The sequence below is a fragment of the Mercenaria mercenaria genome, chromosome 4 (assembly GCF_021730395.1).
Source record: "Mercenaria mercenaria strain notata chromosome 4, MADL_Memer_1, whole genome shotgun sequence".
NCBI classification, from domain to species: Eukaryota; Metazoa; Mollusca; class Bivalvia; order Venerida; family Veneridae; genus Mercenaria; species Mercenaria mercenaria.
The window spans coordinates 90836794-90908882 of record NC_069364.1 but is presented as its reverse complement, the minus strand read 5'-3'; the positions used below and the strand labels follow the sequence as shown (position 1 = coordinate 90908882).

The 72089-nt window shown below is 32.9% G+C and overlaps 1 protein-coding gene and 1 long non-coding RNA gene across 2 annotated transcripts; one reads left to right on the top strand and one right to left on the bottom strand.

The window, feature by feature from the left end:
• Nucleotides 1-31588: 31588 nt before the first annotated feature.
• LOC123540410 (uncharacterized) lies at nucleotides 31589-32579 on the top strand. The gene is made up of 2 exons (XR_006684171.2): nucleotides 31589-31866; nucleotides 32307-32579. It is a non-coding gene; the product is annotated as an uncharacterized LOC123540410 (long non-coding RNA).
• Nucleotides 32580-44018: 11439 nt separating this feature from the next.
• LOC123553575 (uncharacterized) lies at nucleotides 44019-66107 on the bottom strand. The gene is made up of 6 exons (XM_053541929.1): nucleotides 65982-66107; nucleotides 60408-60539; nucleotides 53239-53445; nucleotides 49585-49881; nucleotides 46367-46593; nucleotides 44019-45614 (listed from the first exon to the last, which is right to left on the bottom strand). Exons 2-6 carry the CDS (start codon nucleotides 60535-60537, stop codon nucleotides 45582-45584), a joined length of 894 nt encoding a protein of 297 aa, XP_053397904.1. The 5' UTR covers nucleotides 60538-60539; nucleotides 65982-66107; the 3' UTR covers nucleotides 44019-45581.
• Nucleotides 66108-72089: the final 5982 nt, after the last annotated feature.

Here is a 72089-nt window from a genome sequence, read left to right as displayed (position 1 = left end):
TTGCACTTTCCACTACCTCTCATGAACAGACTCAATCAAACCGAGTCTGTTATTATACATATCAATAGATGGAAGTAACTAACTGACACTTACACAATGAAGGGACCCGATAGGGCTCTGTGTAGGACATTCAAACTAATTTACTGTCGCCAAACCTCACCTTTTATTCCCAGACATGTTTAAAAACAGCAATACAATAAGCTACCACTTTGCACACGTATGCGTAACCACAGTAAAACATTGTTACATGTAAAGGTATATAAATCAAAACCTAATGGAACCGTAAACGTGTATGCTCAATGGCAACACCAAGAGAAATACTAATAAGGGGACGGCAAAGCAGAACATTAACAAGTCTAAAACCAATCCGTCCCATGAGAGATTAAACAGCTAATTGTCATTGAGTCCCTGCCTATCCCGTATATCATCATCATGACCATAAGCTACACTTAATTGTATTGGTAGCATTTAACATTTGTACCAACCGTTAATTATATTAATGTCAATTCCACCGGATGGTCAGCCAGTGTCAAATATGTATAAAAGTTGTTTAGGAAGAGCCACCTGCCACATTCAAAGAACGTAGCTAACCAAATAGCACACATTATAACATGAGCAGAACAGCCAAAAGTATAAATATGTGCAAGCAGAAAGTGTACACATACACGTAGTTATCATTAATAAAAACACAGAAGTAACAAATAGACTAAAATACATATGAAGAAGGACCACATCTGGATCCCGCCTTGGAAGAGTCAGAGGTAACATCAGCATAAGAGATTAAACCGATTTACTATAGCCAACTCCTCCATGTCGACAGTGTAATTACAATTATTCCCACTTCAGGTGAACCTCTTTCATGCGCAATATTAGCAGCAGGAAATATTGTAAAACGCAATTCTGCTAATGTAAAATTCATCATGGGCTACCTTAAATCCTGTTGAATACATAAAAATGTTATCGTCGTATGATGCAACAAATAAATATCCAACAGGGAATGCCATGTTCCAAAAACGCAGCCTCAGCAAATCGCAACTCAAAGCACGTGGACGTGAACACGACCGACGCACACATATTCACACATACAAAGCAAACACACGAAGACAAAACGAATAAGGGACACAGATGGGCAACAACTTGGAACGGTCAGTAGCAAAAACACTATTGGGGAGCTTAAACCGGTTTATGGTGTGCACCTAACGTCACTTTTACCCCCACCATATTCCATAGTCACGGGTCAGTGTAAATAAAGTAATCCCCGCCAGGTGAATACCTAACACATGCAATGGCAACAGGTAAAACACATAAAAGCTCTAATAAATTTATATAAAAAGCTTACCTTAAGAACCAAACACGCATGTACTCAGTGAATTTGCAGAAGACAGAGAATCAAGAGAAACACCCTTTACGGTCCGACAAAACAGGTCAGAAGACGGAAATTGAAACAGTTCAATCCCGGTGGGATTTAAAAACAGCCTATCATAGAGTCTCCCCCCTCTTCCGTCAGAGACAATGAAAGAGGGCAGCGTAAACATGCGGTGTGTCTCAAAACAGTTGGGTCATAACCTGTTTTAATAAAACGCTTTTAGAATTTTACCAAATACAGTAGGAGAATTGCTATGACCCAAAATCGTACGAAGTAAATCTCATCCCTATGAAAAAATACCTTGTCGCAGAAGTGTCTATAAATTACTACTGAATTTTAAAGCAAATTCAAATTAGGATAGTGAAATTTAGCAAAATATTTACGCTATTTATAATAACGGTAGTTTATTTGTAATATATTGATTACGTTCATTGAAATGCTCAACATGATTACACGCTCTGGCAAACCAAATTAACTGAGAAATATGTATCCCATAAGATGTAGCCAGGAGTAAATTCCCATCCAAATGGGGGAAAGTTACAATCATCCTTCTGGTCATAAATTTTGGTATTATGATACTGTCATAAACAAAGAGATGTAAATCTAATCAAAGTACTGAGTACAGTACTGTTGGAAGATGATTTATCTTAGTACGTGTATGAAAAGAATCCATTCCAAAAATGGCACAAGCGCCAACAGCGCTTTGATAGTTAGAAACCCAATACATATAGGATTTGATTTTGCTAACTATATCATCAATATGATACTGCGATTTTGTGATTTGGTGATATATACAGTTATGCATTCAAATCCCCTGTAGAGAAAAAGATGTTAAGTAAAGGCACGTAGCCGATAGGTATACGTTGTAAATTACTGCGCCATTGGTATATATTCTCTTTTTATACTCTTTTTACTAGGCATGAGTACTTGTAAGTTTGTGATCAAGTCCACGGCTGCCTCAAAGGTTTTGATAGGGTAGGCCCAGTTTTCCGGTCTGTAACGATAAAGATGTCAGAGGTGGTAAATTATTCAGCATTGAACTACATTGTACAGCGGATAGATACAAAATAGCTGTGATACAGTCTATTCCTGATTAAATTCTGCGCGATTACATAGAGAAGTCATCTTCCAAAATGAAGCAGTAGTATCCGAATTGTTCGTGTTATTTAACTTGAGCTTCCGGGAATAAATAGTATCCACCTTTTGAGCAAAAAAAAAACCGGATAATCTAATTTAAAAGTATCATCCAGATAATGTGATGTATTATTATTATATGCAGTAATAATGTCTGCCTGAGAATCTGAGAAAGGCTCAACATAAAATCTCTTTTATAACACTAGAAAAAGAAATCTGCGAAAAGGGATGCACAATTTGTTCCTTTGGAAATACCAATTGCTTTTCTGAAAGCTGCATTCCCAAACCTGACATAAGTATTGTTCAATAAAAAGGAATGGCTTTACAAACTTCCTCACAGGTCAATATAGTATAGTTTTTAACATTGCAGATAGTAACAAAAGCTTTATTGAAACTACAAGCAATAAATGTAGCATTCTCCCTGGCAAAAATCTTTAGAATTAGGGCTGTTAGTTTGTCATTTATTAAATTATTTGGTAAAGTGGTATACAAAGTAGAAAAAAAAATCGTATGTACTGATTTAAAATACCTTGTAATTATTGACTTTAACTTATTCAGGATTTCGCTGGAACTTTTAACCGAACAAAAAAAAGTGTTTACGAAAGTTTCGTATACTTTATCGCATTATCGTTTCACATGGGCTTTTACAGCAGTAAAACATGATGTTTTTAGTGATACAAAGCTTGAATTAGCGATGAAACGAACTTTATATGGTTGTTTATGCAATTTAGTAATCCAATACATGATTGGAAATTTGTTGGTCATCTATATGTGATCAGTGACCAAATGTTGTTCAACAGAAGGACTTAATGTGTAAGCTTTAGTGCAATTTAGTTTGTTTCGTAAAACATTATTAAAATGTAGGCGTCAAATGATAATAATATTGTTGGCCGCCTTGTCTGCTGGAACTAAAACATACTTAGACTGAAATTCTGGGATTTATATTATCGTTAGACTTGAATATCTTTCTTTACAAAAATAGAAGCGAGTGACCATGAAATGTTTGATGACAATGTGTAAGACCTCTCCAGTAAGACATTAATTTACAAATGAAACGACAATCAGTCTATAAACATATTATATTTGATATTAACCGAGACAAGCTCAGACATCTAAAGCGTACCAGATGTAGTCCGTATGTCGTCATCCATCCGAAACATTTACGTGACACTTTATATTCCTTACGTATAATGTGACAACTCAAACAGTTGAAGAATTACCGACAATAAAATCAATCTATCACAGTACGCAAAAACACACAATAGTTAAAACCTTTAATAGTCTTATGATTGCAAATGCTAACCATTTCATATAAGAATTATATTTGGCTAAACTGTCTGTGTATATAGCTATATAGTTGAAGATTTAATGTATATGGTTTGATCGTGGATATCGCTCAATACTACAGCATGCCATAGGTGCATATAACAATACGGTCAGTGCACATGTTATATTCTTGCATAAAATTACTTTTTATTATATCATTATTATTATTATACCAGATTTATATAGCGCCCTTTTCATGATAAACACGCTCTAAGTTAGGTGGGGGACACTCAAGAGCATCTCAGAAATTTCCAGTGCCTGGACCGGATTCGAACCCCGGACCTCTGGAATGACAGTGAAGCGTGTTACCACTAGACCACAGGCCCACCTATCACTTGATGTGGGCATGTATTTATGGGAGAAAATCATGTATTACATGTAACAAGGCAACTCATGTACCGTTGATACACGATTCTTATTTTTGAAATGATGTGCCAGGACTGAATATTTATTGTTGCGAAGATGGATATCTGGTGTCTGCGTCTTGTAACATCTAAAGGGAAATGGTATATTGATATGTTTTTAAACCTTGGCATTCGGCTTTATGTGATACGCAATGGTTTTATGTTAACCAACTGTGTCTCCTTCTGGACAAGAAATGTTAACCTATCCATTAGTTTTACAGATTTTCTTTACGGAAATTAGAACATGTCGCAGTTTGCTAATATGAAGAATACACAGAGTCACACTTACTAAACACTCCAAAGAATAAAATTCGAGTTAAAGTTATAGCAGTGTATGTCGTGTTTTAATTGTTTTCCGTTTATGTATTATTATTTATTTAATATCCTCCACAATGTGAAGATTACATATAGAAGAAGTATACAAAAGTATAACAAGATAAAGAAACAGTACAAAGTACAAACTTCAAGTCGTATCAACACATATAAATCAAATACATTATTAAACGATCATTCTGCAAACAAATGTAGATACAAATATACATAATATAAAAAAGAGTCTGTATAATCCAGACATATATTATACAAATGTAATATTCATTGATTAATAACTACTTCACTAGTTCTTGTTATTTCTTGCTACACAGATATATTTTATATTTTTATATCTGCTTACATCTGTATTTTGAAATCTAGCACATTCATATTTTCATACCCTGAAATAGAGCAACATTGCTTTACTGTTTATATAATATTGTCTTTTATGACAGTAAAGTATTGCATATTGACTTTGAGATAATACTCATGACCATGAACAAAATTCTAAATGCACTAGAATTTGGTAATTTAATTTATGTACAAACGTTAATTTATATTTAAAGGTGGTCAATCACATTTAAGCAAAATTTAGTGACATTTTTTACTTTTTGTATATTCTGTTAGAGATTTATTTAAGAAACAAAAATACCCATTACTTAGAGTTAGATCCCTGTTAGAAATGTATACTTTATTGATTTTCATAAAAAATTGTAATTACTCCCCTTTAATATGAAAATATTTAAAATGCTTGGTATTTCTTTTTATTTCCATATAATTCCGAGTTTTACATTCGCATTGGATAGATATACCAAATATTTAACAATCTGAATCAAAAGGTTGGTTTTAAAATGCATGTAGCTTCTGAATTTCATTTTTTCCATTCTATCTTGGTTGCGCAACCAAGATAGGCAAAGGGAGGTAATAATAACTTTTCAAACTTGCATTTCTTATGAATTCAATCTATATATGTAATTGTTAATGCAGTTATTTTACGAATATAATACAATATATCGGTTAGTTATACATTTTCATAGGTAAAGTATGTTTATCACATTTATACTTATGATAAAATAACTCGATCTTGGTTGGGCAACTGCAATAGGAAAACCAATTATTAAAAATATCTCCAGTGAAAACCTAACTTGTATTAAGCGCTAACTGAACATAAATGAGTGTTAATGATCAGATGTTAAAGTTTAAAACAAATCCGTTACTTAGCCAAAATCTGATTATCCACCTTTAACCGAGGAATTTTGATTTATTTTATATTGAAAGTACACCCCACAGTCCTCATTTCATCGACAAATTTCGCTTTGTACGAGGATTGATACAGAAGTAATGTCACTTCGTCCATTTTTGCATTTATTCAATGTTGTGTTATTATAAATATTAGATCAGGATGGGTTTATTTTAATTCAATTAAAATATTTAATTCAAACACTACTTTAGCCCGGCCTGTTGTACATTTCCAGTTTAACAGCCGGTAACCATCATTTGTATCTTTCGTTTTCATTGGTGCTTGTATTGGATTGTTCCAGGTGTTCTGATTGGGTATACCTTTCAGTTAAATTTGGAACCACGAATTTTAGCGTCACTATAGTTCTTTGTGGTTGAACGTGTCACAGTGACATTTTGAATATTTCAGTAGTAGTTTTATAGAACTATAATATCAGAAAAGGATATTTAACTTTTGTGTATTCGACAATTACCTTTGTGTATATAAATGACTAGAACTAGATTTGTGTAATTTTGTAGTTAAATTTTACTACCAATTGACAGCTTTGAAGGTCAAAGTTCAAATTTGGTTTTTGTTGAGGATAATCGGGTAATGCCGACCAATCGGAGAAAGGCACGAAAATAGACTATAAGGATCTTACATGCCTGCCTGTTTAAGACCGGTTTTTCCCTACCCGAGGGACAGTGTGGAATGTAAAAACGAGCGTTAGCGAGGTTTTTTATTCAAAATGTCCCGAGGGTTGGGACAACAGCTGTCATACACAGGCAGACATGTAAGATAATTTTTCTTGCCTATCACGTTCGTGGTGACAAAAAGATTTGGATATTTCCTTGCATTATTTTTATAATTTATGACGTCATAATAATGCCAGTACTATGTGACGTCACCTAAGTGCACGCTACTTTAGACAAGGGTTTTCCCTAGGGAATGACAGGAATATCTATCCCAGGCGCGTGCTCAGACAAATGTATACTTTCCCCACTAGGTAGGCAAGAATACAAAGTCATGAACGAACAGGGACTTTCTCCTGTAGATGATGTCGATCATATAGACAAAGATTTCTATTTAGGTGAGCAGATTACTTTAATATATCCAAAGATAGACGACTTTGTAAATTTGATTATATCTAAAGGTCAAGGTGCCTTAATGTTTAAAAAAGATCTAAAAAGGGCTTATAGACAAATTAGTATTTGTCCTTCTCAATATAATCTGGTTGCCTTTGTGTGGAAAAAACATATTGTTTTGCGATACGATGGGTCATAGAAGTGCAACGGCTATTTGTCAAAGAGTAACCAATGCAATTGCTTTTATATTGTTCAATTTCAGTGTCTTTGTTCTGAATTATTTGGATGATGTTGCTGGGGTAGAAAGGCACAATAAAGCAGATTCTGCTTACTTGTTATTGGAAAGAGTTTTATTTATGTGTGGTATAGAAGAAGCGGTTAACAAAAGTCCTCCAACTACCATAATGACCTTTTAGGTGTTCTATTTAACACAATTAAAATGACTATGGAAATCACTCCTGAGAGATTGTCAGAAATTCAATCTCTTGTTCATTCGTGGTTGTACAAGAACAAAGCTTCAGTCAAAGAGGTTCAGTCTTTACTTGGTAAATTGAATTTTATTGGGGCTTGTGTCAAGTCCAGTAGAGTTTTCATCAGTCGTTTACTGAATTGGTTAAAACAGTTGTATGTGTTCATTGATGCATAATTGCATAAAATTCCAGAAGAGGTCAAAAAAGATATTTTATGGTGGAATACATTTTTGCCCTTGTATAATGATGTTTCTTTGATGTCGTTGGGTAATTGGTCTGCGGCAGATTCAGCATTTTCCTCAGACTCTTGTTTACAAGCTTGTGGTGGATTTTGGAATGGTAATTACTTTTACATACAATTTCCTGAATATATTTTACAAAAACAATTACACATAGGAGCTTTAGAAATGTTATCTGTAGTTGTTTGTCTTTACTTACGGGCAAAAAACTTCAAACATAAAAATAGTCATCTTGTGTGATAACTTTTCAGTTTGTATCACGGTTATTACAGGTCGATCAAAATGTATGTTTTTGCAAAGTTGTTTAAGGGAAATCTGTTATATAGCTGCTTTAAATGAATTTGAAATAAAAGTTCAACATTTAAAGTCAGACGAAAATCGTATAGCAGATCATTTGTCGAGATGGCATTTAAGAAGTCATCATGAACAGGAATTTAAAAGATTAACAACTTGATTTCAATCAAAATAATGTCATGTGATGAAATCTGACTTTGAGTTTATTATTAATTGGTAAACTTCAGTTTTATTTGCTGAATAGTCAGTCAAGTAGTCCTCAGATTAAAGGTTTGAGTTGAGTTCTGTATTTTTAACTTTTCATAGTATCAGCTGAGTGCCTTGAAGCATGATTTGAGAACTTCTAACAAGGCTGCTTACGCAGAAGGCTCTAGAAGAAATCTTAGAATTCAATGGGAGACTTTTTTAATGTTTTGTGTGTATTATAAACTGTGTTTTCTGCCAATTTCTACAGAAACTCTGCAATTATATGCTCCGTTTTTAAGCAGGTCCTTTAAATCAGTAGATGCCATTAAGAATTACATCAGTGGTATCAAGGTTATGCATCAGTTGTTAGGTTGTGATACAAATTATATTAACACCTTTTATCCCTAAAAGGTATTTCCAGGTTAAAACTTCATTCGGTTAAACAAGATGAAGCCATTACTCCATTGATTTTAGTCAGACAATATCACTTATTGGTGTTTGTTCTTGTTTGCTTTCTTTTTAATGGCGAGAAAGTCAAATTTGGTTCCTTCACTTAAAAAGGATTTTAAAACCCTAAATTTTTTATTAAGAAAAGATGTAGAAGTAATAGGTAATGAGCTGTTGGTTTCTATGCATTGGACCAAAACTATTCAGGCGGGTGAAAGGGTTCTCAAAACTCCGTAGTCGGCTATTTCCCATTCTTGTTTATGTCCAGTGACAGCTTTTCGTAATATGATTAAAGTTTTTCCTGCTGTAGATGATACGCTTCTTTTTATTATTACTTCTGGTAAGATCGTTACTTATCAAATGTTCCAGGCCAATTTAAGAATATATATTCAAAACATCGGTGTTAATCCGTTAAACTTCTCCATCCATTCCTTTAGAAGAGGTTTTGCTACATTAGCCTTTCAAATTGAAATTCCGCCTGATCTCATTCAACTTATGGGTGACTGGCGCTCTGATGCATACAAAAGATACATACATTATTCACTTAAAGACAAATTTAAAATTTCTCGTTTCGTGGCTTAAAACCTGCTTAATCCTTGATTTACAGAATGCTAATAAACAAGTTCTGTTAACCCAGTCTGGTCGTCTTGCTTTCTTGGGCATTTCGTTTTTACAGAGAAATGTGTCTGTTGTCGGTTAGATGTCTTAACTTTCCGGACAGATTTCTTCTTTGGCTTTGATATTACTTTCATTACATCAAACATGTTCCTTTAATTTTTTTTTTTTTGAAATTGCATCTGACCACATTAATCTTATCATTGTTTCGTACGGACTGTTAATCATAAACATTTTAGTTAGTAGCAGTGTCTATAAATTGTTTGTTTGTGAATATTGCTTGAATTGTCATTGTATTCTAGTACATCTTTTGCCCTTATTTATTGTTACAGAACTGAGACGTGTACGTTGTATTGGAGATTCGATCATTAAACATCTACCTTCAATACAAGGCGTTTCTGTATTTGCTTTTCCCGGGGCTACAATTGGCAAATGATCCTATCTGGTAGATTCAAGAGCAGTTCCTCTAACGGATTTCAATTTTGTGATTATTCATGTTGGAACTAATTGAATTTCAGATTTATTAGGTCTTATAGACCATTTTCTTACAAAGGGGACATCAAACGTTTCTTATTTGCTAAACGTGATGGTGGTCTTCACATGAATACAGAAGGTTCTAATCGTTTAAGTTGTTTTTTTCCTTAGAGTTATCTCTACTTTGAAATGAGTCCTCTGTTCATTTGCATAAATATAACATGTACGGTCTTGCGTCTGTAACTTTGATAAATCTAAATGACTTATTGTCCTTTGCAGACTAGTTATAATATCCCAAATAAGGAAGGAATTTATTTTGCTTTTCTTATATGTTAATGCTTTATTTTTGTTTCTTTAGTTTGCTTTGTATATTTTTGTTTTTAGTTTTTGCTGGGCTTGGCTGAGAGTTGGCGGGTATTTCAGTTTTCAACTGAATTCAGACAATTTGTCTTACCATACTTATTCATTTGTATCGGTTTATCATATTACAAGCCGTAATTTATAATTTTTTTGCTTTAGCTTGAATTGGCTTCAGTCTATAGTTTTTTGTCTAATTTTACATTATTTGTGCATGTGCTTATATGTAGTTATATTTATTTGTCATTGCATCATTGCATTAACATCTTTAGGCTTCTATAAACTAGTGTTCTACGTACCATAATTCAGTAATACTTGAATATCGGGTGCTAGTGACATTTTGAAAATAAAAGAGACACTCATTGATATTTCGGTAAATGCTAGATTATAGTCGTATTTCAATGTTTTTGAATATTTGGTGCTTTTGACTCTGGTAAAAAAGACACTTGTTGGAGAGTCATTAATAATGGAGTATATGAAGAGACAGTACTTGACCATTCAGTGAGTTTAAGTTAAGTGCGTGTTATAATAGTTTGCATCGATATAATAATAATCATGATTAATTGAATGATAGTAAAGAGTCTTTCGAGGCACATATAGTCAGATTGACTATATCGGTTTGATTGTATATTGATGAATTTTGTAGTTGTAATGTTCAATTTCAAAATGTATTTATATTATATTGTTTGAGAGCTATTGCATGTAATCGAGTTGTGATGAACTCTTGTTGTTGCGGGTATTTCAGTTTTCAACTGAATTCAGACAATTTGTCTTACCATACTTATTCGTTTGTATCATATTACATGACGTAAGTGACACGTTTGCTGACATTAAATTCATATTAATATCATTTGTCTTTCTTCATTTATCTAAGTCTTAATTTTGATGCTTTAATTAAGCAAATTTAATAATGATTACATGGATAAATATTGTTTCCTATGGTTGTTTCGTTTTAAATAAATATTGCTTCAAAGTTCACCCCTGACTACATTTCGCCGCACGCAATAATACCGTTTGTTTCATAAACAGTAAAAAACAGCAAAAAAAAAAATACTACCATCTATTGACATCAAAACAACACAACTAGTCATATAAAGTACAATGATGTGTAGTTACGACTTCTAGCAATCAACCATGAAAACTACAGTGAACACGTTCCAATTGTATTTGACAGTTTCCAAACTGTCAAAATGCTTGATTTATCGAGAACTTATCAGAAAATCACAAAAAGAACAAGTAAATGTTTCATAACTTTAATAATCATGAATATATATTAAATATAAGACACCTTGAGCAGGGAACAGGAAACCGCATATCTAAATATGTATAAGAAAACTGCTCTATCCGAAATCAGATAAAGGCAGACTTAGATTATCTTCAATTCATTTTATATCAATTATACAAATACAAAATACTGTCAGATTAAATCCAATATTCATTATGCTACGCTGTCCTAAGCAAATATACACTTTACCAAATACGATAATTTACGGAAGAGACCTTGTACCTGATCATTAAACGAACAAGTAAATACACTTGACCAAATTGTGAGTTTGTCTTATTATCCGAATTCAGACAAGTCTATAAAATACTGACTATCTAAAGTTGGACAGAATAAAAATTGTGTTTCGTTTTTGCTATCCAAATTCAGATAAGCAATCATGCAGTTCAAAAAACCTAGCATTGACTTTGCTACCTGAATTGAAATAACCATAAGTTTTGCATATCATCAGGAATATATGAAATAGATCTTGTGTATGTATTATCGTTGTATCCGAATTCGCCTAAGCCACAGCGTAAAACGATCTGGAGCGAATCAGTAGAGAAACTGCGCGTTGCGTTTGCTATCCGAATTCAGATAAAACACCATTTGAGAGCAGGCAGTAAAACAAGAACATTGACTTTACTATCTGAATTATAAACAGAGAAAATAAATAATGTATGTCAATGTTGCTATCCGAATTCCGATAAGCCGTTACAAAACAATTGAAATCTGACAGAAGAAAATCTGACCGTTGTTATGGCTATCAGAATTCTAATAAGCGACCTATGTTGATATTGTGTGTATCTATCTTAAATCAGATAAACAAGAGCTGTCTCCATAGGATGACACATGCCCCCGATGGCACTTTGAATGAATAGTTATGGCCGATGTTAGAGTTTAGGACCTTTGACCTACGGAGCTGGATCTTGCGCACGACACGTCGTCTTACTGTGTCACACATTCATGCGTAGTTATTTTAAAATCCATGCATGAATGACAAAGATATGGACCGGACACGCCCATCAATGCACTATCATGAAAATGACCTTTAACGTCTAAGTGTGACCTTGACTTTTGAGCTACGGACCTGGGTCTTGCGCGCGACACGTCGTCTTACTGTGGTACACATTCATGCCAAGTTATTTGAAAATCCATCCATCGATGACAAAGATATGGACCGGACACGCCCATCAATGCACTATCCTTTAATGTCTAAGTGTTACCTTGACCTTTGAGCTACGGACCTGGGTCTTGCGCGCGACACGTCCTCTTACTGTGGTACACATTCATGCCAAGTTATTTGAAAATCCATCTATCGATGACAAAGATATGGACCGGACACGCCCATCAATGCATTATCCTTTAATGTCTAAGTGTGACCTTGACCTTTGAGCTACGGACCTGGGTCTTGCGCGCGACACGTCGTCTTACTGTGGTACACATTCATGCCAAGTTATTTGAAAATCCATCCATTGATGACAAAGATATGGACCGGACACGAAAATTGCGGACAGACTGACAGACCGACAGACGGACAGACGGTTCAAAAACTTTATGCCTCCCTTCGGGGGCATAATAAAATGAGTGATAACATTGCACTCAAAATTCTAGACATTCTGAAATCTGATGAAAAGATGAGTTTTGCTGTTGCTATCAGAATTTAAGCACTGTGTTATGTAATTATACATGTATATGTCATCTAATAAAGAATAAATATATACAGGAAAGCCAAGATAACGAGTAAAATTCTGATAAGTTTCAGAAAACTGAATGTCAAAGGTAACTGATACTGTGTGAAAAAGAATACAATTCCTTTTGCATTTAACTTTCTGTAAACAGACAAAATACATATTGCTTGCATGTACTGCCATTAGTCATCATAGAAATAATTACAAATTGTGAAAGATTACAAGATTTTCACTATATTCCATCATGATTTTTTGTCACTGTTTGCACATCTTACACAACTTGATATGGTTAGAATGTAATTATTGAATGTTTCTGTCCTGACATTTTCGAGAAACGTTATCATTTCACATTACGAAAACAAATGTCCATATATTTGTAATATTCAAAGCAATACGAATATACATCTCCTTCAAAACGCTATTCCAGTTAGGTAACGTGGTCGCTTTTAAAGATCCAACCTGAAAGTAATAAAAACATAATATTAAATATGATTTCTTCTTAAGAAAAGTAGTTACTTTAACGCAGTTTCATCATGCGCGGTTGGTAAGAATAACACAGCTATTTTGATGAATTCTTGGGTATTAACTTCCAAAATACATACCTTAGCCCTTATATATATTTATAGACAATTTATACGCTTCAGAATTCCGGTTTTCTTTAATATATGACTGCATGATTTCTATCACTATCACCTATCATACTTTCATTCTGTTAATGCAAACATTTTTTGTATGAATTGTGAAAGAAATTTCGTAGCAGTTTTATTGTTTAAAATCAGCTTTAAAATTTTATTATTACAAATGTATGGACGTTTGAATAAAATGACAAAACATCATTTTTTAATCATTTATTACATACTTTAATAAAATTTGTGATGTCAATTATTACTGGACAAAAGTAATCAACATAATCTGTAATATAAAGGAAGAAGACATTTTACTTACTTTCATTTATAATCCACAGTGATCTGTGTATATCCCTGTTAATAACAGCAAATGTTGACACATGAATGTAGTTTTCTGCAACATGATTATAATACAATTAGAACAGAATTCACATCAACATATTATTAAAAATACATGTATAGCTACGTATTCATCATGAAGATTTTCGAACGAAATAACAATAACGAGATTACAATACAGGAAATATCCTTTGTATAAAATTCTGGAAAAAATTGGTGTTGAAGACAACATCTATAATTTTGTACCATGTATTTGTGTTTTCATCTTGTAGTAGAAAAACTGGACTATACATTTAAATCTTAAATGAATGAATTCAGTTGAGTAACCATTTCGACAACTCTGTCTATCTGGTCATGCTGGTATTTGTTTTACATGCTCCATAAGTTTATTGACTCTTGTGTTATCGGCAGCTGTATTGAACTGCACCAAATACATAAAAAGCTTCCGCATCTGTATGTTTTAATTATCTCGTATTTCTAAACAAAACACATATATCAAGATTTCAATATTATCAAACTACGCCATCATTTTTTTTCTTCCATATTTCAGGAAGTATGCTTGATGTTTTAATTAGACGCCAAGTTCTTTACTAAAATATGTCTTTTGTTTGAAAAGAATGTAAATTGAGATATTCTTCGATGAATTATTATTCTAGAAGCATGTGAAAAGTTAGTAAGATGTGGGAAAACCCCAAGAGTTTATGATGTCTTTTTTCCAAAATAAAGACATACTATTTATCAGATGTTTGTCTTAGATTTTTACAATGAAATTTGCAGATTGACAAAAACACTATCATGTTATATATTCTTGTTTACATTTAACAGATGTTTCTATAATCTCAAATTATTTGTACATTCATAATACATTATATTTTGTTAACATATCAGATAAGGCGTAATAGATAACGCAACCAAATTTGAAAATATCAACAATCGCTCTTATAGTCTATGTAAACATAATATTGCCAAGTTCATGCATACATTGATTTAACAGTACTTTGAATTAGATTAAAAACCATACACTGTAGCTTTTACTATAGATGAAACACAATATATATTTGATTTTATCACTTTATGTTAACTTCTAATAACAGTAATAAAATCGGTTTGTAAGTGTTGTATTTAGCTAATAAGGCAATATTGTTTTCTCTGGTATGACCTTTACATACATTGTTAATCTATCTAGTTGTAAATTTAGGCACTAGGATTTTTTTTGTCGATCCGAAAAAATGGAGCTAAGGTACAAAATATTTTAATTCATTTTTTTCTCCATATTTTCTTTATTTGAAATTGTTATACAAGTACAATTCTTATTTGCATCAAACGATCACTAGCTGTAATTTCTTACCTTTGTATTGTATAGTACACAAGGCCTCCATTACCAATGAATCTGAATCCAGTATGTGGGAACTATCATGCGAACTCTGAAATTTAACAGTTCACTTTTAACAAATCACAAAGTAACAAATACAGCGTCCTGGCAATGAATTTTACTAAATGTAAGCTAATATTCATTAGTCCCACTTTTTGAACAACATATCAGAACAAATAAAAAATGAACATTTAAATACCTAAGTGATACATACTTCATTTTAAATTATTTTACTAAAAACAAACTTTCCTTTTAAATTTACGAGAAAAAGTATCTAATTACATATACATGTAGGGATACAAACCTTCCGAAAAATATCCATGTTCAGAAACGACCAGAACAGATATAAATAACGATATCTGTAATTTTGCATAAATAATGTCCGCTTAAACCGATGTATTTTATCCGAAATAGCTTTCCAGTGCGTTTATTGTAGTTAGCACTTTCTTATAAACTCAATTTATATTGGCGCCCTAATTTACAAAATAAATTTCAGTTGTTTTCTTATTTTGTTTACATTTTTGGAACATAAACTAGTGTCCGTTGGTTTGAAGTAATGATAAGAATCTTGTAAATAAACACCTTGGTTATTATCTCTGGAAGCACAAGGTTTAACACGAAAAATAATCGTTTCAGGAAAATGTTTCCGACTTCAGTCTAAATATTATGTGTTACGAATTCCCATGGTATAATGTTTATATCTGTGTGTAAATAAACATTCCGATGGATCGATCTAAATAAACACTGACAGTGTACAATGTATAATTATAATCTATCATCATTTCGAATTGTACCCATAATAAAAAATGATTTCCTCTTACTTATTTAGGCACTTATTTCGTTTCATTGTTTCGTGTATTAAACTTGGCTAAACTAATTGGATGTTTGTTCCTTATCTTTTACTGAAACAATTCAATCAAGATAAAAACTACCGGAACATATGGTATCAAACTTTGATATTTATCTTAAAGTGGAACTGCACAAGTGTGCTATTAAACATATCTATCATTGTATCGTCAATGAAAATAGAGCAGAGCAAAGTACATTTTTTAAGCAATTAACTAGACACTAGACTGAAAATAAACAAAGATATTAAAAACTTAATTTTATAAACAAAATTATGTAGTTGCACTGGAGTCAAAAGCCAGTCAATTCTAAAGATTTTCCCTAGGGAAATGATTGTAAGGTTTATCAGTCTTGTCTGAAATGCTCTCAAAAGACATAATCGGCATTTGATTACCCACAGTTAATGTGAAACATGTTTAAAGCCAAACTACCTCAAAGTGTTATGCAGCGAACAGTTTCATATATTTTCCAACCCATCAGGTATTGACAGTTCTGACCGAAGAGAGAAAACGCTTTCCTTTCATGAGGAAAATTAATCATTCTGTTACTTTCGAGCTGACATGAAAAAACTAAAGCATGTACATAAAAATCAGGTTTCGTAAGTAGAAATGGCCGATTTTGTATTGTTACTTGAATATAACAAGAGTCAGATGTTTCAATTGATTATCTATGATGCTTTTTGAAAAGAGGATTCCCACGAATGAGTAAATGTTGTGAAAAATGAATGAATGCTTGGAGTTTTTTTCCCAAGAGACAGACCTGTCCAATTTTCCTGAGATATCTAAAATCACCCATCAAAGTTTTAATTTTGCGGAAAAAGAAATCACTTATTTGGGCAAGGGGCAGTAAGATTGAATATTCCAAAAATAACCCTGATACCAATGCGAAAAAAATCATAAAACAAATATTGAGACATGTCTTTTTAATTTTACCACCATTAACAATGTTTTAGTACCGTAAAAGCATCATTTTTATTATTTAGAGGGTGTGGACATTTCATTTTCTCAAAATGATGCGAAAATGCCCATATATCATTATACGTTAAATTACGCCAGAAAATTATTAAAACATTTACATTTTCGTCTCACAGCGACAAATTTTAATTTGTGGCTCATTTTATGCATGAGGGGTGGGCAACTTTAGACTGTAAACATATAGACATTTATCGTGCTATTGAAAACAACTGCATCTAGTTAATTTGCGAAAGATTATAAAAGTTAAAAACCAGTAACACTTGCTTTTGTTCATAAATAGAAAAATCATAAGTGAAATATTTTGCGCGTTTTATATAGTTTACAATCGCTTGTTTGATTTTTTAAAATTTCTGGGGACTTCAAACGCTAATCGACGACACAGCAGCAAAATTGTTACGATAAGGCCACGCCAAGGTATGAAAGTTAATATATATACATACGATATTTTGTTTTTAATTCTTCAACTTAGTAATGTAAAAGCATCATTTTTATATATTAACCCATCATGCATTTCATCATTCAGTGGACGTTAGAGTGTGTGGACCTCATGAAATATGCATATAGGGTGATGGAACATTTCATTTTTGCAAAATGATGCGAACTGTTCTGAAATCATTCCTAATGACGGAATATATTAAATTAAAATACGCTAGAAATCTATAAAAACAGATTTACTTTACATTTTTTATCTCGTAGAGACAAATTGTAAATTTTGGCTCATTTTGCGCGTGAGGGTGGCAAGTTTAGACGCTCTAATACAGACATTTTTTTCATGCTATTGAAAACATTTTTATCTGGTTTAATTTGCAAAAGATATACAAAAGGCACTTTTTTCCCGCCATTACTTTTCGTCTGGTCACATGCGTTAAAAATATTGTTTTCTTCCCGCTATTTTTTTCGTGTCTGTTTTGCATGTTCGTATATATAAAATAACGTGCAACAATTCTCAAGACGCTTGAAAAATTAATCTGCTGCATTTTCTGCGCAAGACACTAAGACTGCAGATTTGAAATTCGCAGAAAATACAAGCCGTCATTATAATCCTGTTTGAAATTAATGAAAAATTCGGTGAATACAGAACCTCAGAAATATCAACGTGAGAAGACAGACTCCACAGAAGTAAAGTACGCAGAAATTTAATACCACTTCATTTTTCAAAAATATATATACTGTATATTAAGCCGGCAGAAGAAAGAACTTTTACGATATACATATGTTTTAGGTCAGTCATTTGTAAATAACTCGTTTCCATCATCATCATCATCATCATCATCATAGAAACAACGGACTTATCAGGCTTAAAATGTCACACTTGGAAAGGAATTTACATAATCTATTAGCTTGTTTTCCAATCCATGTATTTGACATGTAAAAATATGTTGTACATATCATGTGTATGTTGCTTAAATTATAAAATATTGTTTAAACTAAAATATCACACGAGGAAGTGCTAAGAATATGCAATATATTCGCTCAAAAAACAAAGACAAATATCAAACAGGGAATGCCACGCACCAAAAACGCAGCCTCCTCAAAACGAAACCCACAGCACTTCCCTGGAATTGGTCAAAAATGGATTTATTATCACTTTTTCTCCGCACTGGTATCAGCACATATTTGTGGAATTTTCAAATTTACTCTCCCTGGCCCCGATATGTTCTACGAACAACAAAAAGTCCATTTAAATATAATGCCTGTAAAAACATTAACCAACGTACGAAACTGGCCACTGCCACTTAAGTGTGGGGTGATTTTTATACCCTCAACTTTAATGTCATGAAACTGGTATTTTATTTCTTCTCAACAGTAAGATAGTTAGCAGACTGAAGATGAAATTACTCGCATACTGATCAAAACCAGCTTAGGGGACTATATGATTGCGCTTTTCCGACCGTCATTTCGTTTTCAGGTCCGTCTTTTGGTCCATATTTCATTCATCATGGGATTTCAATATTACTTGGCACCAATTACTCAATAATAAGACAATGTGTCATGTACATCTTTCAAACTCCAACTTTAAATGGCCAAGGTCACACTTGGCAGTCAAATGCTAACATGGCATGAACAAGATCGGTTTCGTGCCCGGTCGAGAGCTCTACCGTCCATCAAGGGATAACAGTATTACCATAATCAGACGACTTGTCCTCTTAATTAAACAGAACCTATTTCATGGTCAATGTCACACTTGCAATTCAACGGTTTTTCTTTCAATAACTTTGTAATATTACTTGGTACAAATGTTTCCCATAGGGTGTAATGCAACATCCTTATCCCTAACTCAGAGGTCAAGGTCACAGTCATAAAACAAAAGTCATTGACCTGATATCAAAATTAAGCTCCTCATATATTGACGGACTCATTTTTACATTAGGTTCTTTCCAGACTGAATTTTATTACAGAGTCCAGTTTCGATGTTGCACAACTTTTTTTTCTAAACAGATTCTATAATCTAAACAAATTTCCTTGAATATGGTTGTCTCTACTTTTATCACACAGACACGAGCACTGAATGACGTCATTGTGAAACGTTCATGATGACATCACAAAATTTACATGGATCGATTCTTGGAAAGATTTACAATACACACATACACTTGACAATGTATGATATACTTATCTTGATTTATGAATGCCAAATTTAAGACATGCACATTTTATTTAAATCAGCAAAAGTATTTGTGTAAATTATAATTCTCGGTTCAGTTAATTAAAATTCATGGATCAGTGTAAATTAAGTGATTTTTAAAAACTTTAAAGTATCTCTGACAGGAGTCTGGATCAGGTCTCGGCTGATATGTGCGGATGGGGTTCAGTTATCTCACTCCTTCCAACCCATATCAACCTCGACCTGATAGCATTGATATCAAAAGACAGTAGCCTGTTATTCTCTATAAAACAATAATAAGCAACAAAATATAGAAATGAAAGGAGATATCAATACAATATGATATTATTGATGGGGTACACCGGTATTATGGATACCATACATTAATGTTTGTATTGCGTGAGAAATACATGAGATAGCTTACATATAGAAATTGTATTAAAATAACTTCTGCATAGAATGAGCTCTTTGAATTGAGTAACTACTGTCTAGAAAGATATCATTGAATGGAATAACACCGCATAGAATGATTTGGATCACACTGAATTAGATATACTACTGCATAGAAAGAGCTCACAGAATTGAAATACTATATACTGCATAGAAAGATGTCTCTGAATGTAATAAAAGCCGCATAGAAAGATTAAGATCACACTGAATTTGATGTATCAATGCGTAGAAGGAACTCACTGAATTAGATAACGACTGCCTAGAAAGATATCACTGATTTGACTAACTACCGCATAGAAAGATCTAGATATCACTGAATTGAATTACTACAGCATAGAAAGAACTTACTGCATAGAAATAGATCACCGACTGGAATAATTACTGCCTAGAAAGATCTCACTGAATTAAATAACCACTGCATAAAAAGCTCACTGAATTGAATGTCTACAGCATAAAATATATCACTTTTAAAAAATATAAAAAAAATATACTGTTGTTTTCATGTGTAAGATATTCAAATAGATCAGGAAGTTTGTACATTTCCTTTTCCATGTTATCATTTGTGTTTAAATGTGTATGGTATTATGAAATTATTAAAGGTCTGAGATAAATAGTCTCAGATCCTTTCCTTTCGCCAGTGCTACGCCAAATAACAAAAACAGCATTGTCTTCTCTTGCACAATATTTGCATTTTTGTTAGAGTTTTGTCTGAACTGTTTTTCATTTCAAAATTGATGTGTTTCCCTTATAAACACGCTTTTCTTTTAAAGTTACCTCGGGTTACCCGAATTCATTTTTTCTGTAGTTCACTTAATATAATATTGTACAATCTAGTCAGTCAACTTTATACAATGTTCGTTGCCAAAATAGTAACCGTCTTTTCATCGTTCAGGTCAGTCAGGCAGAAACCTTAAAGTAGCGCCTTTTCAGCGCAATAAGTGATCTTGACAACCAAGAGGTGAAATCTGCATATAATATTAATATTCGGAGTAAATTTTCTCAAAATAAAATATTCTTTCCTTACCATCTCATTTAAATCTAGGCAATATACAAATACTCAAATGCATTATTGATTTATTCTAAAAATATTGTTCAGATTTTCAGTAATGCATGTAATAATAATGAGCAAGTAAAATCTTCTAATAGCCTGCTTTCCATATAGTATCGTTTCGTATTACATCATCATGGAGATGTACTAGCTACTAGACTGATAATAAATATATTTCTGTATTATTCTTTTTTTTTTTTTTTGTCTAATTTAATTTCATAGAGACAAAACCTGTCTATTTTAGAGATTTACACAGAGGAATGATGTTAAAAATATTAGACATAGGATATAGGCTGGCTCAGTTCCCTACATTCGATCATGGTCTAGGAGCTAGTCTATCATGGAGAGCATATACTGGATCCATTCACTAGATTTAGATATAAAGACATTTGTCCTAGAGCTACTCTACTCTGATAATCGAAACCTGCTTTTTTCGAAATAATTACAATGCGTGTTTGCATTTTGATCCTTTTTATTGATTCTCCCCTGTATCATTTTTTTATGACTGAGTTTCGAGAAGAAATTATTATTACTGAAGAATGACAAATTAACGCTATTAGAATCCTAACTGCAAAATCGAATCAACAATATCTTATCATGCAAAGTAAGCATAGATGTGTTCATTCTGTTTATAGTTTAAAATGTATATAACAGGACCACTTGAAAACTTGAAAACTCGTGTCATATACTGGCAACTAGGTCAGTATTTCAGGACGATTTGGGCCATATTATCATTAAACAGCTGGACCACGTATTGTAAAAATGTATGTTGTTTTAATGTTTTTTCAATTAGCATATGTTTAATACCCTTTACACTTATAAAATGTGTTTTCTTACATAAATGGACGCAGAGAAAGCCAATATGTCGTATGTAGAAAATCGATTGGCAATTCAAAAATCATGCATTGTGCATGTATAAAAAGTAAATATTATAGTCCCATCAATTTATTTCTTGTGGGTATAGGCAAAAACTGTTTACTTTGATGCTCTATAGCAACACACATTTTTATTCTCTTGAGTGTTTATTATCTTTTTATATGATTGTATTTAATTATAATCATTATATGATATATAAGTGATCCAAATAAGCCATATATATCTGTGTTAATAATTCGAAATTAAATCTACAAAGAGAAAACTTTGAACCGGGTTTCAACGTTCTAATAGTTCTATATTTACAATTAATTGGTAAAACCCGCTGATGATCACATATTAATTTATTTCAAAGCTGGGATATTGACCGGTCAGACCATGTAATTTTATTAAAGAACAGTAAAGTCTTGAGGTAACGTACTTCTGTAACTGAAGTTTATTTACTCATGTCAGTCAATGATCATATGAACTTGAGTACTTGATATTTGCTGAGAGCAATTTATTTTAAAAGTATTAGAGTATCCATACTACTGTATAACTATAATTAATCTCGAAAACATAAGTTGCAGTAGCTTCTATACGGTAGCTCTTTTGTCGTCAATACTATATTTATGGCAATTTGGTTAAATTCCATACTTTAAAAACATACAGGGCCAAATTAATTTTAGCATCTCGGTACCTAAGTTTCATGTTTAAACATTGATGTATATCTTTAGCAGATGTGAACTTAAGCTGACCTGTCAGAAATGTGTTACTTGGTAAAATTGGTGGATTAGATCAGTGTTTAGTAATTACAGATGGTCAGTATCCTAGTCAATATGTTCTAGTGATTCAGATTTAGTGGGGCTTATAAATCTTTCTTGTTTGTTACAGAGCAAGAAAAAAAAATTTTCCTTTTTCTATTAATAGAAACTAAAACTTCTTCAGTTTGTGATGTCCATAGTAATAATAATTTCATGCATGCTATCCTCCGTTTTAAAAATATTGATTATGAAATGATGTCTCTGTGCCTAAAACATTAGATTGTTTGTGATATGTATGATATAGCTCTATCATATAGCACATTTTCAGATTACAGGTATCACTACGTCACACTCAATGCGGTCATCCCTATTATTAGTAACAAACATGCATGGCTCAGAGATTTTCGGACAGTATAATTCTATAGCACATAGTTAATTACTGTAGGGTTCTTATCCCGCAGTAAATGATGTACCTGGCCGGTGTTGTAAAATTTGTTTATATTTAAAGTATTAAAGTGTATATTAACTGAGATGGTTGCATATTTGGTGCAATTTTGTTCATATCTTTTTAGATAATCATCCGTGAATGAAATATACATGTAATAATTGATCATGTAGGCATAATTATGAGACTTTTTGTCAATATTCTTAGTAAAAAAGAAAGTAAATGCTCATAAAATGTCTTCAAAATTTGCGAAAAGGGCAGTTAAAATAAGAACATCTGCATGATATAGATATAATAGTATAACTTAAAAAATAATGGGTTGTAATTTTATAGCCCATTTTAAGCTACTTAATTAAAAAAATATACCAAGTGAAGATGCTGGACAAATGTTATTAGACACGATGTTATTAGATGGTATTACATTGTAGTAAATATAATAAATGAATTGTATTTTGTAGCAATTGCTGCTTTTGTTTCAGACGGAAAATGACAAAAGATAAAGAAGGATTCCGATGAATTAATTGGAATTTAGTAACTTTTACACATAATAATTGTTATTTATTATATATTGAATGATAGTAAAAAACGCAGAAAAAAAATTGTTTCATTTTTGCTACGTATCTAAAGTTTGTAACATTTGTTCTGACAAATTCTACTTGTTCTTTTTTTTTTCTTTATTGTTTGACGCGACATTATTATCATTTTAGTCCTATTATCCTATTAGTCTGTTAACTGAAGCAATGTAAACTGTCATACAACTTTCCCACAAAATTTGGATACTTGGATCCTAAACGAATTATTCTCCAGTCAGATTGTCACTAATATCAAACTCGCAATATCTGGATTGGTCCAACTGAGTTGACTCAAATACTGCTCATGTTTTAGTTTCAACAAACCAATAAATTTTCTAACAAAGTAAGACAGTAGTTCATGATTTTCCCACTCTGGTTCTCAAAAAAGGGAAAATTGTTTTATACTGACAGATCACATTATGTAACTTTCATACATAGGTATTTTCTTTTTGGTTGATATAGATTTCAATCTAAGGCTTCAATAACAGACGTTTTATTTTTCTATCAGTGTCATTTTTTTTGTTTTACTTTCACCAATGATAATAGAGAACAATATGTAATTTGATTTTGATAAAGTTTTCCTGAATTATTATTTCTTATAACTAATGTCATAGCTCTCAGTATAGCAAATGAATAAGATAATCGAATTTGGTGTGAAAACAGTTTACTGTATGTTAATAATAACATCATTTCGGATTTCTCTAAGTACGCTATTTGACTTGACTGTGTGCTGTCACATCTATCATTTATTTGGACATGTAAAATATCTAATGATATCAACAACACATTGATAACTATCTTGAAATCGTTTTGATTTTATAAACTCTTAGTAACATGGTTTGATGTATATCAATACTTTTCCGTATTTGTCCTATTAACATTGTTCAGTTATAATTACGTTATTAAATCGTTTCCTAAGATATCAGTTGGTAGCTAGTTTAAGCGATTTAGATATCAATTAACAATTTGCGATTCCAAAATATAAGTTGATATATTCTATTATATGGTTTTCACAATGTTTTTTTCTTATGCTATCTAAACTTTATTCTTTTACATGAAGAACTCAGTAATCAAATAATTAAATTTATATCATAGAAGCTATCAGCACACAGAAAACTGGTTTGAAGTATCAGAATGTAAATACAGTCATATCTGTGAACAAAGACCACTTGTCGGAACAAGCAAAAGTGGTCTTTGTTCACAGGTGGTCTTTATTCGAGGGGAAAGGTCACTTCTCAGTAAGTCATTATCATGCTGATAAAAAAATTATTTACAGCTTCTTGCTCTCTGTATGTTCTATGTATTAATTCGGCCGGTGCAAACTTGCAAACATCAGTCATGCAGAAATTATTATGTTTGCTATTATAATGCGAAAGTCGTGAAATTTAGGCGGATTTCAAATATTTTCATGCCGGAACGGACCAGATTGGTCGTTATTAGGGGGCAAATATGACTCTTGGGAATGAATTAGGCCGGTCGCTGGTCGCGGTCGCCAGGTGGTCGCTATTCACGGCCTTTTTATGAGCATTTTTGTACAGGGGGACCAGAGACCGGTCGTTGTCGGCAGGTGGTCGCTAGCACAAGTTTGTAGCTCTAATTTTCCATTTGAAGGACATCTTTAATTGCATTTTACGATATACAAATAATTCGTGATATCATAAAATGAACATGAAATATCAAGTTAAGTCATGGTATCATTAACGAGTGAACTGTATGAAGACATCCAAATAACATAGAAATGATACCTTTCTCTGATGTTTTAGCATATATACAGATTTATTGAAAAATAAATATATTAATGCAAGTACGGGACGGTACGGGTTTTAATATTATTCAATTGCGGAGCACGAAAAGCTTACGCGCAAATTATCAAGAGCTTCAAAATTGTCAATAGAAGAGGTTCTAGCACGTACAGTTCTGATGTTTTACTTCGGATGGGGTTATTGCTAATAACTTAATAAATGAAATCCATTTATTATGTTTTTGCAATATGTGTCATAAAGGTTAGATCCCCACCTTTGATAATGCATATCAACTGTTAATATTTGTCTTTTCTTGATAAAATTAGTCACCTATCACATATTATGTATGATGCTGTAACAGAACCATTTATTCTTAATTGTGTTTACAAATTCGTCATTTAGGTATTAAATGACAGATTTCAATCAAAGATACGTGTTGGGTTTTGATTTGATTTACTACATCATCAAACAGAGCTCATAAAGTGAGTGTAAGATATATACCTTGGTTATATGGAGCTTATGCTACGGAGCTTGCATAAATGTTGTTTAATCTGTACGGGAAATCAGATAACTAAAAAAAAAACACAATAATATTCACATATTATTATTATAATATAACCGATAAGAATTTTAAAATAAAAAAAAATGTATTAAGATTTTTAACATAATTAGGTTAATCATTTTCTACTTTCCTACTGACAGCTGAACGAAGAACAGGATTTTGATATAAGTGTTGTATTTATATGATTATGTTTTTGAAGAATCTGAGAAGATATACATCTATTTGCAGTTTGCCAGAACACTTCGCTTTAATTGACCTAAGTTGGGTTGTATCACAAATATGTTTATGTAGCAACCATCTTTTGTGTTTTCATCAGCGTGGTTTCAACTTTCACAATCGAACTTTCAACTTTCATCATTGTAGTTTCGATATTCAACATCGTAATTTCGACTTTTATCATCATACTTTCGACTTGAAAATCGAAACTTATGGGGCAAGGGATAGTTAATTTGAAAATTCCACAAATCTGGGCTGATACCAAATCATGAAAAATCAATTCTGATAAATTCAAGGCAAGTGTTGAGCGAATGTATTGCATAGACTTAGCACTTCATTGTATGACATTTTCAGCCTGCCGATTCTGTTGCTTCTGTTATAAAAACGAGTAAAACGCAGGTTTCAGGACACTAAATTTTGAGGAAAAAATGGCCCAAAATGCACACCTTGCGCGACCTGTACCGTATTATCTGCAAATGACTGACCTGAAACACATGCATAATTTTAAAGCATGTGGCCAGACGAAAATAATGGTGGGAAGAAAAGTGTCTCATAACCGTTTACTTTTTCCGCTATTTTGAGCTGAATCTGGAAGGATGAATGACTGTTTCCATTTCGTCTGAATTCCGTTACCTCATGTAAGACTTTAGACCCGGCTGTCTGCACGGAGCTAGGAAAATCGATTCAAGTACATGTACTTTACACAATAACTACTGGTACGCAGGAATCCTCAGTTCTATAAACATCATAAATAATACCCAGTTGAATGTAAATGCCTTTAAAGTGCACCTGTCTATTTTGATTAAAAAATCGTACCCGGGCCAAATGCGAAACTGGCCTCTGCCACTTAAGATATTGAAAATCGAAACTAGGATAACGAAAGTCGAAAGCACGGTGACGGAAAGATGAAACCACGATAGTGAAAACGAGAAAGATATCGACATTCACTATCGTAGTGTTGAATTTCATTTTTTCGACTTTCCTCATCGTAGTGTCGTAGTGTCGTGGTGTCGACTTTCGAGGTATGTGGCTATGAAATAAAAAAAAAATGGTGGTCCAAACGGAACACCGTAAAACAATTTGACTGAATAACAAAATGTAAAAAGCTAGCACATGATGTTTTAAAAACAACTTAACGCGGTAAATGCCTAATACTACGTTTATGTGATTATTAGCTTTCGGTTGGTCTTTAAGGTTTAGGAGTGAATAGTTCATAAAATATTTTTTTGATAAACAAACAAAATCTTTACCGACAATCTACATTACATATTATGCAGGAGTGCTGTCCCGTACGATTGATCCTTGAAACATTCTGAAAATATTGTTCCCCTTTAAAACTAAATGGCAAGGGTTAACTAATAAAAATTGATAACTGTTGAGTATGGTGGCACGTTTTTGGCACGAGATGATAGGTAGCTACACTAGCCATAAGACTAGTAATAAATATATTTCTACATTATTCCCTTTTTTGTATAAATCTATCTCATACAGAGAGAAAATCCAGTACATTTGAGAGAATTACACAAAGGAATGGTGTTTCAATTATCATATTAAATTATGATACTGGACATAGGATATAGACTCAGTTCACTACATTCAATCATAAAAATGTAAAAAGATATATCATAGTCTAGGAACTAGTCTAATAAGTAGCCGGTGCAATACTTTTAAGAAGTTATCTTGAAAAAGCGAAATTATCTTAAAAGATTATCTCAATAGTCTATATCAATGCAATAATTTACATTAGTATCTGGATTTTTTTGTGTTAGTGCCCACAATTGCCATTTCTTAGCAAGACAGCTATTTCGATACTTTCAGCAATTGTCTTGATATTTCGAGCTTTCCTGAAAACTTCTCTCAATAGCCTAAAGTTTCCTAAAAAAAATAAAAAGAATATTTTGAAAACAGTAATTTATTACAATAATGTTTTCAGGAAAATGCACAACATTTCTGGAAATATCGTGGCAGTTCCAAGCACTAACACGGCATTTTTGCGCTAAAGTAATCCATCTTCATTCGATACAACTCTTTACATTTTTCAAACATTATGCACAGTGTTTGCGCACCACATTTTAACAAGAATTATAAAATCGGAGTTAGTAAACCTTCCGCCACAGATTTAAAATAAAACATGGTTTGATGAAGAATGTTCATTAAAAAGAGACAAATTTTATTGTGATTGAAATAGGTTGAGAGAAAATAGGTCAGATAGTAACATAGTCAAACTTATTGAATCAAGGTCGGATTTATAATGTAAAGACTATAAGACAGAAACAATTTAATGAACATAAGCGTAATACAAATAAATTAGTTTAATAACGCTAGATTAACAAACGCAAAGTAGTACTGGAAATTATTGAAAGAGTCAACTGGTTACGGGTCAAAATCGAGATAAACAAAGACACTTTCATATTTCGAAGCAATTAATAATCCAGAAGATCACTTTTATCAAGCAGATCATGGTATTTTGTACTTTAATAAGCGCTTCCTTAATGAGGAATTTCAGGACTGGTCATGTTTGAAAAAAAATAGATTTAGAAATGTCCTTAGACGAAATCCGACAGGCTGTAAAGCAGCTTCGTTCAAATACAAGTTAGATTGATTTATACATTAATGAATTCTTTAAGCATGACATTGATGTATTTGAAGTCAGTAATTTGATGAATAAGATTTTGGCAAAATTTAGCTGACCAAAAGCTTCCTCCTTCTAGCGCATATGCAGTGATTCGTTTTCAAAGAAAATCTGATTTTAGCATTACTTTGCAGATGTTTGATATGACAGCGATGGAAGTCTATTAGATTACTTTATGTACAATATTGCAATCTCCGAAAATTTCAGACGGAAATGTAACTCCCTCGTATGCTGTCGTCAGGTGATTACCACAAGCGAGCAGGCTTATTACATGCCTACACAAAAAATATGTTGTTTTCCCCCAGATAAATAAATGCTATGTATGTGTCCTGTAAGGTTCCCCATGTTGGTTACCATTCCCTTACTAAGATTAGTACATATATTTATTTAATGTTTGTAATCTTACTTCCAAATAGCTTAAATTATTATGTTAATTTATTAATTTATTATCAACTGCTCTGGTAAATAATTCCAAAGTATTTATTATGATGAATAATTTTCTATTACATACATCATATACTGTTAAAAATCATGTAAAAACAAGAATGAACATACTGTTCTTGGATTTTCATGAAAACAAGTAGATTTTGATAATTATACTTTCAATTTTGAGGTCTGAATATTATTTCGTTGTTTGATTTAGTTTGTAGATTTGAAAATCCATTTCTTTAAAATCATACCCTTACATGTCAAGAAAGCTTTAGGTGTTTGCCTAGACTAGCCACTAGACTGATATGTTTCTACATTTTTCCTATTTTGATGAACTTCATTAATTTCATGGAGACGAACGCCAGTCTATTTTAGATATTTTCACAGAGGAATGATGTTGAAATTATCAGGGTATTGGACATAGGATATAGACTGGCTCAGTTCACTACATTTAATCATAAAAAATGTAAAAAAGGTATATCATCGTCTAGGAGCTAGTCTAGTGTTTGCCTCATAGCACTTGTGTCCAGTCTCTTTAAGAAGTTGTCAATGGTATTTATCTGAAGATCTTTATTTAATGGATATAGAGATTTGTTTTATCACCAAAGACTTCCAGGTTTTAGATCTGATTGTATTGTTAGTTGTTTGATGATTATCAAACGTGATGAATCCTTTGCAAATACGTAGAAGGTATATACACCCGATTTTCAAAAATGAATATATAGATACTTTGTGTTAAGTAGGTAACATTGACTTTGTGAAAAAATTAAGAAATCTCTCCGTAAACTTTGTGTTTTATACTAAGTAACTTTGTAAAATTAAAGAAACATTATTGTTTGAAATCTAAGTTTTAAGATATCACAAATAACACTTTAGAAAACAGACAGGAGACTTGTGTGTGTTTTAATAAAAGGAACATAACTCCCATATTTTTAACAGAAAAATCTTCTTTCATAAATAATACATCACTAATGTTTTCTTCTATCACATTTTTATAACCCTGCCCCCTTAAAAACGAATTTGTAAGGGTATATACTGATTTCATGTTGTCTGTCTTCCTGTCTGTCTGTCTGTCCGTCGACACATTATTGTGCGCACTAACTCTCCTCATCACGTAATTTAATGAAACCTCAAACAAGTGACAAGTATCTAGCCTTGATTGTGTATGGTGCATATAAGGTTTTTTTCAGAAAAAAAGTCTGCAGAAATATAGGACTCCGTGTTTTGTTACTATATTACTTACATGCAGTCTACATTATTATCCAGTCTTGTGTGCGTCAAATTACAAGTACTGTATCAGTGCGTGCTTGTGTATATTCACCTTCAATGATAGCTTTAGTTTTAGAAGTGTACATGTAATGCTTGTATCTGTATCAGAAATAATAGTACAGATAAGCTATTGCATATAGATATATGGTCAAGATGCTGCACTGATTACCAATGGTTAAATCAAATTTTTATATAGTACCTGCATTATGTAGACAATATCACTAGCATAAGAAGAAAATCATTTCAACGTGTTATTTAGAGTTTAAAAGATATGAATGTTAATAATTTGATATATAATGATTAAGTGACCTTATGAAATCGATCACATACAAGCTCTTGAAACTCTATTGTGGAGTTATTCCTCAATATACAGAAATAAGATCTAGAATTCTGATAACTTGCACACACATCTTTTTCTGTAGATATTTTTTACATTATAAGATACAATTGTATATTATCATTAAATTTTGCTAAAGATATGTTTATATTTATTACCAAGCTGGTGTTTAGAGCTTTGTATTTAGTAATAAGTTTGTTTGTTTTGGGTTTAACGCCGTTTTTCAACAGTATTTCAGTCATGTAACGGCGGGCAGTTAACCTAACCAGTGTTCCTGGATTCTGTACCAGTACAAACCTGTTCTCCGCAAGTAACTACCAACTTCCCCACATGAATCAGAGGTGGAGGACTAATGATTTCAGACACAATGTCGTTTATCAAATAGTCACGGAGAACATGCGCCCCGCCCGAGGATCGAACTCGCGACCCCGCGATCCATAGACCAATGCTCTTACCTACTGAGCTAAGATTTAGTAATAAGAACATAATTATTGAGATGCATTAATTCCTCCATAGGTAGATAAAATTTACTAATGGTCGTACAATTCTCTTGATCAGCAATATCAGTACCACATGTTTGTATTTATAAACAGAACTACTGGCCCTTAAAACTCAAAAGAATCTTCTCACAGATAACATCAGCATCAGAATGTATGATGAGTGGTTGAGGTTATCTACAGGTTACATAATAACAGTTCAGTCAATCATTCTGTAGTAACCGCCTACTGTGCTCTTACCGATGTTATTATCTAGGAAATGGCATAGGATTCGCCAAGTAAATGTCTAAATCTAGTGCATGTACAGTTTGCAAACTATGTGACGGAATTAACCAGTGATTTAACTCAATAAATGATGTTTCATGTGATACTACGTTTTTGGATTTACTGGGAGAAGCCAACAAAAAAGGTATTCAGTTATTATCTTCTAAAATATGGATTTATAAAGAATATAAAATTACATACGCTTGTTTGAATGTAAATAGTTTGCATATAAAACTCATAATAGTTCTTATAGATTGTGCAATTAATAGTTTGCATATTTATTTATAGAAATAAAGAACAGTAGCAATTAAAAGAAATGAAAATATTACCGCGCATATAGTGCAGTTACATGTTATGAGCGTGGCTTATTCCTCACATAACACAATAAAATATTTATTATTGTCAGCAAATTATCAGTATGTTTGATTTCTTTTATTGAATATGAATAATGTTATTTAGATCCAAGAACCATATTTTCTTAGTATTTTTCCATCACATAAGCGTTGTTTGTAGCAAATTCATTACATTTTATGTAATACAATTATTAAATACGTTTCATATAGTTGTATAACTTTTAACTTTCAGGTTGATATTAAACCTTCATATATTGCTACCTGACAGGATGGGAAAAGATCTGGTAGACTGGCAAAAGAAGAATGTGAATATCTAATACACTGACAATGTGGAGTCATGAAATATTTTCTCTAAAAGAAATAACGTTATGCTTAATTGTTTTACCATTTGCCAATTAAAGGACAGAAACATGTAGATACTTAATAATAATATAACAACTGTATATTGTTGAGTAATATCAAAGCTCATATGAAATTAATATATATTAAAATATGTTTTGTTTCATCATGTGTCACACCGTTTATTTTGCCTGCTCTTCCCAATACCGTGGCTTATAAGAATTTCGCCAATGACAACTTCCAGATTTTCCTATACTGAATGAGCTTATCCGAATTCGGATAGTAACAACATTACAAAGATTTTTCTCTATCCAAATTCAGATAGTAAACATTGTCTCATTGTAATACATCTAATTTTAGTCAACTCTGATTCTTTTTATTGCTAATTGTTAGGGCTTATCTAAATTCGGATAGCAACGCCAACATTTAGTTTAGCTTCATTCGATTTCAGATAGGATATTGTTAAAGCTTATCTGAATTTGGATAGTTACGACAAAACTCAAGTTTTTCTTCAGTACGATTTTAGATAGTTAAATGTTTTGGGCTTATCTGACATCGGATAGCCACTCAAACATTGCCATTTGATGTTTATGTACAAAAATAATATTATCTTAACTACCAAAATTCGTAGTGTGCATTTGTTAGTAAAACAAAATGAAAGTATGCGCATTATTCGATTTCGGATAGAGCAGTTCTAACATAATTATATGGACATAAGTAAATTATGTTTTATGAATGAATGTTTCTGGTTTAGGATATTTCTTGAATTTTATTAATGCTTATCAAATATATGAAACATCTGCTTGTTCTTTTGAATTTTCCGATAAGTTCTTGATAAATCAAGCATTTTGACAGTTTGGAAACTGTCAAATACAAATGGATCGTGTTAGTGGCATTCTCGCGGATTAAAGTTTGTTATGAAGTGCTAAGAGTTGTAATTTCTTATCGACAAACATACCAGTTTCTAACGTCAATAACGTCAAGAGCGTGCAGCGATCTTTGTTACCATGCTTTCCGTGCATTTTAGATTTTATTTAGTGTGCCAGTATTGTAAATGATATATAATCATTGTCTACCATTTTGTTTTACGACATATACATAGGTCTGTACGCGTAGTTTTAAGATATTTCGAAATAAGTAATGAAATTCCCATAATTTATTTCTTCTTTTTAATTTGGAAAATTGTAATATTACCCGTTTCATAGATACAGTTTCCTTTTATTTGTTGCAACATTACCATGTCAGTATGCCGGATCCGACTTTATTTCAACTAAAATATCTGGATAAATGACAGAAATACAGAACTTCCATACAATTCGAAGTTCTTGTCGTGTCAGATTATAATAATAAACTATATATGGCAATAAAGTTGTTAGAAGTGATAACATGCCGACTTTAATTTCTACATTTCATTGCAGCCAAAAGCTCAGAAACTCGACACCAGATTTTTAACTTTGTTATCTATAGTTTGATTCCCATTACACTGCACATGACGATCGATTTTATAGTTTTAAATATAGTAATTTCAGTAACCTTTATAGTGTTTATCAGAAACTGGTAGAGAAGATTTGAAGAAGTTCCCTCCAAGCCCCAGATACTTCATCGATGATAAACAGAAACTGGATTTTTCCTCAATGACAAAACTGTCAACATCAGCAGTAAGCAACAACAATAGCAGCAGTAGCAGCAACAACAATAAAGACAGAGACAAAGTTCGCCTACACAGAAGCACAACAATTCCAAGGAGCAATATCATGATATATCAGTCTAGTCTCTTCACTAGAATGGTATAGCAAATAAAAGAAATGTACAACATCTTACAGTTGAAACAGTGTGTCCACTTCCAAAATTGATCATTTGAAAACACCAAGCTTCCCATTTCAACCATAAGCGTTTCCGCATAACTAAAATAAATGTATTCTTTTACTGAATAGTATAGATTTTAAGAGACGACATTTACATAACATGCCACTACGGTTTGCTCAGTAGATATATTAGAAATCAGAATTTTCTGCTCATGACCGGTCAACTGAAGATGCTTCTTACTGTAAGTGATTAAACATATTGTTTAACTTTAAGGAATGTCATGCTTAAAGTTAAGTTTCGTAATCTGCTACGCTCGTTAAAATTGAATTTAGGAAGTATTGTGTGCAACTGATTTTACAGCTTGTCTTATGGAATTTCGCATTGTGAGTTTGATCTGTCATAAATGAGTAAATACAACAGGGAGACAGAGTGCAGAAAGAAACTACATTCAACCGTTTCATGAAGTATTCTTATCATAATTTTAATTTTAGCAGAATTGACATATAGCTTCATGGGGCCGGGTGATTATAGATAATTGTATATGTGTGTTATAATTTGTTTCAATATGAATATCACGTGTCTCTATAGTTAAAACATTTCTTATGTTACCTCGAACCAAATTTGAGACATAAATTTGTTATTTTGCAAATATCTTAATCTTACTTGAAGCACTTATTCAATATTTAGCGTTCACTAAGACAGAATTGTCACATTTTTGTCATATAACTTTCTTTAACTTACGACTTCAACCTGTTTTCAAAGTGTCCCAAAACATACTTAGATATCTAATATTTACAAACTAGCAAAAAAATTGAGTTTGAAACAAATGATGACAAGACGCAATAACGTTATTGTCATTACCTATCTTGAAAGAGCATTACACAACACATACGTGTACTTTGTGACATTTTACAAATGGTGAAAGGTAGTAATATGAATAATAAAAATATAATTCTATTTAATGTGACTTTTTATACGCTTGTTTAGAATAAACGGACGGGTTATGTTATGGCGCTTGCCACTGTCTGTTTATCCGTCATATTTCGTGTCAAGAGCAACACTCAATGACCTTTTCAAGTTATTAAATTTGAACTTGACATATGGCCATGAGAAGATGTGCAGAACGCAAAGACAGGGTCGGTAGGCCAAAGATCAAGGTAACAGCTGGAGCTAAAAGTTCAAGTGTATCCTTCATACTTCGTATCCGAAGTATAACGTAAGAGCTATTCAAGATATTGACTTAAAACTTGGCGATGGTAGATGGCGATGTGGCAATGTGCAGAGCGCATGAACTTGGTTGGTAGGTTAAGGTCATTAATTGAATTCAAATATATCCTGTGTATTTTGTGTCCGGAACACAAGTTGAGAAGTGCAACAATTCACACCCCCACCCCCCCCCCCCCCACACACACACACACCTCACCATCCACACATTAATCTCCTCTTCCACCCATATTTTGTGCCCAGAGCATAACATAATAACCGTTCATGGCATTGACTACAAACTTGGCGTATAGTTAGGTTGCAATAAGGCGACGTGCAGGCATATAAACTTGGTTGGAAGGTCAACGTTCAACGGTCAAGATTTTAACTGAAATTTGGGTTGGTGATGATAAGACGATTTGAGGAGTGCAACAATCCATATTACTCCTTCCCCCTCCCCGCCACAATACACACACACGCACGCACGCAAATAAATCCCCCCATTCCTCACAGAAAAAAATCACTTTTAGTTTCTTTGTACATTCCATCACCGTCACAGCACAAACACCCCTTAAGCCCCACCCGCACAAACAATTCTTTAAAATTTACTTCCTCCTCCTCCGATCTAGAACTCTTCGGGTGTATATTTCTCCGTTTTACGGAGCTCTTGTTATATTTCTATGTGCTATTAACAGTCCTACGTCTTAAAGATATGCTGAGTTTACAAAAGGAGTATTCAACAAGTATTCACATATCAGGAAATTATTGAATATCGTGTTAATTGTTTTGTTGTGTGTATTACGAAATGTACGGCCAACCTGCAGAAATGAGGTTTCTGTTCTGCTGCAACATAAGCGGCGTGATTAAATGTAATGTTTTGATCTTGATATGTGATATCTTATAAATAGATGTTCGTATGCATTTATAAAGTAAAAATCATCTAACGTGAAGTAATGATCCCAAATATTAAGACAACATTGAGTCCAAGTACGGGGAGACATTTTACAGTCGCCACATGGCACTTAAATATAATAAATGGTGGAGCTATTTGATTTTGTGATATATCGGTCATAGCTCTTAAACATTTACTTAATTGTTATCTGCTTTGTTTTCAAAAGAAATCATTAACAATCATTGCACTGTTCTTATAATTAGATATATAAGCATAGTAAACTGTAAAAGAAAACGGCTAAATGATGATTTGTGTATGATTGCTGGTTGTCATTAGCTGTATATTTGTGAGTATACGTGAGTGGTTGCATTCAGCCATATCTGTCAGGTCCTTGAAAGAGTTTCTCTTGTTGCTTTGCCGTATGCAAAGACGCTGAATACATTTACAATGTATATTATACCTGAAACAAAGGCTTAGGGTAAGCTATTTTGTAGGTTCAACGTCCTTTGGCCAGCGTCCACAAGGGGTTCATTAACAGAATTTTAGACAAATCTTATGACAATGGACTAGAATATTTGTCTTTATGAAATCCCGGATGAGTGTGAAACTGGGACATAAGGGGTCAAAACTAGGTCACCACGTGAAATCATAAAAACCTTTTTAACACTCTATAGACCGTATTTACTACCAGGTTTTAATGTAATCTATTCACAGTATTTATCTTTAATGCTAAACTTGGTCAAATCATAGTGAAGTCTTTTTAACATTCTAGATGCCATATTTTCTACCTGGCCTTTATGTAACCTTGTGAAAATGTTTTTTTCTTTATAATATATAGGTCAAGTTTGAATCTGGGGCCCAAAACCTAAGCCACTAGGACAAATCCTACAAAACTTTGCGCTAGAGTCATTATATTAACTATGTAAATGGAACTGGTCATACTCTTTGCCATGATAAAAAAAAGTTGGAGACTGGATCAAAGTCTAAGTTAGAGGTCAATTAATAGAAAAACCCTGTTAGCACTCTAGAGGCAACGTTTTCTACCTGTTCTTTATGAAACCTAGTCAGAATATTTGTCTTTAAAATCTATATAAAGTTCGAATGTGTGTCTTTGTGGTTCACAAACTAGGTCATAAAGTCAAATTATTAAAATAATTTAACACCCTAGAGGTCTTTTCGAAATCTATGCGAATCATTGCTTAAATATTTGTCTTTAGATTGGAAGTGGCGATAATAAATTTGTTTGTATGAAACTTGGCCTAAATGTGTGTCTGAACAATGTTTGAGCAAAATCTGAAACCTGGTTATCTGGGCTCATATAATAGGTCATTAGGTTAAATCATAGAAATCACCTTTGCCGGAAATCTACAGTCGAGGTCAGGTGAGTACCTTATACATTATATTGTACCGTTTGTTACTGCTGCGTGCGTTAGAGATTCACATTGCATGGATAACTTTTATACACACTGTACTTTGGTTTTGGAACATGGTGAGGATTATCAATGAATTTAAGTGTATATCACAAACCAGTTCAAAGTCTTAATGTTGTTTTTTCTCCACTGACCACTGCAAGGTTGTGCCCTAGTGTGTTTCTTTATATGTTGGTTTTGTCATTGATGTCTGACTGTGTTACCTTTTAACTCTATTTAGCATGAAGTACTCATGATGAGCTTTTGAATCGTTGGATGTCCGTCTTCCGTCGTCCTCAATTTCGTTGAATTACGTATACCCTACTACTCCACCTAGGCGGCTTCAATGAATGTTCATGGGAATATTCCATGGGCTGTCCCCTGTACGTTTCCTTCGAAACTTGGCCATTCATTTAGTATTCTGGTTGGAAAGGCAACAAACAAAGATTTTTTTTAAAGTCTCCTGTTCAGAAACCGCTGGCCCGATTTCGAAATAATTTCACAGAAATGGTCCTTTAGTGACCTACCAAATTCTTACCAAACACTTTGTGTCGCTTACAACATGGCCACTAGGGGTTTGGATGGGCTAGTTTTCCTTTATATATGAAAAACTGAAAATCTCTGGACTTAATGACTCGATTTAAAATAATTTCGTAATCATTCTGTTTCGGAAAAATGGCCAATGGTGCACAGGGCTAGTTTCCCTATATAGATAATTTATATAAGGAAAACTTTGAAACTCTTATTGTCTGAAATCGCTGTCACTATTCACACCAATGAGCATTTAGCGACCTTCTATCTATGTTCTTCAAAGCATTCTAATTCGTTAAATATGTTGTTGCCAGGCCGTAAGACAGGTTTCTCTATTTGGCCTTATTGAAAAGTTTAACACCTGTTCATCTTAAACCGCTGACCCAGCTCTAAAATAATTCCACAGTTAATGAGGCACAATACCTTGTCACCAGGGTAGATTTAGATTTATTGAACAGTAGCAGATTAAGATATCCGATATACAAATGTTTTTTGGGGGGGATTTTTTTTGGTATCATTTGAAAGGGTTGTGTCTGCGGAACAAGAATTTGTAAATAAGATGACCATAATAATATGCTAGAAATAACTTTCTGTATTGATTCTACAGCAATGGAATTTGGACCACTTGTACTCTTTTTGCATGATAAGAAACAAATTCCAAAAATCTCCTTGGACCGACCTGGATTTGAACCTGGGACATTGAGTTCTCTAAGCGGACACCCTACCACGTCGCCATATAAGCTAGCTGATAAGCAAGGAGGTAAAAGCACCGTATTACACCTTTACTTCACATGGCCCTCTTGTTATCTACAGTACCTTGAAATCAGAGCAAAACTTATTTTGCCTTACAGACATATCTATGGCAGTCATTAAAATGTCTTTATATTTTGTGTCCTGCATACCCTGTACTTATTTAGGTATTGTCCTTGCGTCCAATCCTGGGGTTCCACACATTGATGATCAATATTTAAAACAGACTTTACATACTGACATTGTATAATTATATGTACAGGTACATACATTTTCTTCCCTAATTTCTAAAATCTAATCGACATGTGACCACTATTATTGCATAGTGCAGCAATTTTTCTGTTGGTCATTGCTACATGGTAAACATTGTAACACACATAATTAGACAAACACTGTACTGATATATAACAAGATCGTAGAACGCTCATTTAAGACCAGAAGTTGCAAGAACCACCATTTTATTAAACTGCATGAAATATTTTGCAACTTTATTGAAGAAAACATTTGACGCAAATAAAAAAAACTTTTAACATACAGGCATGGGAAACCTTTAATGTTTAACCAATGTTTTAAACAAATCTGAAATTTTCAATATGTACACAGCTTTCGGTCACAACCAAATTCTAAATATATGTCCAAAGCATACGGGTTCCCCAACATTATGACACTGTACGGCCATTATGCTACTTGTTGACAATGCATGACTAAGTCAACTTTTTTATGTTACATCGGGTTGGTGGTATGAGTTATGAGCGTACTACAAAACATCATCAAGAAACACAAGATAAAATAAAAAGAACTGGGGTAAATCCCGCATAAAACACCAAAATACAAATTCGGACGCACGGATTGAAATGCGGACAAGTGCAAATCGAAGTGACTCCAAACCTCTGCAAACCTACACGCCCCCCCCCCCACTCCCCCACCCCGTAAAAGAAATGACCGTGCATTCTTTGAAAAAAGGTCCTTGACTGTGCTCGCTGCTAAAATCATTCATATGTTCATAAATATTTTTCTATAAAAATGTGATTTCAGCAATATTCTTTAACATGTTTAAACGAAATAATAATTCATTGTAGAAAATTAAAAAAAAATGTATAGAAAAGAATACATATAATTTTCAGTTATCATTTATTTCAACTTGTAATTAATACAGATCGTTTTGTTTGTCACATCGAATTGAAATGGCCCTGCCAGCGCAAAATAATGCGCAAAAATTCTGCTATATTTTTCTATTGGCAGGTCTATTTTGCGATGTATGAGTGTGGCTTTGTTTGCTGTGCTCAGTGCTTCCGGGAAATCTACCCTTACCTTTTATTTTTCATATGTAAAAAAAAAAAACCGTGAATCCAGTGAGAGTCGATGTTGCAAGATAAATAGAATAAATCGATGATATAGGATCTCCGTTGAAAATGCTTTAGGAAAACTTAAGAAATATAAGTCGACTAGCCAGTCTATGCATTAAATTCGAATCGGTCTCAGGTATTGGTATTGTTTGGTGAGACGCCAAAAATGCAACAGTTTATGCATAAAAATCGCAAGTCCGTGTGGTGATTGTAACTTTGTTATTCGTAGTCCAAGAACAGTTGAGAAAGTCCCCGGTTTTCAAAGCAACTACGATGTAAGTTTCTGTTTACGTTTATGTTTCAGTTTAAGTAAGAAAGGACTTGAAGGAACTTTTGCTATGCTTTAACTTGCATTATGTTGTAATCACGGCAACAGGGATGCGTAAATTATATCTTGCTTTTTAACGTAATTTCTTAAAAATTATCAAACAAGTATATCGTTCCTGTTACATTTAGTTTCAAAGCATTTTTTTCTAAAACTATTTAACATACTTATTTCATTTTCACCTATTAAATTACCAATTATAAAATCTTAATGTACACGAGAACCTGTATTCCTCATTTGACTTTTATGTAGAAAATCATTAAATTATGTGTTTGAAGTCATAATTCTCATGGACAATGAATTCCTCATTTGACTTTTATGTAGAAAATCATTAAATTATGTGTTTTAAATCATAATTCTCATGAACAATTTTGAAAAAATGTCAAAGATTTTCTGGCTTAAATAGTTCAATGTCAAGGCCTTTGATTTTCATTGTTACATATATAGGTCATCAGGTTCGTTTCCATGGTAACATGAATTTAGTTTCTGATATCGCCAGTTTCTGATAAAATGTGGACAGTTTAAGCATAGTTATTTGTATAATTATACCAAAAATTCTCAATAAAAATGTTAATACGTAGTGCATCCAAATGTCTATTTTATTTGAAAATGGTCGTCATAATTAACCTTGAGACCGCCTGTCTACCCTACAACATAAGTCTTTTTACCATCCAGAAGACATTTCAGTATTAGTGTTTATAACGAAAAATATATGAAAAATATTTAGGCAAGTAATTGCTGTTTAAAGAAAACTTGAATAAAAACCTGCTCAAAATCACGTATTTTCAGAAGAAAAGCTATTAATTTTGCACGGTTACTGATACATTACGTCATAACGCCTGTGACGTCATTTTAAATTTATACTGTTTAGCAGCGTTCCGGCGGTAATTCAGTAATCATTTTAGCATTATTGCAACACTTTGCGTCAAATCTAAGACAGATTAATGTAATTGTCCAACAGAATGAAAATACAATATATTTAGTTTGTCATAAATGTCGTAGATCTAGTGAATTCTCACATTTGTTCCCGCTTGGACATATGCATACTCTACTTCTATGGTAAATTAAATCTTTTGTGACATTCTACTAAATTCTGTCTCGTTAAAATACATTTCTGCAAGGGAAGCCGTGCCAGTATATGGACATTTTTTAAAATCTTTTGAAACCCCTGGTCCGATCTCAGATTATTTAAATGCAGTGTTCTGTGGGTGACACCCTACAAAATTCATTCAAGCCGATTGATTTGTAAAAAACATGGCTGTTTGGGGTTGTGCTAGTTTTCCCAGTATGTCTAACTGGAGACTTCTTTAAAATTGCTGGCCAGCATTCAGAAAAAGAAATCACATACATTTTCCTTGGGAGACCAAAATCTTCAGGCAACGCACACATTATAAGCCCCACACCCCAACCAAACAAAAGATTTATTTTTCCTCTTAATTGTTTCTTGTGTTTCTTGATATTGCATCCTGTCATTATCTCCCATCACTTCCCCTCCCCAAAGTTCACGTCCATTATATTTTACTATACCTTCATATTGTCTGTTTAATCATTCATCTCTCCCACACTACCCGCCCTCATTTTGCGGAAATCTTCTTGTCAGAAAATCTGGCCCTATTTAAACAGATCTTTTCCTTGCGTAATCTTCTATCAAAACGTTTTCATGCAAGCTGTGTAACGAAGGTGAGCGATCTTGTCCTATTATGGTAATGTAAACGTCAGTCATTTTAAAATTTATTCATACACTGCCTGCTGTAGGGCTTTGCTTCAAGGAGGCTGCATTCTTGGTGCCGAATCTTATTGGATCTTTGCCACTGTTGTTTTGGAGATATTGAACGTGTTGGCAATTGTTATCTAAGAGCACATTAAGCGATAAATTGAATGATTTTATCCTTTTGTGTCTGAAAGAAGAATTTCTTAAACATGTCGTGTATTGGCAGCTGGCACTCCTGATCGTTGCAAAGACTCAATCGTTAAATGACATGATTTGATCCTTTTAAGAAAGGTACTTTTTTCTTCAAAATTTGAATTACCAACTACCTTCCAGTAAGCATTTGGATATTCGCGCGAAATGAAAACTGATAAGCCTATAACGTTTGCTAGACTGTGTTTTATTTTGAGTTTAAAATGTAATCGAACATGCCAATAAATTTTAAATAACCAACTGGCAACTAGTTGGTTATTCGAGTCAACAACTGCCTAATCGTCCTCTTAGATAGTGAAAGAAATAAGTAAAATGTGGTGCACGTTTGTGAAGTTTACTTTCGTTAAAAGCAATACTTTTCAACATACTGATGAAATTTAGGATTGGGTTAAAAGAATTATTGTCAAAGTTTAGAAATGGTTTAAACGAATTATTGACAGAGTGTCTAAACAATAATTATTTGTAATGCATATTTGAATATCACTGTTTTTGAACATAGTAATTAATTTCGACCAAAGCATTTTGCTATCACTGCATTTCCATAATAGATTCTTTGTCGATTCAACACTTCTGTTAGAAAATAACACCATAGAATTGACGATTTTGCATATCTGTAAGATTTTTGTTTCTCTGAAAACTTGTTGTATATACTTGTAGTGTACAGCGTACTGTCTGGTGTCAATAATATGTAATAAGCGGCTAAGATATATACTTCTCTACTTAAGATTTCCAAAGGTAATATTCCGCTTTTCTACAGCTTTGTTATTATCCAAAATGTTGTTTGTTTTCAAGACTTGGTTGTATAGACATTTATTGTTTGATTTGCATCACCAATACGTTTTCTTTAAAGAGGGTCTGTGGATTTGATGGTCATACTCCTGCAGCACATTATATTCAATTTTGAAGAAGTTATTAAAGTATCGTGTTTTATGAAATCTGCATTCTCAAGACCGAGATAATGTTCCAGTTTTAAGAAATCATATCATATTTTTTTTTCTAAAGCAAACGTAACGGTTATATTTCATACTATTTTGGTATTTTCTTTATTGTATTTTGTTCTTGCGTATTTTCTTTTTTTCAGTTACTGAGTTGTAATTAATACTTTTCGCTCATCATACAATGTAATTTAAAAATCAACTTTTCAACATAGTCATGACATCTTCTCCCGTTATATTTCGTTAAATCAACTGCAACAAAAATTAAAATAGACGATCTTTATCACAAATACGGCATGAAATTTTCTCAATATAAATATAGCATAAGAGAAAGAAACGAACTATAAAATGAAATGGTAAGAAGTAATCTAGGGAGCCCATAACATTTGACATACTGTACTACCTCTAATATAATGAAGGCAAATAGAAAACGATCCTTCTTCCTTTAGTCATCACTCCTCTTTAAATAAAAAAAGACTCAAGAAAATGTTTTTCTTTCTTTTATTTTTTCAAGAGGAAATATGAATTAAGACGTAAATATTTATTAACTTAATTCTTCTTTTTTTCTACATATACATGCTAATTTCCAACAAATGATACATAATAATCCATTGATATTGCAGCTGAAGGTAGTTCTGCATACTATTAGAAATGACATATTACGCATTAATAACAAAGTGTTGATTCGTGAAATAATACAAAATAAACATAAATCAGTATGAAATGTGTGGGTGACTTTCATCACTCTGGCACTGGCATATGTAAACAACGCGCAGACCTATACCTTTCATTTACCCATTTGTTAAAACCCGAAATGATTTTAAAATTTTGACAAGTTTCTTTTACATTTGAACATACGATTCTATCCTTATTAGGCAAGTATTATTAAAATATCCAGAGTTTTAATAGGGTTTATTTTAATTCTATACTGTTATAAATAATTTGACCCTACTATGCAGAACTTCCTTGACAATGTTTATGTTGAAGACCAAAATTGGGTAACATAAATGGAGACTAAAAATTAATAGAAAAAATATCGTGCAATAATTTCTATAGTTTTATAGAAACATGGCTGCTGTGGGTTTCGTTTTGAGGAGGCTGCGTTTTTGGTGCGTGGCATTCCCTGTTTGATATTTGTCTTTGTTTTTTCTGATGTGGATAAAATTATATAGAATGCTTGATAAGTGAACTACGTGTATTACTAATGTTTGCTTTAACGAAATTATATGTTGTACGTTAGTGATTAACTAAAGCAATGAGGTTTTTTTTTTTCTTGTCAAGCATTCTGTAAGACTTTCGTTGAAATGATTCCTATTCAAAAACAGTTTTCAGCGCAAAAGATTTCAAAACTGAACTTATTCTATATCATACATACAATCTAGATCAAAGTAACGATGAATAAAGTGATATCAGGGTATGCAGGCTGTAATTACGATCCGTCCGAGTATTGTCACAATATGTTTAAAAAGTTGTGTATGGCGGAAAACAGAATGGACGGGTCTATTTCTTATATTTGAAGTGTATAGCTTGCTACGCGGCTATAAATAGCACATAAGGCCTGCTTGCCAGGTGCAGACAAAGGCCTAACTTAATGTATGTTGTTGCCAATTATAAGAGTGTAAAGAATATAGATATAATCACAGAAAAGGTAAACATCAAAGAAAACGCATCAGTTACCGACACATGTATAAAAATTGTGTCCCAACTTGAAACTTTTCTCAAAACTGTAACTGTGTCATTATAAACATTTAGATATTTCCTTTTAGAATGATGTAGTTATAGGCTTGAGAAAATGTCTGTCGAGATTGTTTTTCTAAAATATGCTTAGGAACATGTGAACAGAGTCCTTACACAAGAAAACAACTACAATGAATAAAATTAAAGTCGATCATCAAATTGAAGCAACATTCTGTTTTGTTCGCATTATTCTGTAGATTTATTACGGTTTTCTGATAGAAGAAGTTTTTCTAGTAATCTATATGTATGTTTTATAACAAATACATATATGTATAAACATCGGTTTTCGTTGAAATCGTTCGTAATGAAATATTCAGCACGTAGGCATAGGACGTAGTACCATTCCCTGTAAAGAAACAAGAAAATTTGCTTTAAATTAACTGCGAAAAACATAAATATAATATAATACAATACAATAAAATTTCATTTTAAATCGACTCGTTCATATTTTACGTTAAAAATGACAGCTTCTAAAAATGTTACATTTTTAAGTTTTGCTAAAATAGTCGTTTTACTGTATTTTTACAATTTACTAGAAACATACTCGTACCTTACATATTCTCTTACCGTCTTAATTTAAAGAATAGTAGATAAGGAGGGAAATTTATAGGAAATAATACGTCAAATACATAAAGTCACAGCAATATTTTATGTTTACAACATATTAACAAAATAGTATATGTATAAACTTTTAATTTTTCTTCGTCTTTAAAGTTTGACTGCAGAAATTCACTATTTATGCTAAAGTTCACTAACTCTATAAAAGACAGAGCCAGACACTTTTCTGATTAATTAACCGCTTAGACTTTTTCTTTTTATATGACATCACTACTAGATGACGTTACTTAATGATCTGGTATATGTTTCTAATAATCACGTAGAGAAAGTTATCTAAATGGTAAGAAAATATTTCTACCACACCAGTTAAGTTGTGGTAATAAGAAAATCCCATTCTCAGTAGAAAGTCGATTTTAGATAAAATCTCAACATCGGCCCGCGACACAGAGCTAGGTACGAACTCTTTGTTTATAATTATTACTTTGAAGAGGTTAATATAAAGTTATTCTTTTTGCGGTCACCCATATTAATAAATTTTACCATCATTGGAGGCAAACTTTGCTGAGTGTGACTCCTTGTCACAATTGATTTCTCTGGCCGTGGCTTTACACACATTCTTCTTTTCTTTGTTTGCTCATGCAATGGTCTTTCATCTGTTTTCAAAGAGGATGGTTTTCTTTCTTGTTCTTCTTTAGTGGCCTTTCTTTTGCCTTTTAGGTGAACGTTTTGCGCTGATACAGAAATCTTCTTGGCTATGAAGAATGATCCTACAAAACAGCCATCAAATGTTTATGAATATTCTTTCCTAAAACCTGTAAAACATATATTTCACTATATCTGTGTCAAAATGATACATTTACATATTTGCAGTTTACCTCAATTTTACCCTGAAAAGAAGATAAAAAAACAGAATGCTCCAAATACCAAGTATTTTCACTTGCAGAACAGACTACCTATCTCTAAGGATATTTTTACATGGTGAATAACATTTTTTATAAAACAGAAAGCCATGCCAAAATATCCCAAAATACGGCATACTAAGAGTGATTCAGGTCATTTCTTGTAGCTGCGGCACTTGCCCTTGGTCGACCGCAATAAGACATAGTTAAAGTTCCTCCGTTTAATGCGAAATATTGATAAAATGTCGATTGATGGAATGCAATAGATGGCATAATTTTAGAGGCGGGATATGTCACATGTAATTAGCGCGATTCATAGATTTGCAAGAAGTCCCAATGTTGTTTATACCCGTAGTTATAAACGCACGGAATAGCATTTATTTCTTAAAAAAGGATATAATGTAATAAAAACATTTTTCGAATTATCTTTAAATGATTAACTCATTAAATGTATTGAATTTAGGACATCATGAAATTGAAATGAAGATATGAACAATCTGATTTGTATTTAAAGATATCTAAAAGGATGTAGGAGCGTTTTTTTCCAGAAATCCGCCAGTTTGTAAAATGTTTCGTCGAATATTTCTCTGTAACAAAATTTTATGCCAAAAACAAATGCTGACAATGTATATTTAAGCAAACAGATTCTTCTTGTTGCGAAACAAGAATCTTCACCTTTAGTTTTAATCGAGATTTCCCTTAAATTGATGTAAGGTGTGCAATGGGATAGGGCTCGGTAGTTTCAAATATATATTTAAGTAGATCAGCTTTGGTTCACTGATATAAATAATGATAAGCTACAAGTGAAATAAAAGTTTTCAAAATAGCCCTTTATATTATTATTGGAAAGTATTATTTAAACAAAACAAGGAGCTGCGTTCAATAAATTGTTTAAACAAAACAAGGAGCTGTGTTCAATAAACGCTTGATGCCCCCGGTAGCATACTTGTCGATACAAAGCAACCTAAGTCCAAAACGAGATCAAGGTCAAACTGAGGTCAGGTGATGTTTGAAGATGAGGAATGGTCACAGGTTACATCTCTATTGGTTTAAACAAAACTGAAAGCTTATTTGAAACTCTCTCCTTTAATACATCTGTATCAGTATCAATTCATTCTTGTAAGCGGTATTGATGCTAAACGAAACGGTCCCATTTGGTTAACCAAGAGATGGCCCATATAAAGCAGCCTAAGTCCAAAATGAGGTCAAGGTCAAGGTCAAACTAAGGTCAGGTGATGTCTGAAGATGAGGAATGGTCACAGGTTACATCTGCGTTAGTATCAAGTCATTCTAGTAAGGAGTATTGATGCTAGACGGAACGGCCCCATTTGGTTAACCAAGAGATGGCCCATATAAAGCAGCCTAAGTCCAAAATGAGGTCAAGGTCAAGGTCAAACTGAGGTCAGAAAATGTCTGAAGATGAGGAATGGTCACAGGTTACATCTGCATTAGTATCAAGTCATTCTAGTAAGGGGTATTGATGCTAGACAAAACGGTCCCATTTGGTTAACCTCGTACGGACGGACGAACGAACGGACGGACAGGACAATCACTATATGCCTCCCGCATCAGTAGATGCCGGGGGCATAAAAAGGATTATTTTTTAAACAAATCTTTTAGATGCGCGGTGACCCAAAACTTTTTCCTTTCCATTTTAAAGCGTTTTCGGTTGTCATTAATGCAGCAGAATATTTTCAAAATCTTAAAAACATATTTTTTGTCGATGGAGATATGTTTTTTCCCCCAATGAAAAAAAAGGGTAGAGTAATTATGTCATCATGTAAAAGTGAAAGAGATTTGTTCCCTATAACATAAATTGGGATAGTATATGTTTCATAAAGTACCCTCATTTTTTCAAATTATCATAATTTCAAAAATGCTCAAACGGTTGGTGAAAAACGCCCTAAAATAACAAGAATGCCACACTGTCACAAAATACGCCCGTCTAAATATTCAGTTACGTATCATAAATGTAATAATATTGATGTTGTATGAAAAAGTAAGATGGAATCAAGGTATTTGTGAGGTTCCATGTGGGATGAAATTGACAATCGGATTAAAACCGTTTGAATGGACAAGGCTAATTTCGCAAATTTCGAGTAATCCAATAGTGCCTGGGACGATTTTGGTGGTTATCGAACATGGTATTATGGCCACATACACTTTCAGCAAGTTTGACGAAGATCGAATGAAACTGTTCAACTTAGAGAGCGGACAAGTCTAAATTCGAAGTTTTTTGAGTAATTTAAGGGCCATAATCCAAGAGTGCCTGGGGCGATTTTGGTGGTTATCGAATTTGGCCGAGATATTATGCCCACAAACATTGTCAGCAAGTTTGGTAAGGAACGGATGAAAACTGTTCGACTTCGAGACCGGACATCCTTTGGACGCCGACCGAATACCCAACCGCCCACTACGGGTGTTCACATAATACGCCCAATTCTTTCAGAGACGGGCGTATAAAACAAGTGTGGTGACCTGTGCTTTCTCTGCTCTTATTTGTCTTAGAAACTAATGTTCTTCAAGATCATGGAATATGAAAAAATGCTTAACTGTAGGAAAACCTAAACTCATTTTATGATACTATTTAAATCATTTTAGGATATTACAATGTACGTTGAATGATATCTAAATATGAATAATACTTCGGTTTAATACACAGTATCTAAAGTTATCACAAAATACACTTGATGGTATCATTAAAAGAATAAATAATATCAGAATATAGTGAATGAATTATAAAATGACACACCTTATAAAAATCTTTCACAGAATATGTGATAGTGATATTTAGCATGTTATTTTCCTTAAATCAGATGCGAAATTATCACGTTTGTTCAAGATATTAAAAGACCTTACCATCCTTTTGAAGCTGAAATTTATCTGCTGAGACAAGAATTTCGTCCACTTGTAGTTGCAAAAATGATGCTATAATATGCTGCTTATTTGTTCTGAGCTGATTCATCAGAAAGTCTGCATAGAACTTGGGAAGCATCACGGTAATCAGGAGGCTTCTTGTTTCTTGCACACCACTGATTATGACTTCAAAGAGTGGAACACATAATATGCGTGAAACTTTCCATCGGAAGGCTTCAATATCTTCGTTTGATGCAATTCTTCCTTTAACATGGAACTCGACAATTTCAGAACCATCCGCTAAAATGAAAAAATGCAATATGATTAGAAAACTGTCAATGAATTTTCGTTGTTGAGCAAAAATGTACAAAAACAAAGATCCAGTAATTGTCACGTTCAAAGAAAGAAGACCCTAACACCCAACACACTTAAAATAATGCAGAAGGTTGTGTATGAATTGATATAAATATGACATATATGTACATAAAACACACGGACGAAGCAAAACATATACAGAATAGTGTATTTCCTGCTAAGTAATTCACGGCTAAAGAAAAAGCAAGAAAAGTACATCACAGAAATTCTCATGTATTATGAACCGTATACGCATTTTTCTCAATGACACGACAGAATACAGAGGAAGCAATACCAATAGTTATCTTGCAATTTGGCAATACACATTTTTCAAATGGTAATTGATGGATGTTTAAATTTACAGAATAGTATTCAAAAAATTTATTTTTGGACAGTAAATTGCGTAAATGTAGGATAAAACAACAATTTTTACTACATAGATATATTTATTGTTAACTCATCTATCATTTCTAAAGCAATGTTTCTTCCGCTATCCTGGTCAAACGTCATTATAAAAATAAAATAAAACGATTACCAGTTGTTTAATTGTTCTCATACAATGTTTCTGTAGTATTGATGAAATCAGGCACTAAACTGTGGTACGTCTATTCTTACACACATGTTTTTAAAATAGAACATTGTCGAAAACATAGGTCTCTCTACCAGGAAATGTAAGTGTCTTAGAAAAAACAAAACCAGATTTTGTATTTGCAAAATGCATTTTGCAAAGATTATTTTGTAAATCATATGCTAAAACTAAATATATTCAATTAAACATGTACCGAATACTACAAAACATTGACTCTTATATGCAGGGATCATAGTGAACACAACACTTAATATATTTCCGCCGCTTACATTATTGATATCTTCCGTATACAGACAGATTTTATTGAACCCTGTACATAAATTAAAAGTATAGGGTTTCAAAACCTTCAAGCTACAAAGCTTTAAAATAAGTTTCATATTTCTCCTAAAACACACAAATCAAAACATACGTCGAGAGACACTTTGAAAAAGGCCAATCGTTTACACATACGTTCCAAATGCGTCTATTCGTATATATTCGTACTTGCCGTAGCTATCCAGACACATTCGTCAGCATCGCGTTTTATCTGAAACATCCAGATTACGTAAGGTAAATCGTTTAAACACTTGGTTATGAAATGAAAAACCGACAATGCTTTTGAATAGCCTCACTGCCATTTAAAAGTTCTTTATGTTATTACAGAAAGATGTAAATACTTGTTTAAGGTAGAACGCGACACTTTGCGAACTTTCGAGTAGCGTCTTGAAATTTTGCATGTGTAAATTGACTATATTTCAAACAAGATGCAGTTTATTTTATACCAATAGAACCAACCACTTTTTGTACACGAGACGTCAAAGTTGACCACCAAAACCCGTTTTTGAAACTGACGTTGCCGCGTATCCTTGACAACTGTTACTGGTACTGCAACGGCACCAGCAAACAAATTTTCTTAAATTATACATTATTCGACCAGAATTAAATTTTCCTTTATGGTGATGTAAAAATAACATTTTATGACTTTTTGAGTGGATGCGGCAGCAATTAATTTCCCTTTTTATAATTTCTTCCATATGAACAAACGAAAGACCATTTTCATAATTAAAATTAAATTAACCATTTCTCCTATAATTTTTAATAAAAAGATCACTAGTTTCTTAAAGTTTATCTAGTTTAATTTAGTTCAATTTACATAAAAAAAAATCTGAATTTAATTTGCACTGCAAGAAACGATTTCAATATGATATTTAACAACGCACTATTCTTTAACGCTAGTTATGTGAAATCTTGTTTATATAATTCTTAAATTTAGTCCATTTTACATAATTTATTTCTCATTTAAATAGCATAGTCAGAAAGTATTTCAGTATCATACTTAACAATTAACTTTTTAGCGGTTGATATTTTAAAGGTGGATAATCAGATTTTGGCTAAGTAACGGATTTGTTTTAAACTTTAACATCTGATCATTTACACTCATTTATGTTCAGTTAGCGCTTAATACAAGTTAGGTTTTCACTGTAGATATTTTTAATAATTGGTTTTCCTATTGCAGTTGCCCAACCAAGATCGAGTTATTTTATCATAAGTATAAATGTGATAAACATACTTTACCTAAGAAAATGTATAACTAACCGGTATATTGTATTATATTCGTAAAATAATTGCATTAACAATTACATATATAGATTGAATTCAATAGAAATGCAAGTTTGAAAAATTATTATTACCTCCCTTTGCCTATCTTGGTTGCGCAACCAAGATAGAATGGAAAAAAATGAAATTCAGAAGCTACATGCATTTTAAAACCCACCTTTTGATTCAGAATGTTAAATATTTGGTATATCTATCCAATGCGAATGTAAAACTCGGAATTATATGGAAATAAAAAGAAATACCAAGCATTTTAAATATTTTCATATTAAAGGGGAGTAATTACAAATTTTTATGAAAATCAATAAAGTATACATTTCTAACAGGGATCTAACTCTAAGTAATGGGTATTTTTGTTTCTTAAATAAATCTCTAACAGAATATACAAAAAGTAAAAAATGTCACTAAATTTTGCTTAAATGTGATTGACCACCTTTAAAGTGTATCTTATTATAAATTATGCTTAATTTAGTGCATTTTACATATCTTTATTTAATTCACAAAGTCAGAAATTATTGTAATATCAAATTTGACAAAACACTTTTCTTTAACGGCGGTCATTTGAAAGTTTATTTAATTTCATATGATTAATATTTTAATCTATTTTACATAAATATATTGCTTAATCTAATTCGTATGGTCAGAAACTATTTCAATATCAAAATTCACAAATTTGAAACAGTAAAAAGAATAAGCTAATTATATAAAACTTCCATCAAGGTCTCAGAGTTTCGTGAAATCATCTCGCGTCACTCGCAATGACCGATTAGTGTAAATCATTATCGTGTTACCTGTATAATTTCGACTCCGAGTTCCGTCAAGTAATTTCTCGGAGAGACACGACGAAATTCCGCTAAAGTGGTAAAACTTTAACAATCGATACTCCGAGTTAGAATAAGGCAGTACTCGGAGGAATTCCTCGCTATGCAAGACTTTACCTTCGAGGAAAAACGGAAAGTGGGTTTTCCGCGTGAGCTGATCTGTATATATTGATAAAGCATTTATCCATGAGGTTTGAAGTGCGAAGCTTGAAATATGAAAGTCTGAATTAAGTAGTGTCACCACCGGTCGTTCGTTGTGAAAAGTGTAACCAATTCCGTACATAAACTATATACATTTACCAGTTTTTGTTGTTTTCTTAAAAATGTGCAGAACTTTGTCTTCCCCGAAATGATAAACGTATTTCGTTACAATCTCTAGAAGTTCTTCCTTTTCGAGTGCACGTAGAAGTTGTTGAAGAAATATTATGTTATGGCAGTCGACAAATCCTTTCTCTATCAGTGCATTAAACATAGCCCTGGGATTTTGTACGTCATCAGTAATAATACCTAGAAGTAAAGAAAGTTTTAACAACATGTTTACTACAATTTTATGACATTTTTGTTAAAACACACATGGTGGAGTTGTGATCAAGTATGTATGAAGTGCTGCGATTTCTGTTGGATGACATATTCATTAAATTTTGCTTTAAAACATATAGACCAGTAATTGGTATCCATATACGGATAGACTGCGCACAATTCATTGCCGATTTATTGTTGTACTGTTATGAACAAGATTTCATGCTCAGTTTGTCCACTGAAATGCATTTTGACATTATCTAAGCTTTTAATGGAACCTCGAGGTATCTAAATGATATTTCAAATATGGACAATCTATATTTTTCAGAAATGGTGAATCGCATTTATCCAAAAGAATTACAATTTAATAATTTGAATTCTAATACCTCAAATTTAGAAGCGTCATTTTTGGACTTAATTAACAATCGAATAGAAATTATTAATGAAATAATTAAGAAACGAACATTTTTGATTGCAGTTTTGAAGTTGACAATTCCCCCCACTTGGACGGGAATATCCCTCGAGTGACATCATACGGTGTCTTTATATTACAACTTATTCGTTTTGCAAGAGCTTGCCTTTAATCATAGAAATCTGAATATTGTTTAAAAAATATTACAACAGGGTTACTTGTATTATAAACTACAGAAGGCTGTTCCTAAATTTTACTACAGATCGTCCAAACTTTTAAAGAAATATAACACAAACCTTAAAACACTTCTAAAACTTGGTCTCACACACCCCGTATAATATAAGAACTACGGAAAATTTAACATAATAGATATTTCAAAGAAATATTTGTAAAATGTGTTAGTACATTTATCAAAAGTGGTAAAGCATAGTGCATGTTTTGACCCTTCTATATCTGCAACTGTATACATGCACACAGTGGCTGAGAAGATGTAGACAGTAATACACACGAACACAATAATAACAAAGAAGTAACAAACAGACACAAAACATGCATGACGAAGGAGCATAGTAGGGCACTGCCTTTGGAACGGTTAGTGGCACAAATGTACAGGGAAGTTTAAACTACAATCCCAATACACGAAACAGTAACTACAGGAACACATTGTAAAACACATACTATTGCTCATGATCAAAACCGTGAAAAATGATGTTTTTCTTCTTTAAATTTTAATTTGACAAACTTCTTTGACTATTTTCATTCCCTATAAAGTTTATTGCTCGTTTTATGATCTTAGACTAGTTAATTTTTATCTACAACATAATTGTACTTTCAGTGTACATCCAGATAACAAATGTGTCTTTTCATTCTAGTTTTAAATAAAGACTTTGCCAGTTAGTTCACATATCAAAGTCTCATTTCATCATTTACAGACAATTACGTCATTCTTTGTTGTGCTGAGCCTACGGTGCGTACTGAGACAAAGTAATTGAATCTAAGTAAAATGATAATGGCAAAATAAACGGCAGTGAACAAAGTTTTCTTGTTCGATTAACTTGGATATTTTACTTCGTAGCTTTATGAGACACTTATATATTGATTGTCGAGGAAGAACCCGTTCGTTCTCAGACAGAACATTACTCAAAATGATATTTTGTCCATTTGTTTCAAACTGACAATATACTACACACATTGCATAACAATGTAGTGCACTGAGGTGATGCCAACCAAAGTAGAAAAAAGGATAGCAGGTTAAAATCTTGGGCAATGAAGGTTTACCATATCTATAGTTTGAACAAGGATTAATTCACGATATACTTTTTATACGATTAAAGACAATCAAAAACATAATCAAGTTTTAAAAAGTCAAAAATTTACATTGAAGTTATTTCAGAAAATATTTGGTGCACCCGCCCACTTAGCTGAATAGGGAAAGCGCAGATCGACGGATCGCGGGGTAGTTAGTTCGATCCCTAGGCGGGACGTATGTTCTTCGTTACTTTAAGACATTTGAAAAAGGAAATATAAGAATTTCATTCTAAGTATGTCTTAGTTCCAGCAGACCAACAGACTTAGGCCAACAATATTATCATCATTTGACGCCTACATTATATTAATGTTTTAAAAAACGAACTAAATAGCAACTTATACATTGAGTCCTTCTGTTGAAAATAATTTGGTCACTGATAACATCACTGAAGTTTCTAATTTAAAAGTTCGTATAGACGATCAACAAATTAAACTACAAACCATGTACTTGATTCCTAAATGCATAAACAACCATATAAAGCCCGCTTCATCGCTAATTCAAGCTCTTGTACAACTACAAATATTTCAAAACTATTAACATCATGTCTAACTGCTGTGAAAGCCCACGTGGAAAGATCTGGCGAAATCCTGGATAAGTTTAAAATTAATAATTACAAGGTATCTACAGTCAGTACATACGATTTTTCTACTTTGTATACCACTTTACCACATAACTTAATAAATGACAATCTAACTGCCCTAATTCAAAAGACTTTTGCCAGAGAGAATGCTACATTTCTCGCTTGCAGTTTTGATAAAGCTTTTTTTACTAGCAATATTATTAAACATTATACAATGTGGACCTGTGACGAAGTTTGTAAAGCCCTTTCCTTTTTATTGAACAACATTTACATCAGGTTTGGGAATGCAGTTTTTAGACAAGTAGTTGGTATTCCCATGGGAACAAATTGTGCACCCCTTGTCGCAGATTTGTTTTTATATTGTTATGAAAGAGACTTTATGTTGAGCCTTTGTCCAGATACGCAAGCAGATATTATAACTGCAATTAATAATACATCACGCTATCTGGATGATATTCTTAATATGGATAATCCGTTTTTTGGTCAATTGGTGGGTACTATTTATCCTAGGGAGCTTCAGTTAATTAAAACTAACAATTCGGATACTGATGCTTCGTTTTTAGATTTACATCTCTCTATTTATGACAATATTATACATACCAAAATTTATGACATGAGGGATGATTGTAACTTTAGTATTGTAAATTTTCCCCATTTGGATGGGGATGTACCTCAGGCTACATCTTATGGGGTATATATTTCTCAATTAATTCGGTTTGCCAGAGCGTGTAGTCATGTCAAGCATTTCAATGAACGTAATCTATATATTACAAGTAAACTTCTTCAGCAAGGCTACCGTTATTACAAATTGCGTAAATATTTTGCTAAATTTTACTATCGTAATTCTGATTTAGTTTTAAAATTCAATAGAAATTTAAAGACACTTCTGCGAGAAGGTATTTCTAAACCCGTTTTTTATGGGGATGTGGTTTACAAACTTCGTAAGATTTTGGGTCATGGTAATTTTCCAAATGTATTTGGTAAAATTATAAAACGTTTTATTAAAAGAGGTTACGACCCAACTGTTTTGAGACATACCGCATGTTAAGTGTTCAACCCGTTTACAGTTGGACACTACGCTTCCCTCTTTGATTGTGTCTGACGGAAGAGGGGGAGGACTCTATGATAAGCAGTTTTTAAATCCTACCAGGACTGAACTGTTTTGATATATGTCTTCTGGCCTGTTTCGTCGGGCCCTTAAGGGTGTTTCTCTTGTTGCTCTGTCTTCTGAAAAGGCATTGAGTACATGCGTTTTTGGTTCTAAAGGTTTGCTTTTTATATTCTTATACACGAGCATTTTTGTGTTTTACATGCTATGCCTTTTTGTTTCCATTACGTATGTAAGAGATTCACCTGGAGGGGATTACTTTTATTTACACTGTCCCGTGTCTTTGGAACATGGTGGGGGTAAGAGTGAGGTTGGGTGCGCACCATAAACCGGTTTAAGCTCCCCAGTGGTGTTTTTGCCATTGACCGTTCCAAGGCGGTGCCCCACTGTGTTCCTTTGTTTGTTCGTATTGTCCTCTTTTGTAGGCTTTGTGTGTGTGCGCGTGTATGTGTGTGTGTTCCTTTGTTTGTTCGTTTTGTCCTCGTGTGTTGGCTTTGTGTGTGTGCACGTGTATGTGTGTGTGTTTGTGGTGTGCACGTCTGCGTGCTGTAGGTTTCGTTTTTGGGAGGCTGCGATTTTGGTACGTGACATTCCCTGTTTGATATTTGTCTTTGTTTTGATAAAAGACATTGTCTCTGAAATCATTCGTCCTCCACCTCTGATTCATGCTGGGACGTTGGCAGTTACTTCCGGAGAATAGGTTTTACTGGTACAGAATCCAGGAACACTGGATAGGTTAACTGCCTGCCGTTAAAAAACTGAAATACTGTTTTAAAACGGCGTTAAACCCAAAAGATAATACGTTAGGGTGGATTTCTTGGAAGCACAGAGCACCACAAATACAGCCTCAGAGCCACGCATTTGCAAAGTAGGAACAACAAAAAGAAGCTGTAACGGAAAAATATTACAGACGGGCTGCTTCAAAAATCATGCAAAATATAGATAGAGGAAGGGAAGGAGGGGTAGAATGGGGGAGGTGGTTGAAGGATGGATATACAAAAGGGAATGCTTAATTACATTTACACTACAACGTAAACCACAGCAGCGCAGACACTCATGTACAAATGACACACCCACACCCACATACACACCCACACCCACACGCACACGCACACACACACACACACACACACACACCAAACAAATTTGGTGCAGATAGTTTTATTATTGAATCATTGTAAACTGAGGTTTTAAATTACATTTAAGAAGTAACAGGGAGACCATTTGCATAAAATGGCAAGTCTTTTGGCAAAGATAAGGTTTGTTTTATGAGCAATAATTGATTTATTTGTATAAAACGTATTGCAGAGATTTCCTTTATAACTACTGTAAACCTTTTGTGTTCATAATAACGGTAGAAGAATGTAGACTACTATAAATGAATGTTTGAACCCAATAGTATAAGATTTAGTACGTAGAGACAGGAAGCGTTAAAGTGCGTTCTCTATCTAGAGAAATATTTTTGTTTGCATCTAAATTGATGTTTGCATTTCTAGAGAATGCACTAAATTTAAAAGTTTATAATAAAGAACTCTGACTATTCGATTACAAATTACATGTAATTAATTTTTTGGTGGCTGATTTCTGCCATTTCGTGTTGGCATGTTGGCGGGGCGAAAACACCACAACACGAAAACACGAAAACTCGACAAAAACCCAATTTGTCGTGTTTTCGTGCCGGCGGGGCGAAAACACGAAAACACGACACATTTTACGCGAAAACTCGACAAATTTATCTGTCGAAGTTTCGTGTTGGCGGGTATAAATATGTCGTGTTGGCGCCCTTTATTTGTCGTGCTGTCGTGTCTTCGTTCTTTCGCCCCGCCGACACGAAAACACGAAAACTTGACAAATACCTAATTTGTCGAGTTTTCGTGTTTTCGTGTCGTCGAGTTTTCGCCCCGCCAACACGAAAACACGACAAATACACAACATAACTGAATGCTAGAAAATATAACTTTACGAATTAAACTTGACTTATGTTCTATGTATATTTCGTCCGAATACCTTTTTGTTACATAAAAAGATATCGAAAGACGAAGATCGAATATCAAAAAAAAAAATATTTTCTCACAATTTAGACCCAAAAATGCACCAGAGGCCACCATTGCATTTCTAAATGTAAAAATTGTCCGTAGAAATACCATCTTACCACCCCTCACGTACCTCACAATTTGGACAAAAATGCAGCAGGGACCACCATTTCATACCTATATTTCAAAAATGGCAAGGGAGAGACCCTGTGATTCCACTGTCAGGAGCGTGTTGACCCCCGTACCTCAAACTTTGGACTCAAAAAATGCAGCAGGGGCCACAATTTTATTCATATATTTCAAACATATTCCAGGCGGACACGCCCTGACCTACCTGACATGAGGGGTTACCCCCTGCCGTACCTAACCCCACTCGGCTTGCCGATGCCGCCTTCATTCTTCAACAGTTGCCGCTCACCGCACCCCAGTGAAATATTTCTAGAACCGGGTCTGTTATACATACACTTTGTATTTTAAAAACGATAACTGACATCTGACATATTATTGTACTGTTTTATAATCTCAGATCTTTAGTGAATATAAATAAATTCTGAATTGACGGTTCGTTCGAATAGAAAGAGAAATGCTTCTAAAACCTTATGCCACTGGTTTCAGAATAAGTTAACTCTACGTTTTATAAGAGATGTCTGAAAAGCATTTGTCGTATTTTCGTGTTGTCGTGCTGGCGGGGCGAAAACACAACAACACAAAAAAAACGACAGATAAAGGGCACCAACACGACATATTTATATCCGCCAACACGAAAACTCGACAGATAAATTTGTCCTGTCGGCGCCCTCTAAACGTCGATTTTTCGCGTAAAATGTGTCGTGTTTTCGTGTTTTCGCCTTGCCGACACGACAACACGAAAACACGACAAATTATGTTTTTGTCGAGATTTGGTCGTGTTGTCGTGGTTTCGCCCCGCCAACACGAAATGGCAGAAATCAGCCACCATATAACTGTAACTTATATATAGTATGTAATACGTGGTTATTACGCATTGTTCAGTAAAAACAGCGATATATTTAGTCTCAATTTGGGGAAGAACATACTGGACGAACCGAAAGGCTTTTATCGTTTTTTAACAGAAATCGGAATCAAATGTACTGTATTGTTTAAAACTGAATATTTTTCATCCAATACGGAAATATATTGGACGGTCACAGAGTACAAATGCGAATTTCTGATGGAGAGAAAAATACTATAGAATATATGTAAATACTTAATATGGTATAAAAAAGCAATAAGATATAATTACTCTAACATATTGGTAAAATTTACAAAACAGTGACACCCACAATCATTTATCAAAGTTGATAGTTACTATCCGAGTCTTTAATATGCAAAATCCTTTCACCAGGAGATTGTTTTAAGAATTGCAAGACGGCGCATGCCTGTAAGATGTTTGGACTTGGAAATGTATATATTTCGACATATATTAGTTAGAAGAAATGCAATTAATTTCAACATTATTATATCAATAATGAAAAGTAAATATTTGTTACCTTTCAAACGGTATTTCAATTCGTTCAGGTCTTCCTCCGTAATTTTTTTGCAGATATCCGTGATAAAATTGTTGAATGTATAGCTATCTGGCATAAGAGGTACACTATGTACTCTAGAACTCGAAGCCATGACTGAAAGAAAACGAATCAACAGTTTATATAACTATACTACTAGTTAGTTAAGTTACCCATATACCGCCTTTAGATGTTGTTTATTTAAGTGAGACTTAAAATGATATATTGAGAACATCAAGATACCATGATTTAGAAGGATTTTTATAAATTATAAATACGGTGTTGTAAGTTGATTTAAATACCTTGTATCATTTATATGCTAATTGCCGGAGGCATTCAAGGATAAAGTCGGCAAAAGAATTTTGCTGCATCTAGACTAATGTAGAATTTTCTTGACCAATATCAGAATCCTTTGCTTTGATGGGTTAATCAACTTGACAGAAAGCGTTAGAATTTCTGATTAGTTCAGCCAATTATCCATGCTGGCAGGAAAATAATGTCATCTTGATTTTCTTAAAGTTTCGTCAAAACTTTGATAACCTTACTGTTATTACTCTATTACAAATACAGATAATATATTATTTAGTGCGCTTTACATTACAGGAACTTGTGGTTATTACAAGATGTTAAATTTAACGGGACGGAATTTGAATGTACATTGCCGTATAAGTAACTTACTAGCACAATATCTCAACCAGCATACAATTAGTTTGACTAGAAATAAAAATAAAACCCTAGAAGCTTTTGAATCACTAGTGACCCCAACATTTCTAATTACTCGATTAAGTTCTCAGTTTAAAAGCAATGTATTACTTACATATATGATGGTATAGTGATTTTTCAATTCAATTTGCTGTTATTGTTTGCATAGTCATTATTTTCATGAAATTTAAGATTTTTCTGGCCTCCCTTGGTGTTCTTATTGTTTTCATCTGCACTTACCAGAGCGATCCAGTGGTGAACAACCCTTGGTGTCAAATTATGTAGGAAATAAGTCAGTTTTGTGAAATAATAACAAAGAATTGTCAAATTTTCTGCTTTATTTTCCGGAAGAACATACATTTGCCCGCTGTGTGAAACCGCATACAGTGCGAAACCGGGAACACTGACTCTATAGTTACAACCAGCCGTCAGTCATTCACCTGTAAGCGAGGTACGAGGAGAAGAACTTTACTTTCGATTTCTCTTGTGATGATAAATTACTAAAGACTTTAAAATTAGAATAGATCATTTTAATTTTGGGTAAACTACTGACTATCTTCTATTTAATATGTGCCTTCTGATATTCAGTGCCATTTTTTGAAAGACGTACTGATAAATGGTTTATCTTTTCAGCGCGCACCTGTACTGTAGAATATAGGTCAAAATCCATGTTATACAGCTGAATTCCGCCTTTGGGTTTACGGAAGTAGTTTTATATCATTGGGCAATTATGTCTGTTTCATATGCAGACAAAAGGTATAACTATACCGTTTAATTAACGCTTAATTAACATGAAATAAGTATCAAAATCAAAGATGAAACTCCACATTTAAACCAGCATACAGCACTACAGCATTCATAACGCAGTCACACATATACCACTAAGCACCCATAATCCTTTACAACTGCATACATTCATTTCAGAAGTCACATTGTCAGTGAAAGACATTAATTCTTGTTACTCTTGTCCGATATCCAATTCACTTCACCACAATACTGATATAACTGATACACGTATATAATTTTCATAAATGAAATTCGTACCTGAAAATGGGAAGGTAACACATTATAAGATATAGGAATTAGTAAAGACATATTTCAAGCATTTACAGGTAATTATCACTCTGCAGAACGTTACATTACTTTTTATAGTTTTCTTAGAAAAGATCATTTCATCTTTAGTTTATACCAATAAATCATAGATGGAAGGAGTCCAAGTTCGTGCATTTAGACTGAATCGATAACATATTACCGCCTACTCTTTTTATGAAAAGCATGATCTACTAACAAAGCTTGTGACTGTCAAAGGAAGTGCATCATTGTAGACTTAATTTTAAATTATATCAACAGTGTCGTAGTCTTGTTTATTTCAAATCGTCCGATAAGATTGTTTTAAGTTTTACGAATCCAGTATTTCCTAGATGATTTGAGTTTTACAAACCGTAAATTTAATTGTTATGATTGATATGAGTAAGGCAAATTATTCATAAATAGTTTGTAGTAAGTAAGTATGCCTTACTAATTTCAAACATACAAACAGACAAAGTACATGGCTCAAACGCTTTATTTCTATAAAAGTGAAAATATATATAGGTGCATATTATCAATTTGTAAAAATATTACTTATCCTAATTAGACATTGGGGTCAATCAAAATTGTTAGTTTTTGATGACATTGAATAAAACGAACATTTAATTTTACGCCTTTGGTGCAGAAACGTGTTGTAAATGTACTACAAACAAGGAGCTGCGTTCAATAAACGCTTGATGCCCCCAGTGGCATCCTTGTCGATAGATTTTGCACCTAAGTCCAAAACGAGGTCAAGGTCAAGGTCAAACTGAGGTCAGGTGATGTTTGAAGATGAGGAATGGTCACAGTTTACATCTGTATTAGTATCAATTCATTCTTGTAAGGGGTATTGATGCTAGACGAAACGGTCCAGTTTGGTTAACTAAGAGATGGCCCATATAAAGCAACCTAAGTCCAAAATGAGGTCAAGGTCAAGGTCAAACTGATGTCAGGTGATGTCTGAAGATGAGGAATGGTCACAGGTTACATCTGCATTAGTATCAAGTCATTCTAGTAAGGGGTATTGATGCTAGAAGAAACGGTCCCATTTAGTTAACCTCGTACGGACGGACGAACGAACGGACGTTCTAACGAAACGGTATTTATGTGACATCCCCATTGTTCTCTCTATTGTTCTATCAGTCACATAAAAAGAAAAAGGTCACATAAACAGAACGGAATGAATGACATCAAAGAGAAAGTACCGTTATGAAGTCACTTAACCATCATTTCGCGGGCACGGACGGACGGACAGGACAGTCACTATATGCCTCCCGCATCAGTAGATGCTGGGGGCATAAAAAGATGTATATCTGTATTATTTAATATCTAATCTATTGAACTATCCACGATGTTTGATTTTATGTTCGTTTAGTATTTAATGATTGATTTGGCAACCCATGTTTCTTACTAATTTTTCACCATAAAATGGATCTTTTAACGATCGGTGCATTATTCATTTGTTGAATTTGATTATGTTTGCCTAATACAGGTTTCATAGGAACAGTTTAACGTTGTGAGACGTAGTAGTGTTCAACTCAATCAATTAAGCGGCATGGGGAATCAACCTAAAGACAATTTCTAGGAGACAGGCATATTAATCCCTATCCCTTTAAATTCAATATACATAGCTCTAAATGTTTGAAATATTTGTGTCTAATAATATTAAGATTGTAAAATGTACGATTCTTGTTTAATGAAAGTTGACATAACAATCAAACGCATTCATTTATTTGGAAAAATTAGAGAGGCAATAAGTTACCGCAGCTACATATCAAGATTTGAATGAAACGACCTTATAGGGACCAAAATTCGAGAGTGAAAATGTCAAATAAAACAAAAATATGTAATTACAACTGACGGAAGAAAAAAATAAATGTAGCTGGAATAAGGTAAAGACACAGTTCAAATAGGAATAACCAAAAGCACACCCCAAACAAAGCCCTACTACTCAGTTTATATAGATGAGTATATGCCTAATATGGGCATAGATGTACATAGAAACGCAACACGTAATTTTCCATAGCAAGTTTTGAATAAGAGTAACGACAGTATTTAACTTATCTTTTTTTCCAAACACGGCAGGCTCCGTAGCCTCAGATCCATTTTTTAAACTATTTCAGTTTGCTTAGTTTTGTCCATTGTTTGCTCCTTTAGGACAACCCCATTATTTTAACTGGGGACCATACACCGGTTTTCATTTTTCATGGAATACACACTAATGTTCCATGTACACCGCCGTATGAACACATCTGTGGATGTCTCTAAAACATTTTTGTTGTTGTTGTTTGTTGGTTCTTGTAACATGTGTAAATGTTGAGTTCTGCTCAACCCGTGGCTAAAGGGCGCAGGCGGAAGCATGCATTTCCACTACCGTCCATGAACAGGCTCAATCAAAACGAGCCTGCAACATTTTCATTTTTGTCGTGTTGAGCGACCTGTGAATAAACCACTTTTTTCTATTTTATATAAGTTAAAACGATGAAAAGATTTTGTAAAGTTTTATTCAAATCTTCCTTTGAATCAGCTCATTTTCCTGAACTGGGAAAACAAACACATACCAATAGATAAAGTTGAATGAAACAATAAGGAAATATTATTGATTTTTTTTGCACGATTTCTTTTCAATCCTGCGCAATTTCATTGGATTTTACTTATGTCGATTCATTTCTGCGCAATTTCATTTGATGTATTTAGCTTGTAACTGTTATAAGGTGAGTACATCTATAAGAACATAATTTGGAGGCATAGAATTCCACCAAACAAAATAAGAGGAAATTTGGTTTGATTTGAGCTCTTCGGAAAAAATGAAAAGTTTAACACAACTCTCGTCCCCTACAACAGGATAAACACTCAATACGAAGCTTCCTTCACCTTCACACCCCAGTCCCGACACGCACGCACAAACATATGCACTCACACATGTGTACGCATGCATCATGTGTTGGTCAGTTGTAGATTTGTATAATGGATACATTTTCTTTCGGTAGGAAGTGGAAGAATTTTGCGACGAGAATCGATTTTTCTATCAGTTTTTTTTTTTAAATGAGAAGCATTCCGAATTAGATATGCAAGTGAGTGAAAGGTGAAGCAAAAAGTACTTGTTTAATATCTTATATAATGTTTGAAAATGTTGAGAAAAATGTGATTGATATTTAATTTACGTTCGCAGTACAGCCACTGCCGGCATATTTGTAATCTCTTTTCCAAACATCGGTTTTAAAATCAAGAACTGATGTTAGAAAACCACCCTGGTCTATTTCAACACTGGTAACAAACGTGAGCAGGTTAAAAAAAGTCGCACTGGATAACCTTTTTTATGTATTCTTAGTTTCATTTCACTTCAGGGATTTTCCCGTGTTTTTGTCGGTGCTGGAAAAACGCACAGCAAATATTCAAGTTTATTCAAATTTATAAGATATTCGATTAGACTAGTATAAATTTTCATAATTCCTGATGTTTCTATGACATTTTCTTTAATGTTACTCGAAAAGTACTGCAAAGTAAATTGCGCAAAATTGTGTTGTATGTCCTAGCATTAATTAACTGCTAATCATTTAATCAAAAAACTTCGTTTCAATTCGTTTTTTTTTTGTTACCTCTTCACTTAATTTTGTAGCACTAGAAGTCAGATGATTGATTTTATAGCCGATGGTTTAAGACAAACCGAGTTATAAGAGATATATCAATTAAATCTGTATACCCTCTATGATTTAGTATACGATATAATAAAGTTATAAACATCAAATTGAAATCATTCAAACTTTTAGAATAGTGTTAATATCTTACCTCATATCACTAAACCTTTTCTCTGGCAATGCTGGAATGGAACGTTTTATATATTTCTAAATCATCTAAGCTGATAAGAACAATTTTTAAACTCAATTCTTTGTCATAAATTTGTTACCTTTTTGTACTTAAAAACGGTCTCATAATATCGTTTTTGGTATTTATAGATAACCGATATACTGCTGATTTCATTTTTCAAACTTGCTTACGCAATACTCTCAAATTGACATATATTGTCCCCCTTAAGAACATTCCGTACAAGTTCGTATCATGTAGTCGTATAATACTTGTCATTATGGAAAATCGATATGTTTTAAAAAATGTATAATTTATTGAAACACTACTAATTATACTAATTACAACATGATGGTTATGCGAATGGCAGCGTATTACGTATAAAAAGGCAACATACGTTTTTATTATGGAAGAAGAAGTTAGTTTTAAATGATTTGGCAAAGAAAACAATTATTCTTTCTTTCTTTTTTCTTATTTATATTTCATGTGCTTTTCTTGGTTCCAGTCAAAACGGCTATTTCATTATCCTTAAATTTACGGATGGCAGATTTAAATGACAAGATGACAAGAAGTTTGCTTTGTTCGTTGGGATTTAATTTCGAGATTTGATACAACCACAAAATCCACCAAACTTAGTGCCTAATTTATATTATTGATATAACGGAATAACATATTCATTGATATGGCCTAATGGTGGCGTTAAACGTTTTAAGAATTTGTATTTGATATGATCTCCAAACGTGTATGTCTTTTTGTTACATTTAGAAGGTATAGTTACGGATACCTTTTTACAAATGTCTCAGATTATATTGAAACAAACAGATATCCCCTTTTCATATACTTTCTAATGTTCAAACTCCAAGAGGAAAAGCCACATTCAAACCGGCATACGACACTACAGCATTCATAACGCAGCCCTTTATAACTGTATAAATTCATTTCAGAAGGCACAGTGTCAACGAAGGACACCATTTTTGTTACTCTTGTCTGATATCCAATTCACTTCACCACAATACTGATATAACTGATAAAAGAAGTGTTTATAAATTACACGTCTACAATTCCAATAAATAAAATACGTACCTGAAAATGGGAAGGTAAAACATTATATGATATACCAATCATTAAAGACATATTTTTACAATTAATTATGATTATCACTCTGCAGAATTTACTTTACTCTTTATATTTTTCTTAGAAAAGATCATTTTATTTCAATTCATACCAATAAATCATAGGTTGAAGGAGTCCAAGTTCGTTTATTTAGGACAGAATTTATTAAGGATTACAGCCTACTTTGTATATGAAAAGCATAATCTATTAACAAATCTTGTGGCTGTCATAAATCATGAAGTGCATCATTGTAGACTTAATTTTAAATTATACCGATAGTGTCGTTGTCTGTTTATTTTAAATCGTCCGATAAGAATATAATTTTTAATTTTACGAATAAAGTATTATCTAGATGATTCGTGTTTTACAAACCGTACATTTAGTTGTGATGACATGAGTAAAGCAAATTATATTCATATTATGAAAAGCAAATTATGTGTAAAACATCATTTTGCAGTAAAGTCTTCGTAAAATATATTACAGCGCTGTTATCTAATCAACATAATGTTATAATAAGTGACTATACTTACAAATGCCATTACGGATGATCAAGTTAAACTTACACATTTATCGAGCGAGATCAGTGATATAGACCTGCCCAATGTTCTTATATAAAATAATAAAAAATATGTTTATAGGCATATTTTATTACTTTCCTCTGGCTCTATGAGTTGGCAAAGGTCGAGACCGTTGAATTAACGTAAAATTATATTTAAACTTTTAATGTGGTAATTAATTGATGTAAGTGATTAAAATATATAAACATATATACTAAAAGATAAATATGCTTCAAGTGCCTGTAGAATTATTGTTGGTCCTTTGAGATCATGGAATCCATTCAATGTTAATTCATGATATAATTCCGTTTAAGCCGGTGTTATTGACCGTCAGATGTGAACGTCTCAAGAAATGACTAGTTCTAAACGAGTATGCTATCATTTAATCGGCTATTTGTTTTATCTTCAAATGAACTTCGACGTTCAAAGCGACATGCTTTAAGTACTTTGTGGTGGCTATAGAAGGTAGCTTCAGTGTTGGACTCAATATCGCTATTATCTCCAATGGTTTTGGATCACGGAGACGAGTCAATGTTATTTCATTATAGGGTTCTGCTTGAACCGAGAGTTGCTTAACATTTACTTACCTCGCAATAACAGCCTCATTCAAACCGAATCTATCTATAATGCCTTGTCTGCGGTCTGATCTCAAAAATTAATACAGCCTTTGAGTGCTGTATTTCGATCGTAAGAAGTCTGCTTTTATATGGACTTAGTGTGATTATTATTTCTGGTCCATGGTCCGCTTAAGACGGTGCTAATTGGGCGTGACGGGTGTTGCACATTTCATTACTTCTCATCAAACTGAATCTGCCATTATTTACTTGGATGTGATTTAGATCTTAAGACTGAGTCGATTCTGAAACTAGTAACTAACATTAAGGTCATATTTATGAATTGTTGAAAGAAAAGTAAATTACAAAGTATGCACAAACGTAAGTTTTAACGATTTATATTGATAATAATATAGTTTACGTATTTATTTCCAACTTTACGACTTGAACATTTCGAAAAAGAATAAGCACATGTTAAATAACTAGCAAAACCGAAGTCTGATTTCCTACTTTCATTCGAAATAAAGAGCAAAATTGAGGGTATAATAAATTTTGCTTTATCATATCAATTACATTATATAATATCAATGGACTTATTTTTTAACCAAGTCTTTATAGTTATTCAGTCATCGAAATCAAAAATACTCCATCTTGTTTTTGAAATTTAAAGCAACTATAAAAGACATATATATGTAACGATTTTGTAAACAAGTTTTATATCATTTAGTTATCAACATGTGTGTGAGACAGTCACGTATGCATTTCCAATTATCACACGACATATTATAACAGAATCAGTTAAATGCGGGCTTAGGAATTTAGCTCATGAAATATTTGACCTTCAATAGAGGAGCGGTTATCTATTTTCTGAATCAAGCGGCGTTAAGGGCTGTATAAATTTAATCCAGGCCAAATTTTGTATGTCGTGATGGGATCAGACTTGCAACTGAACTTTGAATAAAATTTCACTGATTATGTTTAACATTACAAAGCAGTCAAGTATAAAACATAAGGTTACTCTTAGTTTCTCCTATTTTAGTTATTAACGTTAGGGATTTTAAAGGGCTATTTTAACTTAAATTACCAAATAAGACTTGCAATGCCAATATACATAAGCGGCGGATATTTTTATCTATTGTTTAAGAATGACACATATTTACTTTTAATTAATTTCTATAAATGTTACATGAAAACGTGTTATATTCTAAAGTAATCATAAAACTGTATGAAATCATCAGTTAAACATTTTGAACATTGATAGTTCATCCTACATGATTTCACAATGACAGTCCTCCTTGCAATGCTGGACTGGAACGTTTTTAAGTATTTGTACAACATGTACAGATGTTAAGTATAAACAAGAAGATGGTAATATCAATGACAGTGTTTTCTGCAATACAAAACATGTGGTTGTTCAATAAATAAGGTCATTACGGAATAAAAATGAATTAGTAATGCAATAGACAAGGAAAACGGGCATCCATTTCATGTAAATATTTTGTTTTATTGCTATACCCTCAATCATATTTTATAGGCATATTTCGAATTAGCTAAAATGCATAATATAAAAATAGGCAACACCTATTCGTATTATCTTAAAACGTTTAGTCCAATGTTCCGATAAATATCTTAAAATACAGTTATGTTAGGAAAAGATCTTGGTAAACATGTATGACCATTAAAGATAGGGATTTAAAACATTGCCCACACATACTTGCTCCTTAAGTTCGACTATGCTTGTTCTTTCTGGTACCATGGGTTAACAAAACAACTGAAAAGTAAACTTCATGTTACCCAAAATAAAATAATAAGGTTTCTTTTTAATCTCGGACACAGAAGACATATTGATGCTGAACACTTTAAGACACCAGTTGATAAAAGAAAACTGTGGAGAAAATATCCCTTTGTCATGTTTTTAAAATAAAGAATGGTCGAACACCTGAATATATGAGAGAACACTTTGTTATTCAAGACTCTGTACATTCATACAACACGATTTAGTAATGATGGATGTTTTGCTGTCCCTTAAAAAAACATTGTGCTTCATGATAAAATTGAAGTTTATTGCTTTTACTGTTGTTTTGTTTACCTAATATCTGTGATATGCCATGTAAAACTGCATATATATGCCGAAATAAATTATCATTATTAGCTATTTATAAGTAACAACTTTAACTATAACATTTGCTAGAGTATCATCCTTTATGCAGAAGACATTAATATAAACGGAGCTCAGCGGCCGACGTTCCTGACTTAGAATCAATTGCCAGTCATTGTATTGGTCTCAAAATCTTGCAAGGGGTGTACACTTCATGTAGGGAATGAAGCAATCCAGTTGGCTAACGAAAGGTCGGTGGTTCTACACAGATGTCTTCGCGTGTCTGAAATATTACACGGCATGGAAGGGCACATGGGGTTTTCCTCCACCCTCAGAAGCTGGAAAATGGCCGTATGACATAAAATTGTAAAATTGGCGTAAACCCGTTAAGAACATATTCGACTTCATATATTAAACAATCAGATTTCTAAACAAGTACACACTTAAATAAAATGTTTCTTGTAAGAAAATTAAAGGTAGTCATTCGCATTTTATAAATCGTTTATAACAAGGTCGCTTTTTATATTCTGTCAGAGGTTTAGTTAAGAAATAAAATTGTCCGTTTTACAGATTTCTATAAAATATTCTCTTATTTAATAGCGTTCAAGACCTTTCAAAATATCGTTGTGCAACCAAGGCATAAACGAGATAATCATACTTTTGAAATTTGTATTTCTATTGTATTGCCGCTATACATACAGATTTCAAAATGAATGTAAATGGTTGTTGACAAATGTAATAAAACTGTTCATATGTTCCTACCATTTATTTTGCATTAACTTTATCAAATAAATAGATACTTTGATATATTAAATTACTTCAACGTTGTTTAACATAGCGAAAAACTAACATGTACTAGTATTAATTGTTTAGATAAGTCGCAAAAAATTCGAAAACTTCATTTGACCACCTTTAAAATCTATAGTTCTTCATATCAAAATGCAAAATTATTATATAGCATTTATAGAATAAAACAGAGTGCCATTTAAAAAAATTTGAATTTCACTTTAATAAAAAGTACATTGTATTTTTCTTTGCTACTATGGTTTTCTTGAGGCAACTTTTAGTAGATAATACTATTTACAAGCAGGAAAATGGGCAATTGAGTTGTGGAACAAACGCTTAACTTGTATTGTAAAATTCTCACACCACGACAGAGATTTTATAATATTTTTGAGGAAGTTTTATTTTGCAACTGCGCAAATTCATTTGCGTATGCAAACACCGATGCGACTGTTACTCGCATGACATGCCCATTTCACTTCACTACACAATTGATATTATTGAATGTTTGCGATTTTCATACAGGTGATACGTACTTACGAATCGTCTTAACAATCAGGAAGGTAATAAATTATGGTAAATCAATTGCTTACGACCTTTATATCTTTCCCAGGAATGATACTTTTATCATTGATTTATAACAATAAAATTTAGGTTTGAGGAATCCAAGTTAAGGTCCTTAACATTGACACTTTTGAACAATTATGCAAATTAAATTCATTCAAGTAGTTTGTATCTTAATTTTAACTAAGACTTCATAAAAAAACTTTATGTTTAGTGTCGCTGTCTGTTTTAACATGACACTGAATTGTAAACACTTAAATTAGAAGTTAAGCCGGAATTCTAATTTTGTGAAATAGAAAATAATTTTAAAATAATATTTTGCAAACCATGAATAATAATGTGAATAAAACAACTATCGCCGATCTGAAATTTTCTCAAATACAGCGACATTTGCAATATGGTGGCAGTAAAATATAACTCGATA

What these genes read in the sequence shown, in the direction of transcription:
- LOC123553575 (XM_053541929.1), bottom strand. Translation starts at nt 60,537, where the DNA reads ATGGCTTCGAGTTCTAGAGTACATAGTGTACCTCTTATGCCAGATAGC. An exon ending in TAAGAAAACAACAAAAACTG is followed by an intron (nt 49,882 to 53,238) that starts GTAAATGTATAT and finishes TTTTCATTTTAG; the next exon opens with CGGATGGTTCTGAAATTGTC. An exon ending in AAAGTTTGCCTCCAATGATG is followed by an intron (nt 45,615 to 46,366) that starts GTAAAATTTATT and finishes GTTTCTTTACAG; the next exon opens with GGAATGGTACTACGTCCTAT.